We start from the raw sequence: 50,703 nt of genomic DNA, 5'->3' as shown, positions 1-50,703 counted from the left end.
TCCTGTGGTTCGACTAACAACAGTTCGAGTAGTTTTGGCAATGTGTGTAACACCCCCAACCCGTATCCAACCCGGATACGAGTCAGAGATATTACATTGACTTTTAAAATACAACTCATTACAAATAATAGCAAAATATTTGAACTTATATTACGAAAAATACAATAATATACATATGGTAATATAAATTTACCAAAATATTCAGAGCATACACAACTTAACTCTTTAGTTAAATGCCAACATCCATTTTCATAACAAAATGACCTACTGATTAAGTTGCTTCTGATCTGATAGTTGCAGGAGTAATGTTGTCCAGCTGCTTAACCTCGATCGTCTACTTTATCGGATCCTATGTGTGAAACACTCACACGCTAAGTCATCGACTTAGTGAGGCAATATAATAATAATATCGATAAATATAAAGTAATTGCCAAAATAAGATGGGTTGCAATGATAAGATGTATGTAAACAATGCAATAACCAGAACCATGTTTCTTACACATATACTTATCAAATTTATATTCATAAGTTCGCCTTAGTAAGTTCATTAGCTCATGGTACCATAAAGAGAACCTAAGGTATGTGAGTATTGTGAGGTTGTGCACTATACTGTCACCACATCTCATATAATTGCACCTAAGTGCCACGTAGAATTGCACCGGAGTACCACGTAGAATTGCACCGGAGTGCCGCTTAGAATTACACCGTAGTGCCATATAACAATGTCCATAAGGACCACATATCATTCCTTAAGAATCATATACATACGCCAAGGATCAAGTATGTGTCTCACCATACCTCACACATGTTCCAAAGAATACATATATGTCTCGAAGGACCACATATCATTCCTTAAGAATCATATACATATGCCAAGGATCAAGTATATGTCTCACCAGACCTCACACATGTTCCAAAGAATACATATATGTCCCGAATGACCACATATACCCTCTACCCTTGGCATGCCAACTATACATATAGTTCTCATTTACATAACATGGGTTTTCACAATTTATCTTATTTGTATCACGTAGACATATTATTTTCATACCTTTATCACATAACTCATATAACTTTTTCTTGCATATTCATGTCCCATAATGCATATGGTGTGGATTCATGTCATATATCATAATATGAAATACTATCATGTATCAAAATATTGAATCTAGACTTATCACAAGTCTAGAACTAAATAAAATACATATTCATGCTATGCATATGCACTCACCTAGATTTCTTTGTCTTTCCCTCGATTGATCCTACTTGTTGATGGTTCCGGAACTCGTTTAGGCTCGATATCTACATAGTAATTCATTGATACTTATCAGTATACTAATTAATATATTCTTAACTATCATTTCTTAGGCTAAAAGAAAAGCCATTTTCATCTTTTAATGAAGGTATGCATCGATGCACTACACCATGCATCGATGCATAAATCCTATTCGATGTTTGTATTTAATGGGGATGCATCGATGCACTCCTTATGCATTGATGCATAAATCATATTCGATGTTTTCTTTTTAAATTAATGCATCGATGCACTGCATGTGCATCGATGCACCTTAAACAATTTCTGGGATTTATCATCGATGCATCGGTGCACAATGAATGTGCATCGATGCACATTGCCCAGAATTGTCATTTTAGCACGAAAATCTCTTCTTAGTCTACTTAACACTTATATTTCCCCTCTTTATATATCCTTAACTTGCATACTCTTACTTAAACTAATTATTATCCATTTCATACTTTTGAAACTTAAAAATCCAATTCTCCATGTAGAATTTAAGAATCTAACCCAAATTCCAACATGTTCTAATTTGAATTCTAACAGCTCATACTTCTTAGTTAGCTTTATGACAAGTCAAATTCCACTTCTAATTCTTATTAGGAACTCTAATCCAAGATTTCACTTTTCTACTTCCTTTCTTTGATTCTTCATATTCTCCTCATCTTATGGTTTTAAGATAATCTAAGTTTTCCTTAAGCTTAGTTATCAACTAAGGATCAATAAGAAACCTTAAATTCATCAAGAATTTAATCAACAAGAAAACTCACCTTTAGTTTGGTCTCTCGATGGAGAAGAAGAAGTGAAGAAGAAGATAAATCTGAAAACTTTTGTTCTCTTCATTTGCCTTCCACGTGGATTTAAATATCTTCATCTAATATTTAATTATTTCCCCTATTAAAAGACTCATGTACCCCTTTAGTTCCTCCTTCTTTGTTAATTGATCCTACACAAAACATTCCCATTAAATCTTTCAACTATTCAATTTATCTATTTTGGTCACTGAATTTTATAATTTCACAATTTGATCACTAACCCGGTATGGAGGATGTTACAAATCTCCCTCCCTTAAAAAAATTCGTCCTCGAATTTTCATTGTACGAACATATGGGGATATTGAAGTCGCATATCTTCTTCACGTTCTCACGTAGCTTCTTCTACTTTATGATTTCTCCAAAGAACCTTGACCAACGGAACTGTCTTACTTCTTAACTGTTTGACTTCAAAATCCAATATTCTCACTGGTTCTTCTTCATATGTCAGATTCGATTGGACTTCTACTTGTTCTGGTGTCATGATGTGAGAGGGATCATACCTATATCTTCGTAACATGGACACATGGAAGACGTTATGGATCTTCTCCATTTCCGGTGGCAAGGATTAACTGATATGCCACGGGTCCTATTCTCTTAACAACTTCAGATGGCCCAATGAATCTAGGACTTAACTTTCCTTTTCGACCAAAACGTAATACTTTCTTCCAAGGAGATACTTTAAGGAAAACGTTATCTTCAACCTCGAACTCAATCTTTTTTCTTTTAAGATCAGAATAGGACTTTTACCGATCAGAGGCCACTTTGAGGTTATGCTGAATTTCTCGAACTTTTTGTTCTACATCTTGAATTAAATCCGAACCAAGAACACTTCGATCTTTGAGTTCATACCAATTTAATGGAGTACGACATTTCCTCCCATATAATGTCTCATATGGGGCCATCTTTATACTAGACTGATAACTATTGTTGTAAGCGAACTCTACCAGCGGCAAATACTTTTCCCATGATCCTTTGAATTCCATTACGCATGCTCTCAACATATCTTCCAATATCTGAATAGTTTTCTCTGATTGCCCGTCAGTCTGAGGATGAAAAGACGCACTAAAGTTTAAACGAGTCCCCAACACTCCATGCAAAGATTTCCATAATCTAGAAGTGAATCGAGGGTCTCGATCAGAGACTATGGAAACAGGCACTCCATGCAATCTAATAACTTCTCTAATATATAGCTCTGCATATTTTTCCATAGAGAAATCTGTTCTAACCGGGAGAAAATGCACTGACTTAGTTAATCGATCAACAATTACCCAGATTGATTCTCTTTTGTTCGGAGTCAAGGGTAACCCCGAAATAAATCCATCGTAACATTTTCCCATTTCCATTGAGGAATGACAAGCGGTTGCAATAATCCTGACGGAACTTGATGCTCAGCTTTGACTTGTTGACATATCAAACACTTAGACACAAATTCAGTGATGTTTCGTTTCATCCCTGGCCACCAAAATCGATCCTTCAAATCCATATACATCTTGGTTCCACCCGGGTGCATCGTTAACGGACTGCAATGAGCCTCTGTTAATATTTCTTTCTTCAAGTCGTCATTGTCGGGTATTACAATTCTTCCTTTACAATATAGATTTCCATCTGACTTAACCTCAAAGTATTTAATCTCCTTGCACTTTACTTGCTCTATTCTTTTCAAACACATTTCATCTTTACTTTGCAATTCTCCTATTCGTTCCAACCATGCTGGTTTAAGTTTTAACTTTGCATAAAGACCACCGTCTCCTGTTAAATATAATCTTGCGTCCATAGCTCGTAAAGCTGCAAACGTATTTATACTCAAAGCATCTGCTACCACGTTAGCCTTTCCGAGATGATAGTCAATTATCACATCATAATCTTTTAAGAACTCTACCCATCCACTTTGCCTCAAATTCAACTCTTTTTGAGTCATCAGGTACTTCAGACTTTTTATGGTATGTATACAAGTAACATCTTTCTCCATACAGATAATGACGCCAAATCTTGAGAGCCAACACCACAGCAGCCATTTCTAATAGGTGGGGTAATTCTTTTCATGTGGTTTCAACTGCCTAGATGCATACGCTACCACCTTCCCTTCTTGCATTAATACACACCCCAACCCGTTATGGGATGCGTCACTGTATACTACAAAATTCTTGCCAGATTCCGGTTGAACCAATATCGGAGTTTCTGTCAGAATTCTCTTTAAAGCTTCAAAACTTTCTTGACATTCAGAAGTCCAAACAAACGGTACATTCTTTCTCATCATCTTTGTTAAAGGTAACACTATCATCGAAAAATTCTTAACGAATCTTCGATAATAACCGGCAAGTCCAAGGAAACTCCGAACTTCATATACATTCTTTAGAACTTCCCAGTCCATTATAGCTTTAACCTTCTGAGGGTCCACTCTAATCCCAACTGCCGAGATCACATGCCCCAAGAAAATTACTTCGTTTTAACCAGAATTCACATTTGGACAATTTCGCATAGAGATTTTTATCCCTGAGAATTTACAAAACTAGCCTCAGATGTGCGCTGTGCTCTTCAATGGACTTCGAGTAAACTTGTATGTCATCAATAAAGACAACAACAAACTGGTCCAAATAGGGCTAAAAAATCCTGTTCATGAGATCCATGAAAGCAGCTGGTGCATTCGTTACTCCGAATGGCATTACGATGAATTCATAATGACCATATCTCGTTCTGAAAGCCATCTTTGGAATATCCTTCTCCTAAATCTTCAATTGATGATAACCCGAACGTAGATCGATCTTCGAAAATACTGAAGCTCCTTTTGTTGATCAAACAAGTCATCAATGCGTGGAAGAGGATACTTGTTCTTGATGGTCACCTTATTAAGCTGTCGATAATCAATACAGAGACGCATTGATCCATCCTTCTTCTTAACAAATAACACCGGAGCTCCCCAAGGTGATACATTTGGTCAAATAAATCCCTTTCCTAACAATTCTTGCAATTGATTCTTTAACTCTTGCAATTCTTTCGGAGCCATCCAATAAGGTGCCATTGCAATTGGAGCGGTTCCTGGCATTACTTCAATTTGAAATTCTACCTCTCTATTTGAAGGTAATCCTGACAACTCAGCCGGGAAAACTTCAGGGAATTCTTGAACTATTGGAATCTCCTCTAGCCCTTTCTCTATCGTTCTTAAATCTATCACATTTGCAAGAAATCCATGACATCCTTGTAGTAATAGCTTCTTAGATGACATTACATTTGCTAAGGGATTAAACTTTTCACTGCTCACACTTATCTCTGTTCCTCCTGGACTTTTCAGTGTTATCTTTTTCAATCTGCAATTAACATCTCCATAGTAACGGAACAACCAATCCATTCCCAGAATCACTTAAAACTCGTCAAAGGGTAATTCCATCAGATTAGCAGGGAATTCAATTCCCTGAACCTTTATGGGACACCCCTTACAGACTTTATTCACCCGAGCACTATGGCCTAAAGGAGTTGTTACTATAATCTCATTACTCGTAGCTTCTATGGGAATCCTCAATTCCTTTACTAACTTACTTATAATATAAGAATAATTAGAATCCGGATCAATCAGTACCAATACTAATTTATCATATAGCTGAAAAGTACATGCTATAATATCAGGGTCATCACGGTCTTTACTTGTCTTTAGATGGTATACCCGTGCGGTTGACCGAACTTCAGGTTGAGCATAGAATTCAGACGGGTTTCTTCCTCTGCCTTTTCCTCGTCCTCTTTGTGAGGAATAACCAACTCTTTCAGATGGTTCAGGCTCACCAACCATCAATGGACAATCCCGGATAAAATGTCCGGCATCTCCGCATCGAAAACAAGTCCCAACAGCCATCCGACAAGCCCCAGAATGGTTTTTCCCACAGTGCTGACACTGTCTCGTTTGACTTGGAGTAGATCTCCCAACACCAGATCCCACTAACTGCGTCTGTCTAAGTCTTGCCTGACTTGCTCCCCAAGCAGACGATGCAACTGATTCCGATCTAGTTGTAATCGAAATTCTGAGTCTCTTCCCCTTTTTGATGGTGCTGAACTAGAAGAAACACCCGTTCTCTTTGATGTCTGAACTCTAAAATCCCCAAATCTCTCATTCTGAGCTCTTTCAAGAGCCTTGACACGATTGATTACCTCTTGGAACGAGGACAAATTCAATACTATCAGTATCTCTTTCAATCTAGGGCGCAAACCCTCCACAAACCATTCACAAGCCTCTTTTTCAGTAGGCACAAGCTCGGATGCAAACCTACTCAACTTGTTGAACTCACATTCATACTCATATACAGAGCGGTTCATCTGTTTCAAATTCAAAAACTACTGCTTCATCTGTCGAATAAATTGATCTCCAATGTACTTGTTTTTAAATTCATATAAGAATAAAGACCAAGTCAATTGGTCATTGGGCATCCTCATGTTGACATTCGTCCACCATATTCTCGCCTGACCCCTCAACAACGAGACAACTCCATCTAACTTCTTCGCTTCAGAATAATGGAGACCATCAAACATGATCTTTAAATCATTTAACCAATGATCTACTGCAACCGGACCTTCTTGGGTTTCTCCCTTAAATTCGGGAGCTCCTAAACCTCTCAACTCTTTTGTTACATTCATCCTTTGAGTTGGTGGAGCAGGAGGTTGAAGACGCGTTAGAATAGCGTCTAACGTTCTGAAGAACATATCTTGATCTTACACAGGCACTCCTTGAGATACCTGTTCTTCACCTTGCCTGGCCAGGGCAGGTGAATTACTGCTTTCAGCAGGCCTATCTTCTCCCGCTTCACTTCGGGAGCTATTATGTCCGGACATCTAATAAGAATAAACACATTGTTCTATTAGCAAAACAACATACTCATACTATACCAGATCATAAGTTCTCATTATTTGTTGGCATGTATTCCATTTAAAGACTCTATAGACTCTGGTTTATGCCTAGAATCGGCTAAATCATAGCTCTGATACCATTAAAAGTAACACCCCCAACCCGTATCTAACCCGGATACGAGTCAGAGATATTACATTGACTTTTAAAACACAGCTCATTACAAATAATAGCAAAATATTTGAACTTATATTACGAAAAATACAATAATATACATATGGTAATATAAGTTTACCAAAATATTCAGAGCATACACAACTTAACTCTTTAGTTACATGTCAACATCTATTTTCATAATAAAATGACCTACTAATTAAGTTGCTTCTGATCTGATAGTTGCAGGAGTAATGTTGTCCAGCTGCTTAACCTCGATCGTCTACTTTATCGGATCCTACGTGTGAAACACTCATACGCTAAGTCATCGACTTAGTGAGGCAATATAATAATACTATCGATAAATATAAAGTTATTGCCAAAATAAGATGGGTTGCAATGATAAGATGTATGTAAACAATGCAATAACCAGAACCATGTTTCTTACACATAATTATCAAATTCACATTCATAAGTTCGCCTTAGTAAGTTCATTAGCCCATGGTACCATACAGAGAACCTAAGGTATGTGAGTATTGTGAGGTTGCGCACTATGTTGTCACCACAACTCATATAATTGCACCTAAGTGCCACGTAGAATTACATCGGAGTGCCGTGTAGAATTGCACCGTAGTGCCATATAATAATGTCCATAAGGGCCACATATCATTCCTTAAGAATCATATACATATGCCAAGGATCAAGTATGTGTCTCACCAGACCTCACACATGTTCCAAAGAATACATATATGTCCCGAAGGACCACATATCATTCCTTAAGAATCATATACATATGCCAAAGATCAAGTATGTGTCTCACCAGACATCACACATGTTCCAAAGAATACATATATGTCCCGAAGGACCACATAGACCCTCTACCCTTGCATGCCAACTATACCTATAGTTATCATTTACATAACATGGGCTTTCACAATTTATCTTATTTGTATCACGTAGACATATTATTTTCATACCTTTATCACATAACTCATATAACTTTTTCTTGCATATTCATGTCCCATAATGCATATGGTATGGATTCATGTCATATATCATAATATGAAATACTATCATGTATCAAAATATTGAATCTAGACTTATCACAAGTCTAGAACTAAATAAAATACATATTCATGCTATGCATATGCACTCACCTAGATTTCTTTGTCTTTCCCTCGATTGATCCTACTTGTTGATGGTTCCGGAACTCGTTTAGGCTCGATATCTACATAGTAATTCATTGATACTTATCAGTATACTAATTAATATATTCTAAACTATCATTTCTTAGGCTAAAAGAAAAGCCATTTTCATCTTTTAATGGAGGTATGCATCGATGCACTACACCATGCATCGATGCATAAATCCTATTCGATGTTTGTATTTAATGGGGATGCATCGATGCACTTCTTATGCATCGATGCATAAATCCTATTTGATGTTTTCTTTTTAAATTAATGCATTGATGCACTGCATGTGCATCGATGCACCTTAAACAATTTCTGGGATTTATAATCGATGCATCGGTGCACAATGAATGTGCATCGATGCACATTGCCCAGAATTTTCATTTTAGCACGAAAATCTCTTCTTAGTCTACTTAACACTTTATATTTCCCTTCTTTATATATCCTTAACTTGCATACTCTTACTTAAACTAATTATTATTCATTCCATACTTTTGAAACTTAAAAATCCAATTCTCTATGTAGAATTTAAGAATCTAACCCAAATTCTAACATGTTCTAATTTGAATTCTAACACCTCATACTTCTTAGTTAGCTTTATAACAAGTCAAATTCCACTTCTAATTCTTATTAGGAACTCTAATCCAAGATTTCACTTTTCTACTTCCTTTTTTTGATTCTTCATATTCTCCTCATCTTATGGTTTTAAGATAATCTAAGCTTTCCTTAAGCTTAGTTATCAACTAAGGATCAATAAGAAACCTTAAATCCATCAAGAATTTAATCAACAAGAAAACTCACCTTTAGCTTGGTCTCTCGATGGAGAAGAAGAAGTGAAGAATAAGAGAAATCTGGAAACTTTTGTTCTCTTCATTTGCCTTTCACGTGGATTTAAATATCCTCATCTAATATTTAATTATTTCCCCTATTAAAAGACTCCTTTACCCCTTTAGTTCCTCCTTCTTTCTTAATTGATCCTACACAAAACATTCCCATTAAATCTTTCAACCATTCAATTTATCTACTTTGGTCACTGAATTTTATAATTTCACAATTTGATCACTAACCCAGTATGGAGGATGTTACAATGTGTGCTACATTGGACTTACATCTAGAGCAGCTAGATGTTAAAACAACTTTTCTTCATGGAAATCTTGAAGAAGAAATTTATATGCTCCAGCCTGAAGGTTTTGAAGAAAAAGAAAATAAGAACTTGGTTTGCAGGTTGAACAAATTTATGTACGGTCTAAAGCAGGCGCCGAGGTGTTGGTATAAGAGATTTGATTCCTTCATTATGTGCCTTGGATACAATAGACTTAATGCTGACCCTTGTGCTTATTTCAAGAGGTCTGGTGATAACGATTTTGTTATATTGTTATTGTATGTGGATGACATGTTGGTTGCAGGACCCAACAAAGATCATATTGAAGAATTGAAGGCACAACTGGCTAGGGAATTTGAAATGAAGGACTTGGGATCGGCAAACAAGATTCTAGGGATACAAATTCACCGAGACAGAAGTAATAGGAAGATTTGGCTTTCACAAAAGAATTATTTGAAGAAGATGTTGTCACGATTCAGCATGCAAGATTGTAAGCCAATTTCTACCCCTCTTCCTATTAACTTCAAATTATCCTCCAGTATGAGTCCTAGCAGTGAAAAAGAGAGGATTGAGATGTCTCGAGTGTCGTATGCATCAGCAGTGGGAAGTTTAATGTTCGCTATGATATGCACAAGACCAGACATTGCACAAGCAGTGAGAGTGGTTAGTCGGTACATGGCGAATCCAAGCAAAGAGCATTGGAATATAGTAAAGAGGATCCTGAGATACATCAAAGAGACCTCAAATGTTGCATTATGTTACGGAGGATCAAACTTACTAATCAATGGGTATGTAGATTCTGACTATGCAGGCGATTTGGATAAAAGCAAATCTACTACAGGATATGTGTTTAAAGTTGATGGTGGAGCTGTAAGCTGGGTTTCAAAATTGCAGTCAGTTGTGGCTACATCCACAATAGAAGCAGAATATGTAGCAACTACACAAGCCAGTAAAGAAGCAATTTGGTTGAAGATGCTATTGGAGGAGCTTGGGCACAATCAAGAGTATGTCTCTCTGTTTTGTGACAGTCAAAATGCCTTGCATCTATCAAGGAATCCAACATTTCATTCAAGGACAAATCACATACGAGTTCAGTACCATTTCATTCGTGAAAAGGTGGAAGAAGGGACAGTAGATATGCAGAAGATCCATACCAAAGACAACATAGAAGATTTTATGACGAAGGCGATCAACGCTGATAAATTTACCTGGTGTCGATCCTCCTGTGGCCTGTCAGAGACGTAAGCAACATGAAAGGTACAAGGTAGAAAGAATTGTGTGAAGATATGATTGTTCCAATCAAATCTTCAAGTGGGAGATTGTTGAAAGTCAAAAAGGGAGAAAGAAACAAATGGGGCGGCTTGGCAGTATTAAGGGCGGCTAATGTTAGTCAAATTTGACCACCAAATTTGATAAAATAATAAAGGGTAAAATACTCAATTTAGTCACTTTACTTTTAGGGTATTTACAAGATTAGTCCTTAAGGCTTCAACTATAAATACCCTACCTCATTTAGCTTCAAAACCATCCCAAAGCATTCTAGCTTTCTTCCAATACTAGAGAGAATATTAGAGAGTTTCTTGAGAGTTGTTTTTCTCCTTTTTTTTATCAAGAGAGAATTATCATTGTTTTCTCCTTGGTCGATCGAGAGAAGTTGTAATTCCTATTTTCTCATAGTAAAATTCTTCTACCGGTGCCCGTGGTTTTTACCCTATATTATTTAGGGGTTTTCCACTTAATTTTGTGTCTTCTTTATCTTCATTTTATTTTCTCAAATTATCAGTTGCGATTTTGCTCTATCCGATAGCCGTCTTCCGCAACAGTCGGGTGGAGGGTATATATTTTTCGGGTCAGATCGGATTGACCGAAAATCCAACCCGACCCGATCCATACTCATCCGTAGACGTAAACCAGAATTGTAATATGAACACAAATCCACACAAAATGATGGGATCAGAGAACCCATAATGATTTCATTGCATAAATATTCGATTCCCTTGGACTTTATCTAACGCTAAAATTATATAGTTTTCAACTAACTGCATGATTCCCATTTCCCAAGTCTTATATTTGCTGTTCTTTTTTTGGCACTTTTTATCGCGTGGATATGGAGTAAATTACTTGATGGCAAGATATGTGCTGTGATTGTATGAATTAATACTCGTAATTATTATGATCATAAATGATTAACGTAAAGTCTCAGCTTTCTCAACTTCTAACTTGAAACCATATGCACAGGCCAAAGTGGAGGGACCAGAAGATTGCGTGTTTACTTTCAATTTCTTTTCTTATAGTGTGTATATGAAAATGCATTGATCATGCCTGATAGGCCAAGTCTTTTTTTCAGCAAATTCACATTAAAAACATTCATTGCTTGCCCTCCCAGCAGTTCAGCTGCGTGGGTTACGCGCATCTAATACAACCTAAAGCATATGCATTGATTGCTCTTATATAAAGGGGACGTTACCATTTAGGCTCTTGATAAGAGAATGGGGAATTGGTTTGGGAGATCAAAGCTGATGGTGAAACTGTTCGAGACCAGAAAGAACTCGGATTCGATGTCAAGTCCTACGAGGATCAAGGTGCGCATGACGAAGACACAACTCAAAGAGCTCAAGGCACATGCTGCGGATACTAGCAAAGGGAAGTCGGAACTCGGTCAGTTGATCATCAAGGAATGTTTGGAAGGTAGATTGTCTCCTCGTGTTGTTGTTGTTGGACAATCTCATTGTGTATTGGAGAATTCAAGATTGTGGTGTTCGAGTTTGAGAACTATTACCGAAGAAAGGATCTGAAATGAGAACTGTAAGGAAAATTTGGGTTTGTTGTCAGTTTTTTTTTTTCAAAAACAAGATGTAAACATTAGGAAGAAGAATGTTGAATTCCTTGTGATCCGAAGGACACCATGTCCTATTCTTGGGGTCGCATATGCATTATTAATGTTAACAATTTAATTGATAAGCTTATCCAGGAGAATTCGTTTGGCCTCTCCTAGTAAGTGGGAAGAATTCAAATTGGGGCAAGACAGCAAAGTATGCATCTGCAAGCTGAACCAAGTGGAAGCACTAAAGCAAAACATTACCTTTAAAAGATATCATTCGAAGCAATCATTTGCTCTCTCTTAATCTTCGCAAATTTGGGGCTAATACTCAATTCAGAACATAAAGATATTCCAGTAATGAACCTCTAAGATATTTAATTCGGATTAATCGATGAATAAATTGAATACAAATGATAAAAATACTTCTCAAAGTCTGATCACACATCACTCAAACGCAAATCTGGGATGGTTTGTAATAGGAGACAAAATTCCCAGTTTATCAAATGAAAAACAATGGGTGGCTGGCTACCTAAGGTGGTAAGTTATTTGAACTGTTACCCCTAAAATTTTATTCACTACCATCATCCAAAGTAATTAGCAATCATTATTTTCGTCAATAAGAAAGTAGAGAGAATTTAGAAAGTTGTGCCAGGAAATTCTGGTCTACCTAACATTAACCGCAATACATGTACTTTATTATTGGGTTAAGGGAAATAGCTGCTGCAGGCTGCAGAGGAATGGAGTTGAAGACAAAGGAAATACATTTACAATAAAAGAAATAAATAGGGAGAGAAAGTCAAGGGGTTTTTTGTATGAATTGAATCAATGATACGTCAAGCAAAGACCCACAAATGCCAGAAACAGAACGTGCAATAATATCAGTGAGGGAAATACAGCGAAGCAGATGATAAACCAAATGTACATGTAATATTTAAGGAAATTTATATATGTCATTTTTTTCCTTCGTCCAATACAAAAGGTTGGGTCTTTGGTCTTTGATTTTATATATATTTTTTCATTGAACAACCTTGCCTACTGCTGTCGTGTGTGCCCACTAGCAGCTTTTCTGTCTTCACCTCCTCCTTCCTTTATCACCCTTCTTTGTGGTTCGTCCTCTCGACAGTAATGATTTTTCTCGTTAAAGTTATAGTTAATTTAAGAATCTGAGGAGTTTTTGTTGTGGAAAAAGTTGTAGTTACAGCCTCAGCATTAGAAAAATCATACAGAGGAACAAGAAACTCAACAACAAACAAACAAAAACAGAGTTTTGCTTTGGGTTTTGATTTGATATGATCATCTAAACAAATCGTTCTATCAATTATCAAACTCCCTTTTGTTTTTTTTAACCTCTCTATATTTGGCTTCTGGGTGGTTTGTTTTGTTTTGGCTTGCCCTGTTTTATTCGGGGGACTATGCTCTGTTTTCTCGTTTCCATGTCTCAACCAAGCAATTTCAAATGGTGGGTGGTAACAATCCAGGGAAGTACAATGACTCAACATTTACAAAAATATTTGTTGGTGGATTGGCTTGGGAAACTCAAGGGGATAATACCATGGGGCGTTATTTTGAGCAATTTGGAGAGATTCTTGAGGCTGTTGTTATCACCGATAAGAATAGCGGGAAATCCAAGGGTTATGGCTTTGTAAGCTTATGGCTCCCTTTATGAAGTGCATTCCCTTCCCCTTATCCATGTTTTTACAATAAAAAGCACAAATCTTTGTGTGTTTCTAGGTTACTTTTAAAGATCCAGATGTAGCTTTAAGAGCTTGCCAAAACCCTTCACCTATCATCGATGGAAGAAGGGAAAACTGCAATCTTGCTTCATTGGGTGCTCAAAAGACCAGTCCACCAACTCCTCAACATGGTTTGTTTTCGTTTCATAATGATACTGCAGATGTTGAAATTTCAAAAGCCCATTTTCATTCATTATAAAGATGTACTTTTTTTCACTATATTGGGGCAAAATCATCTTTGTTTAGTTTCAAAATGAAGATCATGAGTCAAATGCTGGGGTTGGACGGTTTAGATCAGCACCTGGTTATCATGGTTCTTCATCTACTTATATCCAACAACCTTCTGGTCAATATTTAATCCCTTACTCTTCATATGGGTGAGTTCATTGTTTGTGGAAAATGAATTCCTATGGCATTTCCTTTTAATCTTGCATTTCAGTGTTTTCGATTGTCATATTGATTCGGTTTCATCATGAATGTTCACTTTCAGATACACTGCATATTCACGAGACAGCGTTTATCTTTTGGTTAGTGTGTAAAAAATACGAACAGATATGCTGCAGCAGTTCTTTGACATTGCTTTGAGCTGAATTTGATGGTGCTTGTGCAGAACTATTATAATCTCTATGGAGGCCAGTACTTTTCACCCTATTACACTATGGGGGCATCGATGACACCGAGGATGTTTCATAATGTTTATCCAATTTGTCCACAAATGGTACCATATCCATATTTGCCTCAACAGCATAGCTCGGGAGTCGTATCACTTCCGTATTCAATGCCTATGACAGCAACTACTGCAGGTGATTGTTTTCTACAACCTTCAAATTCATTCATACTGTACTTTTTACCATAGTTTTCAATCAGTTGGTCTCTGGAAGTTTTGATCACAGACAAAATATAAAGCAGGTAGTGCACCAGCAGCGGCGGTGGCGACGACAACAACGACAACAGCAGCTATTGAGATGGGGGAAAGGATCCAGGTCCTTCACGAGTTTCCGAGAAACCTACTGAAAAGAAACCATCAAGTTAATCCATGTTGAGGTAGACACTGTCTTTTACTCTGATATCTTTGATAAACGAGATTAAGGTCGATAAAAAAGGAAATAATCCGGATACCACCTAGAATAACAAGAGATGGAAATCAAAGAAACTTCAGCGGGAGGATTATTATCTATTAACCATATTGGACAATAGGATGTGTCATTATCATCATCTTTTTTCTTAAGTCATCATTTCATCATACATGTAGTTTGGTGTTAGCATTAGGTTTAGGAGACGATATCATCATCATATTCATTCATGTATTTTGCACATAGGTGGAAACTAAACATTGTTCTTTTGATTCCACCTTTATACAAGGGTTATTCAGATGATTCTGTCTCGGTTGCAGAGAGCATCCGATGACGGCGTTGTTCATATCTGTATCAAAAGTGGTTCAGAAGATTGGTTTTGTATCTTTGAACCCAAATTTCATTGATTGGCCAATCAAAAAGAATAAAAGGGTAAGATCGGGATAGCTCACCCCTTTCATTTTCAGTGAGCATTATGTTTTGTTTAATCCATCAAATAAATCAAATGCATCCTTTTCCCACGATCATTCACTTTTGGGGTTTCGATGCAAGCGGTGTACAATCGAATCCAAAGCCTAAAGGGACCTCAAATCTCACAGAAAAAAGGTCAATGGTTGAAGGGTTTACCTTTTCTGTTCTTTTTTTTGCTTGTCTCATTGTCAAGGAAAGCATGGCAGTTTCTGGATTCTGCTTCTTCCATTTCAATCAAAAGCCTGGGAAATGCTTTCTTCTCTAGGGACGATGAAAAAAAAAATAACGGTCAAATTTAATAAAGATCCTTGTACTTGTGTGTGAGCAAAACTCGATTGATTCGAATATTATTTGAATCTATTTTTAAAAAATTCAAATAAAGTTTGAATAATAAAAGTATGAGTGGAAAACTCAATTAATTTAAAAAAATTAAGTTAATTCACCTCGATTCGATCATATTCACGTCTAATTCTTCTTTATTTTGAATAAGAAAGGAGGCAAAAGCCAATTACAATAAAATATTACTAGACCTCAAATATGGAGGTCCATAAAATCACGATGAAGCTGATTTTGCAAGGTAGAAGGGGCATCAGGAAAAATGCAGATGGATCCATTTGTATTGACTTCTGTCTTGGCAAGAGAGTCGGCTATTGAGTTGGCTTCACGTTTGATTAGCTTGAAATCTATCCACCAGTTTCGAGAAGAGAATTGGAGAATCATGTGAAGGAGAGTTAAAGGGAAAGGACGATGGAGCAGCAGAAGTTAGCAAATTGTAGACCACAACATTGTCTATTTGACATTGGATTTTAAATCCATTTTTGAAATTGATATAATTGGTTGGAAGTGCTAATTTTTTTAACTAACTTAATAATTTAGAGCGATTTGAGTGGATATTTTTGCAAGAAAAGGTATCAGAGTAGAAAAAAGTATAATTTAGGAGACAATTTGTTAACTAAACCTTCTAGTTACTGAGGGCTCATTTCAAACAACGGGCCAAATGGTTCACTGGGCCACAGAAATCTCATGATCCCCAGATTAACTCTCCTCTTATAAAACCCATCTCTGAAACCCTAAGCTTTGAAACACCTGCTTTTAGTCAGCGCTGCACGGCTTTCCCAGGAACTCATAACTCCCATATTTTGTCTCTCAGGTAATTCATATGCCTTTTCATCAGTTTTTCTTGTTGCTTCTTCGGGTGATTGTTTCTTTCAATAAATCCTCAAGAATTTCCTTTCCACTTGTATTCTCGTTATTACTGTAAATCTTTATCGTATGTGTTTTAATTGCTTTATTTATGCATTATCTATTTGTTTAGTGTTAATTGTGAAACGATGTCTTCGGTTGGAGAAGCTGCTTGCTCCTACGCTGCTCTTATTCTTCATGATGATGGCATCCCCATCACTGTATCCTTTATGAATATTAGGGTTTTGATCTATAATAAGAAGGGAAAAATTAAAAATTGATTACTGTTTTTAAAAGAATGAGGGATTCCCCAGATGCATGAGAATACGGTTTTTTTAGTTTACCTTGATTATAGATGCATGAGAATACGGTTTTTTTTGTTTACCTTGATTATAGTTTATATAGGCTGAGAAGATTTCAACACTAGTAAACGCTGCGAATGTCTCTGTTGAATCTTTGGAAGCTTGTTCGCTAAGCTTTTTGAGAAGTGCAACATCGAAGATCTCATAACCAATGTTGGAGCTGGTGGTGGTGGTGCCCCAGTTGCTGCAGCTGCACCTGTTGCGGCGGTGGCGGTGCTGGTGCTGGTGCTGCTCCACCTCCTGCAGAGGAAAAGAAGAAGGTGGGACTAAAAATTACAAATAAGCTAGTGTAACTTATTTCTCCCCTGACCATTTGATTCTGATATTTGTTTCTTTGGTCATTTTGCAGGAAGAGCCAGAGGAAGAGAGTGATGATGATATGGGATTCAGTTTGTTCGATTAGGGTCTCCTTTGCTGTGATTTGGTCCAATTACTAGTTATATTGCCTTAGGTAATTACTGTTATGAGTAATTAGAGGTGTTGTGTTTTTTAAATGAGATGACACTAAGTTGTTCTTCCTTTGCAAGTTGTACTACTTTTTGAATCTTCCTATACATATAAGTATTCTGGGTTCTAGACCGTTTTTGCTCGTGCTTTATTCCATTTCGATGCATGCTTCTATCCGCAGTTCATTGGTTGTCGTCGTGTATTTCCTTGTCTTAGTTTACGCTGAGAGTTGGTAATGTGGTTCTATGTCTATATTTCATTGTCTGTGGATCATTTAGTCATAGAGAGCAACTGACATCTCCCATTGTATCTGTTGTTGCCGGCACTGTTGATCCAGGGGCCAAGGCTACTTAATGCTTGAATGTGTTGCTCTCATTAGGTTGTCATCTTTTTGTTTTTATTCCTATTGGTAAAATTCACGATTCCTTTACTGGAAATTCCCGGTATTGATGTATCTGAGAATTGCCAAGTTATATATGTTCGTTGAAATAGTACTTAAGCTTCACATCCCTCATCTTATTTAAGAGATATAGTTTCTTATTTTAAAATTTGTAATCAAATAAGTCTTTTAAATTTGATAGAGTTGGTATAGTGAAATATTTCAACTGATTTTTTTAAAATTATAATTAAATATATCTTGATTATAGAATTTTTAAATAATGATTCAATTGATATGTCTTTCTAATTTTAAGATTTTAATTTAGTTTTAAAATTATTGTATTAATCAGTCCTTTGATTGGTTTAATCACTAAGTTTGAAGTAAATCCGATTCAAAATATATTTAACCTATATAAATTAAGTTTAGTGCCAAGACGGTTCTTCAAGCGATTCCAGGATATGTGTTTCAATCGGCATGGATCCCGAAAGGTGTTTGTGATGATATGGAGAAAGCTATTCGATGTTTCGTGTGGGGTTCTACCGATGAAAAGCGTAAGATAAACCTGATAAATTGGCCTACTATGCAAACATTGAAGATGGCAGATTAGATTTCAGAGTTCTTCATAGAAAATGTGGTATTTCTTATGAAGATTGGGTTTAAGCTTATTTTAGATGACGGTAGTCTATGGGTGAAAGTGTTGAAAGCCAAGTACAATTGGGAAGGACAAGTACCCATTTCCATTGCTAAAGTGAACTGCTCATGTTTGTGGTCTGGGTTATGTAATGTGTGGGAAGAGGTTCGACTAGGGATTAGGTGCAATATCCGCAATGGTAACAAAACAGATTTTTGGTATGATCCTTAGGTTGATAAAGGGCCTCTATGGGTTCATTGCCTTCATAAGGGGCAACCGATTCCCACACCAGTTGGCAGTTGAGTCACAGATGACGGGTGTTGGGATAAAGGAAGGCTCCAGGCTGTATTACCAGCAGATGTTATAAGGCGAATTGAGGCAATGGTACCACCACGAGAGGAGTTAGGTGAAGATATTCCAGGATGGAGATGGGAAGAGAAACAACATTTTTCTACTAAATCGGCATATTATGCAATATCGAGGAATGGCGGGTCTTCCAAAGACACTTTCTGGGAAAAAAAATTTGGAAAATGAAGGTTCCTCAAAGATTTCGGGTATTTCTATGGTTAGTGAGACACAATCAACTAATAACAAACATGGAACGGCATCGCAGGCATAATCTTCGGAGGTGCAATGTCCAATTTACAAAGAGAACGAAGAAGATATAAACCATGTACTTCGGGGATGTACGCGCGAAACAGGTTTGGAAGCAAATAATTAAGCCTACTAAATTGCAAGAATTTTATTCTATGAATGTTGATGTATGGCTAAAAGTAAACATTGATAGACCAGATTACTTTGATGGTGAGGTGCTTGAATGAGATTTATTGTTTGCAATTATCTGCTGGTCATTGTGGAATAGAAGGAACAGGTGGATTTTTTATGAAGATTATGTGGAAACTGTTCCATTATTGGATAGTTTGCTTGAAGATGTATCAAGAAGTGAGAAAGGTGGCTGCAAATTGTGATATTGTTGTAAAACCAGCAGTACACAACGAGTCAAATATGTGCAAACGAAAGAAACCTCCTTTGGGTTGGGTTAGGGTGAATGTTGACGGTGCAGTCAGGGAGAGAGATTTTTTTTTTTGGAGCTGCTGCTTGTGGTGGGATTATTCGAAATGATCAGGGTGAATGGATCTTTGGGTTCTCGAGAAGTCTGGGAGTGTGTTCTCCATTCTGGGCTGAACTTTGGGCACTACATGATGGATTGAAGCATGTGTGGAGCTTGGGGTTTCGAAAGATCGAAGTGGAAACAGATAGCTTGGAGATTTGTAATCTTTTTAATTTGGAACCTCTGGTGATGCAAGGAAATGCCATTGTAGATGTTGTTCGTGTTCTATTGCAACAAGCGTGGGAGGTGAAACTGCATCATGTTTGAAGGAAGAACAATCAAATTGCTGATGTTATGGCAAAGATGAGTCGGGGTCAACCTGTGAGAGAAATCCTATTCGATGAAGCTCCAATTTTTATTGCTAATTTGATTGCACAAAGATGTATTAAAAAGATAGAATTTTACTACTAGTCTGTATGATAAAAAAAATATACTCCGCATCTTATATAAACTAAGGTAGTGATTAAACTAAAGAAAAAATTTAAAATTGTATAACAATATTTTATATAGATGAATTAAAATATGTTGAAATTTTGTGATTAATTTAAATTATAAATAATAATAATATAGAAGTATTTAATGAAATTAACTCTATTTTAAAACATCTAACACGATTACGGGATTAAGAAACTGTATAGCTAAGGTCTCCTGGAGGAAGCTGTGTTTTATCATTGGCTAAACTCTTGTAATGATGAACTTATTCAATGTCACAACTGGAGATTGTATAATATTTTCCAACAGGAATGAAAGCTGAATTTCAAGTGACGATGAGAAAGCTTTCCCCAATGGAAGCTGACCTTGACTCATTACTTGACTCACACCTCTCCGATTCCGACGATGATTCCAACTCCGTCGTCCCTCACCGCACCATCGATGAAATACTCAACGACTCTGATGCATCCACGTCATCCTCCTCCTCCCCCTCCCCTCTCTCCACTCACCACCGCTCCGATGACCGCCTTGCCCGGTCGAACACCGATCCCCAAGAATTCGCGGAATCGCCGAAGGGAAGTTCAGAAGGCCCAGAGGATTCGTCGAAGCTCAGCCCGTTCAAGCGGATTGGTGATCCAATTTGGAGGGTTCCGTCTTCTTCTCCTTCAAACAGCTGCCGACGCTGTTTGGCGGAGTGAAATCCAATGCGAAACCAGGTGCGGCGTTCGCGGCTGCTGCTGCGGCGTCGAGGTCGGTTCAATCTCCACATGCGGCTGCGATCAAGTCGAGGAGAGCGGTAAGCGGTGGGGTTCTCCAGAGGGTTGTACATAGTGATGATCATGATGTTAGCTCATTGAATGGAGAATCAGGTGCAAAACTAGGAATTGATGATTATAATAATGATAATAAAATGGGCGATTTTTTTCAGTCTTCTGATGCCCATGAAGATGGAGAGGCTAGTGTTAATAAAGACGAGGAATGTGAAACTGAGAGAGTAATTGAACAAACTGATGCCTCTTCTAAGCTTGATTTTGATGAGAGCTTAAACAAAGAAGTTACTGTTTTTGGTTCGGATGAAGTTTTAGATAATAAAATTGAGGCTAGTTCTGAGTATGAGAATTCTCTGGTTCTTGATGCCAATGATTCATGTAAAAAGTGTGTTTTACCTGACGTTGACAAGGAGACAAATATAGTTAATGAATTGGAGACGGTGATTTGGAGAGAGAGAACGTGGTAAGTGATATGCCCAGTCATGAAGATGATGAGGAGCATGTTAGTGGTGATGATGATGCAAGTTCAATTAGTGACATTTCAGAGCTTGTAGAGGAGAAATTGGAGCAGCTGGAGAGTGAGAGGTAAGTAAAAGGGCAGAAAACAGTTCAAGTGCTACAAAGAAGCCACTTGAACTTGCTGAGGAGCTTGAGAAGAAACAGGCTTCTACTGGTTTACATTTGGAGGAGGGTGCAGTTGCTCAACCAATGCGGCTTGAAGGTGTTAAGAGGGGTTCAGCACATTGGGATACTTTGATGTTGAATCTAACAATACAATCACTCGGACTCTTTCATCACAGGCATTTAGGCGTGATCATGGCTCCCCTCAAGTTTTGGCAGTTCATCTGAACTTTATTGCCGTGGGAATGACTAAAGGGGTCATCATCCTAGTGCACAGCAAATACTCCACTCATCATGCTGACAGCATTGATCCTAAGGTACTTGAGTTGCCCTGGCACTTTAATTTCCCCCCCCCCTTTAGTTGCATTTCTGCAGAATCATATGCCTCTTTAATATTGCTTAACCCTGCTCTTCTGTTAAAGACAATTTAAATGTAAGGCAACTTTAATTTTGTCCCCTTTGATCGCATTTCTGCAGAATTATTTGCCTCTTTAATATTGCTTAACCTGCTCTTCTGTTAAAGACAAATTTAAATGCAAGGCAATATTCTTCTGATAATGCATTCTAATTCAAATAGTAAAATTTAGTATCAAATTCTGGTTTGATGGACTGAAATTAGGAAGATGGGACCCTGTCAGATCTTGTGAGTGCATGACTAAAAAAGCATGATCCAGCTGCAAACTAGATTTGTAGAAACAAATACTTGAAATCTGAGGCTTTTTAAGATACTCCTTGACATATTTTACAGATCATGTATTTGTTTTTGTTCGCTTGTAATTCACATGGTGAACCACAGTTCTAAGTTATCTGCGTTTTCTTCTGCAATTGAGGATTATATGATGAACTTTGAAGCTTCAACATGCATACATTTATCGACCTTTCTTGGATTTGAATTTCAATTTGTTATATATTTTTTAAAGTGTTTGCTGCTTTATGATTTTATGTTTATTCTAGATGGTGATACTTGGTTTACAAGGGGATCGATCCCTTGCCCCTGTAACATCCATGTGCTTCAATCAGCCAGGAGACCTTCTCTTAGCTGGTTATGGTGATGGTCATGTCACAGTTTGGGATGTTCAGAGGGCATCAGCAACGAAAGTTATTACTGGAGAACATAATGCTCCAGTGATACATACATTATTTCTGGGGCAGGATTCTCAAGTTACTCGCCAGTTTAAAGCTGTTACAGGTGATAGTAAAGGCTTGGTTCTGTTACATGCTTTCTCAGCTGTTCCCTTGCTTAATAGGTTCTCAATCAAAACACAGGTAAAGGGAAATAAGTCTATCTGCATTGAGGATCTACTTCTTCCAAACTTTTTTTCAGTTGTCAAAAATGTTATACTTGTCACATTGATGTTCTAATATTGATTGAAACAGTGTCTTCTTGATGGACAAAGAACGGGCACTGTATTGTCAGCTTCCCCTCTTCTTTTTGATGATTCTTGTGGGAGCACTTTGGTGACCTCTCAAGGGAATACTACTTCTACTACCAGTATTGGTAGCAAGATGGGAGGTGTAGTTGGGGGAGATGCAGGTTGGAAACTCTTCACTGAAGGCTCTTCTCTGGCTGAAGAAGGTGTGGTCATATTTGTCACCTATCAAACTGCTCTGGTGGTATGAAGTCAAGATGATTGCCCAAAGTCCTTGTATCTTTTGTGTTGAGGATTGAATTTGCATTTTTTTGGATCATTTGTATTCACCCTTTACTGAGGCCACCCTTTTTTTTCCAACTATAGGTAAGGCTTACTCCAACAGTAGAAGTTTATGCACAGCTTTCTAGGCCAGATGGTGTGCGGGAGGGTTCCATGCCATATACTGCATGGTCTTGTATGGCGCAGCCTAGTAGTTCTTCAGCAGGTAAAGAGAGATTAAGGTTGTTAAGTTTTACATTAATGGCTTTCTGAGAAATGACTATGCTGCAGAAAATGCACCAACAGAAACGCCAGAAAGAATTTCGCTTCTTGCACTTGCATGGGATCGGAGAGTTCAGGTTGCAAAGTTGGTTAAATCAGACCTAAAGTATATGGTAGCTGGTCTCTTGACAGTTCAGCCATTGGTTTGGCTTGGTTGGATGATCAGGTATGCTGGTTTTGTTTAGGCATTGTCTTCTGGATTTTATTGTGCATCTAATTTGCATTCATAAAACAATTTGCTAACGGAGGCCTTCATGCGTACAGATGATGGTGGTTCTTACAATGACGGGGAAACTCAACATGTTTGCTAGGGATGGAACCCTGATTCACCAAACAAGTTTTGACATAGATGGCTTGGGAGGAGATGATCTCATTACATATCATACTCACTTCATTAATATCTTTGGAAACCCTGAAAAAGCTTATCATAATTGTGCATCTGTAAGAGGAGCATCTGTATATGTCCTAGGACCTACGCATCTTACAGTATGCCGACTCCTTCCATGGAAGGAACGAATTCAGGTTCTACAGAAAGCCGGTGACTGGATGGGAGCTTTGAACATGGCAATGACACTTTATGATGGTCAAGCCCATGGTGTTATTGACCTTCCTAGAAACCTGGATGCTGTGCAGGAGACCGTAATGCCCTATTTTGTAGAGTTACTTTTTTCATATGTAGATGAAGTGTTTTCTTATATTTCAGTGGCATTTGGTAATCAATTTGGTAAACTGGAGCAGCCAAATGACCAGGAAAGTAGAAAGGGTTCTGTGCATTCAGAAATAAAAGAGCAATTCACCCGTGTTGGTGGTGTTGCTGTTGAATTTTGTGCACATATCAGGAGGACAGACATTCTTTTTGATGAAATTTTCTCCAAATTCGTGGCTGTTCAGCAAAGAGGTATTACACATCCAATAAAGATAAGTTAGAGTGGATTCTTATTAGTTACAGTAGTTGGGACTACTTTTCGAATATCATAAATACGTATAGCTTTCTATAACTCCTTATTCATTGAAAGTTCTGAATCCAAACCTAACAGCAAAATTTTACTTGCGTCTTTTTGGGGAAGAACTTACTGAAATATCATTGAAGAGTTTTAATGGAAAAGCAGAAAGCTTGGGAAGATATTGAGAGAATGATGCTTAGCTTGCAGATATTATTTATTTGCTATCTTAATCTTTGAGTTGTGAACGAGTAATATCCAGACTCAGCAACTCTTTTTCTCAGGGTTTGTTAACTGACATTTGAGTTTAGTGATATTCCTTCATCAAATTTGTATTATCCATAGTATAGTAGCTTTGAAGATGAGCTTAGTAAATGTTTGTAATATGTCAGTCTTGTTTGGCACTCGTTACATGAAGTTGATATATATCTCTGAGTAATTTGCTTCTTATGTTGTAGATACATTTTTAGAGCTTTTGGAGCCATACATATTGAAGGACATGCTTGGATGTTTGCCTCCTGAGGTACCATTTAATGTTAATCATGTAGATCTACTCTTCACCTTATAATACATTGTAATTATACTTTCACTTTATTGGAAAGATAATGCAAGCACTGGTTGAGCATTACAGCAGCAAAGGATGGTTGCAGCGAGTTGAACAGTGTGTTCTCCACATGGACATTTCGTCCTTGGACTTCAATCAGGTTATTATATGTATTCTGTGTGTCTCTTTCGGTTGCTTTCTTTTTGTATTCCTATTTTTATCTCAAAATTTTCATAATCTTCCTGGTTTCTGTTGTAGGTTGTCATTTTATGCCGGGAGCATGGTTTGTATGGTGCTCTGGTGTATCTATTCAACAAAGGATTGGATGATTTCCAGGCACCTTTAGAGGAGTTGTTAGTAGTTTTACGAAATAGTCAAAGAGGAAGTGCTTCTGGCCTCGGGTAAGTTAGATGGACAGGCACTTGGATTAGGAGGGTGCATGATTTTTATTTACTCGATGGGATTCAAATGATAACTTCCATTGTTACATGGTATCTATTTTTTCTGGAAAGATACAAGCTATGTAACTTAGCTATGCTTTGGTCTTTACACCTTGGATGTTTTACCTTTCTCAAGTCTTGGCTGTTAAATTACCTGTCCATGTGAGTAGCCCAACCTCCAAAGCATTAAAACAGCTCTACCTTAGTACCTTACTCAGCCGATTTTAGTAAGCTTGAGACAATTGTATATTAATTAGCAGAAACTAACACTTTAGGTGCACCTGTTTTAATCACTTTTACAATTTCTTGTTAGTGACATGTGGAGGTGAAATGATATAAAGTAGTGGTGCCTACCATTAGATTTAACCAGATATATTGTCTTGCCTTGCTTGTTCAATTACCTAAATAAAACAAAAGCAAAAAGATATATTGGAGGATATGGAAGTGAGTCCCTTGCATGAATTTTGGGGAATAATAAGTTCATTACAATTCATTATTTTTATTTTTATTTTTTAGCTCTCTATATTTACTAAAACTTGTTCGTCTTATCAGGTACAGGATGCTTGTTTACTTGAAGTACAGCTTTATGGGTCTTGCTTTTCCTCCGGGTATTAGTATTGTTTTATCTAATTAATTACTGGAAAGATTGATTTTGTTAATTCAATAATTTCTCTTTTGACTTATATACCCTCAAAAGAATTCTCTTTTGAAAATAAAAAATGTCTTCCCTCGCTATGTGGATCTTGAACTGGGTTGATCTACAGAATATTAATTTGACCTGTAATTAATGTGGAGTTTGTTAGTCTAATTGCATCTTTCTTCATTAACATACATTTTAAATGCTCCAATGCATTAACTTATTTGGAAATGGCATCTTATATTAACTATTATGTTATAGTTACTTCAAACTATTATTCTAGGGATTTTGCAATTCTGAACTAGTACACCCTTGTATATTGTATCAGACAATTTTTGAATGATTTCATGTTTAGTCCTTGGTTTAGATATGTTTAAGCCTGATCATTTGCACAAAGTTATTCTGAGAAACATTTACATCATTGAATCTGTCAGTTACCACTGAAGTATCAATATTTTCTATTCTCAGGTCAAGGTACTCTTCCACCATCGCGCGTGTTGTCTTTGAGGACAGAACTTCTGCAGTTTTTGCTAGAGGTCTCTGATGGTCAGGATAAAAACCCAGCTTCAACATTGGCTTTTGAAGGGGCATTCCTTAATCTGTATTATCTCTTAGAGTTAGATACTGAGGCCACATTAGATGTTCTAAAATGTGCTCTCATAGAAGAGAAATCCCCTGAATTGGACTCCTCTTTTTCTGAATCTGGAGATGCAATTGTGGAAGCTAAAAAGGAGAAAGATTTGATGGCTGAATCTGAAACGATGTTGGTTCAGAAAACCATCGATGCTCTTGTTCATGTTCTTGATAAGAATGCCCCTAGAACAGATGGATCTGCAAGCAATGGTGACACTAAATCTATTGAAGCATGGCCTTCAGCAAAGGACATGGGATATCTGTTTGAGTTTATTGCATGCTATGTTGCATGTGGAAGAGCTAAAATCCCAAAAAATGTTCTAAATCAGATTTTGGAATACTTGACTTCAGAAAATAATAGTTCGTCAAGTGTTTCTACCATGAGTACTAAAAACTCCAAAAGAAGAGAGAAGCAATTACTATCACTTTTGGAGGTAGTGCCAGAAACTGATTGGGATCAGTCATGTGTGTTACAATTATGTGAGAATGCATGCTTTTACCAGGTATCTTTATGGCTTTATTTCTTGTGCTCTTCACTGTGAGCATAATGCAAGGGTTTAGATTACTTTCTTTAAGGTCTTCCTTAAGCATGTCTTGTTATGTTTAGGTTTGTGGCTTAATTCATACCATCAGGCATCAGTATCTTGCTGCTCTTGATAGCTATATGAAAGATGTGGAAGAGCCAATTCATGCCTTCGCTTTTATCAACAATAAGTTAATGCAACTGAGCAATGGAGATTATTCTACTTTCAGATCGGCATTCGTCTCTCGAATTCCAGAGCTTGTTAATTTAAGCAGGTTATACTGGTTGTGGATCCCAAAATTGTTTCAGTTCTTTTATTTTCATCTTTAAAAGGATTGTTTCTGCTGTTGTACAAATTCTTCTTCCCTTGTTGAACTTTATGCTTTTATGATTTTTTGCAGAGAGGACACATTCTTGTTAGTTGTTGGCCATTTTAATGATGAAAGTTCACGTATCCTGTCTGAACTTAAGTCTCATCCAAAAAGCCTTTTCCTTTACTTAAAGACAGTCATTGAGGTTCACTTATCAGGCACCCTCAACTTCTCTTATTCAAGGGAAGAGAAGATTGTAGAAGTCTTCAGTGGAAAAGGAGGGAAAGATTCAGAAAAAGTCCTTGAAGCCTACTTCGAAGGAATGTCTAATTTCCCTAAGTTCCTGCGAAATAATCCTCCTCATGTAACTGATGATATGATTGAGCTGTATCTGGAGGTTAGTGCCTATTGACTGCATTGCTTATTTAATAGCTACAATTGCTGAACTCCCCTTGGTGTTCAATAGAACTGCACAGCTTTAAGCTACATGTATGGCATTTGTTTTGTTGTCGTACCATTCAGCTTTCATTTTTATTATTTTTTCTTAAGTTTCGAGTTAAAGGTTAATAATCAGAAAGGAAAATTGTTTGCTTAATGAAAATATTTGTTCTTATAATTTAGGTTGGCCTTCTCATGACCCTGCTTCATGTTTTCCTCTTACAGTTATTATGTCAGTTTGAACGGGATTCGGTTCTCAAGTTCTTGGAAACTTTTGATAGCTATCGAGTTGAATACTGTCTCCGCCTGTGCCAGGAACATGGAATCATAGATGCAGCTGCATTTTTATTAGAAAGGGTTGGTGATGTCGGTAGCGCTCTTTTGCTTACACTTTCTAGCCTTAATGATAAATTTGCAGAGCTTGATAATGCCATCGGAAGTATGGTCTCTAAGGTGTCTTTAGGAACATCTGGTAGCATGGAGTATTTCAACTCTGTTTTGAAAATGAAGGAGGTTTGTACTTAATATCTCTTGTATTAGGAAATAGGGCTAAGATCCTTTTATTTATTTTTATGATTGAAGGTCTTGATGTTATTTCTGATCTATATCAAACAGGTGAATGACATACGAACTTTGTTGCAAGCTTGTATTGAATTGTGCCAACGTAATACCCCCCGTTTGAACCCAGAAGAGTCTGAGATGCTTTGGTTTAGATTGCTTGACTCGTAAGTCCCATCATTTTTGTAATTTTGCTTTTCTTCAAAATTTAAGTCTTAAACCCTCTGTTTTTGTTGTTCTGCTAAGTTCTGATAAATGAGTTGTGTAAAACTAATGGTCTGCTGAGGATAACTAAAAATCCATCATTTATTTTCCCATCTTCCTAATTTAAGTTCAAACTCATTATTTATGGCCATGACATTATAGCATAGTCAATAGTTAAAATTTAAATGGAGATCCATTATATGTGATATAATGAGTAAGTGCATTTATGGTGAAATTCCCAGATGATTAGAGAGCACATCTATGTTGAAATACCTTCAAATAAATAAAGAGTACATCTATGCTTACTGTCCCCTGAGTTTTAATGCAGATTTTGTGAACCTTTGATGGGTTCATACTGCAATGAAAGGGCACCCGAGAAGGAAAATCATGTGGGTCTGGTTGAATCATTGGGTTCTCAAGACGAAGAGGAATGCATAACCAAGTGGAGGATCCCAAAATCTCACAAAGGTCGTCATATATTGAGGAAACTGTTATCTCAGTTCATCAAAGAGATTGTTGAGGGTATGATAGGATACGTTCGTCTTCCAACAATTATGTCAAAACTCCTATCTGATAATGGTGGGCAGGAATTTGGAGATTTCAAGCTTACCATATTGGGAATGCTGGGAACTTATGGCTTTGAAAGAAGAATTCTGGTGTGTTTGTTTATTTTCAATATAAAGATAAGCTTATATACTTGTGACTGAATTTAATTGAAGCTTTTATTTATCATTTATTATCTTTCTTTAAAATTGGGGGAAAAGGAAAAAATGAAATCTGCTTACTACAACGCACGAGCCTGTCATTCACTTGCACCATATGTTCCAGGCCTTGTGAATAGTATAGTGCTTTAGTAAGTAGTGTGATTATATTGGCACGTTGCATATAACTACACCATATACATAATTAGGCAACAAAATATCCTACATGACATTATTTCTGAATCATCGTTTGGATTTGGTTGCAACATGGAATACTCCTCATTCAGTAATAGTTTGCTACGAGTAATTTTAATGTTAATATCTTTGGTGAACTTTTGGTTACTTTCTTTTTTTTCTTTTTCTTTTTTATAACTTTCAGGATACTGCCAAATCTATGATCGAGGATGACACATTTTACAACTTGAGCCTACTGAAGAAGGGAGCTTCTCATGGATATGCCCCGCGAAGTCTACTATGTTGTATATGCAACAGCCTTCTTACCAAGAATTCTTCTAGCTTTCGTGTTCGGGTCTTCAGTTGTGGTCACGCAACTCATCTTCAATGTGAGCTTCTGGAAAATGAGGCATCAACTAGGGGCTTGTCATCCGGATGCCCTGTTTGTTTGCCAAAGAAGAATACTCAGAAATCTAGAAACAAATCTGCTCTTACAGAGAATGGTTTAGTTAGCTCATTTCCCTCAAGACACCTCCCAGCACAAGGATCAACATTGCATCCTCACGAAAACGATGCTCTAGATAATTCTCATGGCCTTCAGCAAATATCACGGGTAAAATATTTGTATCTGCGTATCAGATTGGATTCCTACTTTACTTGGCAGGGATATAACTATACTGAATTTGGGATTTTGCAGTTCGAAATTCTAACTAACCTTCAAAAAGACCAGAGATTAGCCCAGATAGAAAATCTGCCTCAGTTGAGGCTTGCACCCCCTGCAATTTATCATGAAAAGGTGAAGAAAGGAAGTGGAGCTTTAGCAGGGGAAAGCAGCAGTCAAGTTGGGGCAATCCAAAAACCTAGTAAAAACATGCAACTCAAGGAGTTAAAGCTGAAGGGATCATCTCTCAGATTCCCCCTAAAATCAAGTATATTTGGTGAGTTCATTTCGGTTATTACTGATGCTCTACTTGTGAGTTTAATCCCTTTGTGATAACTGATAAGTTCGTCTTTCTACTTTAATTTGCTTGATCTTATCATCCTAAATTTGATTTTTTTTAATCAAGTCGAGTGAAATGAGGTTTGAATCGAATCAAGTCAAATAAATTTGTTGAGTTAAAAAAAAGTTTCCTCTTGTCAACAATATGCTTAAATTCTAAGTTAGAGCATATATTTAAAAATTCTTTTAAAACAAAGATATATGGATTTAACTGTATTAGTCTAATGTTATTGTAATTTTTAAAGATAGTCTAGTGTTATTTTAGATAAAAGATCCATGGATAAAATCTTGGAAAATTCAAGGGATTAACTTATCAGTTTTAATAAAGTAGAGGATGAAATTCATGATTAGACCTACTACTAACTTAAAATTTTAGATATTATCCATGTTTTAATCGTGGAAAAATTGTTTTGCAGGTAAGGAGAAAACAAGCAAATCATAGGAGAATCGGCATGTAAACCATACTGTAGATTTGACTAACCTTTCAGGCAATTAAGAAAGAAAACATGGACATGGTTAACTTCCATGACGATTTGAGGTTTTGATTTGCCAAATCCATGTTGGAATGAATTGTTCATTTGAAATTTTGAAGTATCGGAACATTGATCACACCATCATGTATCTGGCTCTGCTAATTTCTTAGTGAAAAAACTATTTAAGATTATAAGGATCAGAACATGAACAAACTTTGTTTCTTGTTTTTGTCTTTGGTCTTCGATCCAACGATGGTCGAGACTATCATATTGATAACAGTGAAAAATCTGCTTAAAACAAGAGAAATAAGCAACAATGTTTCCTCCAACAGTACGTTAATACTTTATAGTATGTTAGTACAAGTGTTCTAAAAGTTCAGTGATGATTAGTGTAATTTACCCAAAATTATTTGCTAGAAGAAATCTTTTGCAACAGGCACCAACGACCTTTTGAACAACCTGTGTACCCGCCAAAATCTATTGGGTCATGGAAATGCATCTTGAAAACCGTAATGGAAGTGCACCCGTATGGATTCATGGGATCAAGCCGCTTGCCATTATGGCTTCTGTTTATGATGGCTTTTCTCTGGATCAAATTATATCACTCACCAAGTGGCATCTCTGCATCAGCCTTGGGAGTGACAGCAAACATACAATCTTCCTAATACCTGCAATCACCACTCTTAAGCAAATATCAGGCGACCGAGGCAATTAAAATCAGGGCTAATTTAGTATTACTGTTTCCGTTGCACATCGAAAAACCCCTTGCAATAACCAACTTATTGGTTTAGCAAAGCCTTTTGAGTAACATTGCTTCTATTGTCAATATGTGCTTCTGGTGAGTAATAAACAATGCCAAACATACCTGAATCCCTATAAATCTCAGTTTAGCTTAATCAAAAACATAACCAGGCGCTTTCTTACAAGAGCTCAACTAGCCTAACCTTGTGCTAAGAAAATACCATTCTCAAGAATAGCTCACAAGAGGAAAAGGAATTACTGGATCGAAAAAATAGGTAAAACAGTCTCGTACCTCTGGATGAAGAACATTTATCGATCCTGGATATCAATATATATATATATATATCGCCAATAAATCTGCATTATCTGTGATACTATTCAAGGACACTTTGATCTAGATCTTGTTTTCCTAATTAAGTAATCCTCCAACCCAATGCCTGCCTCCACAATTCTCGTGTTTCTTTTTATTTCTACCTTTAAAACCTCTTCTAGAATCTCCTCCATTCTCTCTGGTTCATAATCTTCACAGATTGTTGGAACTACTGTTACCCAAGTATTGATATGCGGTACTTCCCGATACTTGAGCATTTCCCCTAGCACTTCAGTAGCTGCATCGATCTTACCAACATTGCAGAACCCTTTAACTAAGGCGTGAGAAACCGAAAAATGCGGAGAAAAGCCCTTCACCAACATTTCTTCCATAAGCTTCTTAGCCTCATCAAACACCCCTTGATCAGATAACCCCGCAACCAAAGTCCGATACGAAACCGAATTCGGCAAACATCCATTTGAAGGCATGTCCTCAAGAACCTTAACCGCATCCATAGCTCTCCCTTGTCTACAAAATCCCAATATAACCGTATTGTAATGCACAATATCAGGATTACACCCTTTAACCTTCATTCTACAAAGAAGTTTATAAGCTTCTCTAAGCTTCTTCTTCCTACACAAACTATTCAACAAAGTAGTATAACTCAACGAATCCGGTACGAACCCTTTATTCAACATATCTTCCAACAAATCCACTGCTTTATTCACTTGACTCTTCCTACACAGCCCTTGCATTAATATCCTATACGACTCGACATCAGGCACGACGTCTCTCTCAAACATTTTATTGAACAGTTTGTAAGCAATACTCAAGTCCCCATTCAAACAAAACGCACCCATCAAAATGTTGTAAGATTTCGTGTTGGGGAAAACACCGTGTTTATGGGCACTCTTGAAAAGGTCAAAAGCAGGCACGATGAAATTACGATGAGAAACGAGAAGCTCGAGAATGCGATTTAAGTGTCTGGGTAAAGGCTTGATATTGAATTCAAGCATTCTGTAAAACACCGTGAGAGCTTTCTCGGGTAAATCAGCTTCGGCGTAGATTTTGATAAGGTAAGTAAAGAGAGTTGGGGTTACAGTGTATTGATCGGATTTAAGACGAACGAGGAGGTCGTCGACGAGAGAGAAGTGCTTGGACCGGCCGAGTTTGAGGACGAGGACAAGGAAAGAAGAGTAAGAGTGACGAAAACCAGGTTGGGTAGATGCGAAATCGAAGATTTCCTTAGCGAGGAGAGGATCGGACTGGGCGGATATGAGTTTGAGGACTCGTGTAGGGGAAACGATTGGCGGAGGGGACGAATGAGGTTGCTTTGGTTCGTGGGGCGGATCCCTAGATGAGGAGTGGAACAAGAGGAAACATGAATCACTTGCGGGGCTGATGACTGAACGAGATATTGCTATTACAGTTTTTGAGGAATGAACAAGCCATTGAAGCATCTTTTCGTTCGTTTGCTTTGGTCTGTGAGATATGAAAACAGTTCAATACTTAACGATGAGCTAGTCTCTTGCTGACGCGACCAGGTAAAATAGTAGTACGGCCTAAGATATTTTGGCCACCCGACTTACATAACTGGGCCAAGCTCAATTAATGAATATGCAATATTCTTTATAATCACTTATATCTAATTCAGATTAATTTAAATAGCATAAAGATTTATTAAAAATAACCTTTTTAGTTTAATTTATGAAATATATTACATTCAAATTCAAATTCTAAACCTTATTTAAAGATTTTAACATTTTATCTCATAGCTAGATGCAAATGAATTTTATTAGCTCTTTCTTTAAATTCTCAATCATTTGATGACGAAAGATCAAATATTCCTTACAATCTCTGGTGTTCGAATTTATAAATATTTAAGAAAAATAATTATTCTTTGAGATAATTTAATTTGTGCAATTATGATAAATATTATTTTTTTTAAGTTATGATCAAATTAGAGACTTATTACAATAGTTATTGAAAATATTACATTTTGACCCTATCAAATAATAATAATTATTATTATTTAATTTTATCCGTTTTAACAAAATGTTTTAGCTTTAACTCCTCCAAAATATTATATTTATATTGTTAACCCCGACAAAAAAAATTCTTAACTTCCCCGTTGTTTTAAAAGGTTAATTTACCTTTTGACCCTTGACTTTAGTTTTAATATGCAATTTGACTTTTTTTATTTAGATTTAGCCCCTGACTTTAGCTTTAAACAACAAATTGGCCCCTAACTTTGGTAATGAGTTGCAATTTGGCCCCTTTTTTGCGTAATTTTACACTTGACTTTGATTTTGATATGTAAATTGACATATGATAATTATTTATATATCTTTAAAATAGTAATTATATTTTTATTTATAAATTTAAAATCGTTTAAAATATTAAGATTTATATTTTGAATTTTGATATAGTATATATTAAAATACTATTTAAAAATAAATTATAGATTAAAGTCAAAGTCAAAATCAAGAGTTAAACTGTATGTGAAAGGAGAGATGAATCTATAGGGCACGTCATACCGAAACACACCACTAATGTGACAAATCGAAAAATACCACTAACTAAATCGTTCTTATTAAGTAAATATTAAAAGTATAAGATACATGTTTAGTACCTAAATTATCATTTTTATTTTGTTTTATTACCTAAACTTTATTTTTTTTCAAAATCATACCTAACATTTAGTTTAAATTTTAATTTGACACCTTGTTGTCTAAAAACAATGTTCATGTGGCATTAAATGCCAATTTTTTTGTTTTTTTTTTAATTTCTAAGTCAAAATCATTCTTGCTTCCAACATGAATTGAACTTGAAAACTTGCATGATATGCAAATGCACTCAACCATTGAACTAAGCTAGTTATTTAAGTAAATTACACCACATTTTTTATTTAACTTATATAACGACATTACCACAAAATGAATATTTTCTTATGACTATAAGATTCGAATATGAGACACTTTATATTAATGATCGAAAGTTTAGTCACTCAACTATAGTGTGAATCTTTTTTTATTATACTGAACTTAATGCTTACTTATATCATTATTAAATTAAAATATTAATTTTCACTTTATTTAGAAATAATAAATAATTAAATAATTTTTATATTTTTATAAAATTTATATTAAATAATTCTAAAAATATATTTATAATATTTTAAAAATATTTATTTAAATTATAATATTATAAATAATAAACAAATAATATGATTTAATAAGAATATAAGTAAGTATTGAGTTCAGTATAATAAAAAAAGATTTGTAATATAATTGAGTGGTTAAACTTTAGGTCATTAATTTAAAGTGTCTCATATTTGAATCTTATAATCATAAAAAAAAATTTATTTTGTGGTGATATCGTTATATAAGTTAAATACAAAATATTGTGAAATTAGCCTAAATTACTAGCTTAACTCAATAGTTGGGTGCCTCCATCTCATGCAAGTAATCCTCGTTCAATTCACGTTGAGAGCAAGAATGATTTCCCTCATTTTATCATAATTTGATAAATAAAGTTAATTAAAAATAATGATAGAGAAAGGTGATGTGGAAATTAAAAATAATTAAGAAACCGACATGTCATGTCACATCAATATTGTCGTTAAAAATTTAACGACGATGTGTCAAATTAAAATTTTAACTAATAAGTAGGTATGATTTTGAAAACAAATAAAATTTATGTACTAAAATAAAAATAAAATAATAATTTAAGTATTAAACATATAATTTACTCTTTATATTTAATTAATAAAAACAGCTTAATTAGTGATATATTTCCATGTATCACATTAATTAGTGCCTCATGGAATTTCCGTGAAAGGAGACAATGGGAACTTCGAATGAAAATGAAGGCGCGAGGCAATGGGACACCTACCAGTTCTAGACAATTTCGATACCATACAAAATTATTCCTTGATTGATTTTGCCTGGTAAAATATTAGAATCTATGGTAAATTATACGTTTAGTACTTAAACTATTGTTTTTGTTTCTTTTTTATATCTAAATTTTATTTTGTTTTAAAAGCATATTTAACGTTTAATTTAAGTTTTATTTTAATATATTGTCGTTAAAAAATTAACAGTGATTTTGATGTGTCACTTTAAAATAATTTCACATCATCCTTGGAAAATAAAAAAAATATCATGTCAATAATTCTGTTATTTTTTAATGATAATATACCAAATTGAAACTTAAACTAATTGTTAGACAGGATACTTAAAAAATAGTGGAAGCATTGTCAACTGTTGTCATCAAAGACAATTTGCAATGTTGGCTATTATATTTGAAGTAACTCTCATCATCGGTTCCCCAAACCTCCACCTGAGAGGATAATATTCACTTTGCCTGTTATAGCCTCAAACGTAGCAATCGTTGTGACCGGTGAGAGCAAAGCAGAGGTTGTGATGGCGACCGATGATGTTGGACCTGACTGCCCATCGCTCCCTGCACAGTTAGTCCAACCAACAAAAAGAAAGTTGGTATGGTTTCTGGACAAGCCAGCAGCGTCAAAACTGGATGGTCTTCAATTTTTTCGAGTTCTTGACAAATTGTATGGGCGTATGTTGTGGCAGGGTTTCGTAACCCATTAATCCTCGTCCTCAACTCATTCTATTTCTTTTATCTTTTATTCTAATTTTTTTGAGGCGGGAAGTTTGAAATCCATTTTGTAAAGAAAAGGAAAAGTAATAAAAGTTGGGGCCTTGAAACAAAAGATTCAGTCATGGATAATCAAAATATGAAAATTTTCATTTTTGCATGGATCAAAGTCTCATACATCTGTTCTGAAGCAGGATGACAAATACAAATCGACACTTTAAATGAAAACCGCTCTCTGATTATATTTCTCAGAGATGACATTCAAGCAAAAGCTGTAACTTCAAGTTTCTATTGCTGGAGAGAAAGTGAGCATATGTTCAGTAGAAAATCTTTTTAGAGTAGTGTAGTACAATAATATGTTCATAACAAAAGTATTATTGTTTTTGATGGCAACGATTGACAATGCTTCAACTGCTTTCTTTTGGTGGGATTTTATATCGATTCATTATTTCGGGATATATACAGTAAAATAGTTTCAACTAATTTATTACTTTTAAAATTTTAATGAAAAAAAATAAAAAAACTATTATTATTATTATTATTATTATCATCGGATAATACTAAAGGAGCTAATCATCTTGATGACTGGCTCAATGTATGCCACGTCGCAGTTGTTCTTGTCGTTTCTTAAATTAAACCTACAAATGGTGCTTTGTGGACCGAAGGAATGAGGTAGAGATATGAAACGTAAAGAAGAAAATGAGAGAACTACCTCGTAAAAACGAATGTATAGCAAACGTGCCGATGTTATTGATACCAGTATAGTTCAGATAAAGTGAAAAGTATTTTAGACAAAATTTTTATGTTGCCTTTTAAGGTTGAAATATTAGTTTATTTATAATAAACTTTTAGATGAAATTTGACTATTTCTAATACTATCTTTTTAATAAATATATTAATTATCAATTGTTTTTTAAATACTTTTAAACGTTTTAATCAGATGTTAGAAATTCAAAATATACTTATTTTGACAAAGATATTATAGGTAAAAAAATTAGATGTGATTCTAATATATATTTTTTGAATTATTACATTTTTTTAAATAATTTTATTGACAATTAGTAATTAAATCAAACTTAAGATCTTTTCAAATATATTTTGATTATTTATGATTAAATTTATTATTTACTTCTTTAAAATATTTAGAAAATCAATATTTATTTTACTTTAATTATTCATCTACTCAAATATCCTAGTTTACTTATAGACATTAATTTTAAGATTTTATTAACTTATAAATAGAAAATAACTCATTTATATTTTATAATTATTCAGAAAACGATCAAACATTTATTTTAAACTTCTATTAGTGAGTTATTTTTTGCCTAAATTTTTAATCTTATTTTTTTAAAATTGAAGTATTTAATTACGTTGCGACAAATATTTACGATTATTTTCTATCATCTATATAACTAAGGACGTTATTTATAAATATTTTTAAACAGTAAATAAGTTTAAATGAGATAAAATCGTAAAAAGAAGAATAATATTAAAATATATATTTACCAAAAATAATATTAATAAAAAAAGAAGATTAATAAACAAGTATTTCTTAAAAAATGAAAAAGGAAGGACTCCAAAGCCACAAACCCCAGATTCTGCTAACACCCATGTGTGGCATCTTCAACCATGAGATCTCCAAGCATGTCCAGAAGATGCCAACGTGGCAGGCAGCTCGAAAAAAATATCTTGGTTCGAACATCCAACATCCGCTGGACATGTGTCCCTTTATCTCATCTGTCGGCCCCATATACAGTGCCGTCTCTTCACTCACCCGCGGAAAATAAAGAAAATCAGCAACAGTGGCCCGTGTTTCGCCACGTCATCATCACTAACCATAAGCCAATGGCAGTCAACCTTTTGATCCGACTCCTCCGATTTACAAAAATCTTGAAGTTTTCGTTTTTCTCCTTCGCCTTGTTATTCAAGAACCATAAGATATTTTATGCGGTTTTCACGGTCCAAAACGAAAGTTGGATTTAAAAAAACATTTAAGAATTCTTGCTTTTCTTCTCACTTTATGACGAGGTTAATTCCATAATTTCACTGCAACACAAAGTCTTCCTTTCTCTCTTTCCCCTCCCTTTAGCTAACTCTTCTTATCCTTATTGTGACTGGAAAATTGGGTTTTTCTCTCTCTTTTGGTGTTTTAACGAATAGGGTGTTTGAAAATGGGTGAAGCTACGATGGAAGTAGACGTGGAGGTCGGAGCAGCGGAGGCGAGGAATAACGACGATAATAAGAAGAAGAACGAGGAAAATGATGGATCCTCAGAGGTTGTTCGGTGGGAAAAGTTCTTACCTCGTACGGTTCTCAGAGTTCTTTTAGTTGAAGCTGATGATTCCACTCGTCAGATCATCGCCGCTCTTCTTCGGAAATGCAGTTACAGAGGTTTCAATTTCTCCTTTTCTCGGTGGCGTTTATATCTATGGATCTACCGATTATAAGTATTAGTTTGATTTCCTTTGTTTTTATACAGTAGTTGCGGCTGTTCCTGATGGTTTAATGGCATGGGAGATTTTAAAGGATCGACCGCATAACATTGATCTTATATTGACTGAAGTAGAGTTGCCCTCAATTTCCGGATTCGCGCTTCTTACATTGATCATGGAACATGATATCTGCAAAAATATTCCTGTTATAAGTATGTAACCTCAGCTTAAAAACTTATTGTTGCTATTAGGTATGAAGCTAATACGTTGAGATTCCACCTTTTTTTTGGGTGGGGGTGTGATTAAAACAGTGATGTCATCGCAAGATTCAATTACCACGGTTTTGAAGTGCATGTTAAAAGGTGCAGCTGACTTTCTTATCAAACCTGTTCGGAGGAATGAATTGAGAAACCTCTGGCAGCATGTTTGGAGAAGGCACATGGTATGCAGTACTATGTTCAAAGTTTGCTTTCTTTTTTATTGGCTGAAATCAAACATTTAACTTGGATTCACCTTTTTTTTCTCTTTTTGCTGTACTTTTGATCAGCTAGCTAACGGCGGTGTTCCTCTTAAGCTAACTGCTATGGAAAATGAAGTCGAAACCAATGCAGAGAGTGAGAGCAGCCAATTCAGTGATTATGGATCGTCTACACAGAAAAATAAAGAAGAAAGTGATAGCAAAGTAAGCATTTTCTTATCTTTCGGTATAGATTTCTGTAACAGCTTTCGATAGTTCTGCTCAGGTTCTGTAATATGTTGATGGTTTTGCATAACTTTTATAAAATCCTTGTCTATGAAATGTAGTGTTCTTAGAATGTCCAACAGCCAATGGAATTTATAATTTGTTAGGTTTTTGTATATCGCCAAGCTAAGTAATATCTTCATTTTTGTCTGGGGATGTACTGATATTTAAATCTACATTAGAATTCCCGGATCCACGATGCAATCGCATATGTGAGGAAAATTTCTTTTCCAGAATGATTAGGTTGGCTTCATTAAGTTTCACATTCTGCATGTCGTGCCACCACATGTGCAGAAAAGCTGAGTGTACATACATGACAAATATGCAGGGTTTCTCAGAGGGGAAGTGTACCAGTGCCAATCTTAGCGATATGGGCAGAGACCAGCATGGAAATGTTGTTAAAATGGGTCAAGAGTCGATTCGAAATGGGGGTCAAATTGAAGGTATGTTGCGATGTTTTATAAAATTTTTAGTTCCTTTTTCTGATTTCAGCTTAAAAGAAAGAAAATTATCTTCCTCTATGACCGGGGATATCTGACAAAACATTTATTTTAGAAAATTCAAATAGATTGGTGAAGGTGAAGGAGGTTGCTCATTGCAGTGAAGCTTGTGAACCAGATGCATCAAAATTAGAACAGAACTTTGCTTTAATGAAAGGGACGACTCATGGTGGTCGTGTTGGACAACAAAGTAATCAAGGAAATGCAAATGCTTCGAGCAGGGTTGGCTGCAATGATGAGCTGTTTAAACCTCCGACTGGGGCAATTGATTTAATTGGTTCGTTTGATAATCGACCAAAGGGCACCTGTGCACTTTCTAGTACAAGTGACGGTACTGACAAGTTTGAACTTTCTCATGAGTTGGAGCTTTCTTTGAGAAGGTCTTGTTCAAATAGCTCTAAGAACCAAGGTACCAGCGAAAGGCCCATGCTAAACCACTCTAATGCATCAGCATTTTCATGGTAAACATTCCGTTTCATTTCTGTTGTTTCTGAGCTTGAGATGTATAGATGTTTTAGCAAAAAGAAAAAAAAAAGATGTCATTCTGTTGTTTCCCTGATACCTGTTGTGGAGAAACAAAACGAGTTGCTCTTATAATTTTTCATTTTATTCGTTTCTCCATATTTGACCCTATCAATGGACTTCTTTGGCTGTTCTTAAGAATCTATGTTTCATGGAAAACTATATAATAGAAACATTTTGTGAAGAACTAGAGACATAAGTGAATCCTTGGAGTGTGTTATTGAGTACTGAGGACAGTGGAGGCAATCTTAGAGGTAGCTACAGTGCCATAGGTTATTCAATACTCACTGAAATTTCCAATAAAAGAAGTGGTTGTTTATCTAATCTCTATTTCTTGAAATTTTATGTTGCATGCAGTTTTTTGATGACTGCTAATTGATTTTTGCAGGTATAACAATAGCAATTCTTCACAGGCGGTTTTCTCTACACCAGTTGGCAATCAAGATGCATTGAAAGAGAATGACAGTAAATCCAAACTAGACCTGGAAAGTAACAATGATACTTGTAAACCTCATGTTGTTCCATTGAGTGATAGTATGGAGAATCTAACTAATCCAGTCGCTTGTCAGTCAGAGCCAATAGTTCCGAGCACCCAACTTGGGCTTATTCATGTTCCAGGAGTGAGGATGGATGACATGCATCCTGGATGTAATAATGTTTTTCCTCACGTTTATCATGCACAATCAAATCCTCCCCTTGATTCTAGTTCAGAGCCCGCTGGACGGCAAGAACAATCTCCCATTCATGTGAGCACATCAGCTCACACAAATCCTGATGTTCATGACCCAGAACAAGGTTACAACCTGTCTGATGAAGGGACTAACTGCTCTATTGACCAGACTGTCAAAGAGGAAACCAAGCAGGAGCTTGCTGGGCTACTAAGGTGCATTTCTCCTATTGCTAATCAGAGTGCTTGCAGCAGTTTATGTGATGGTCTTGATAATCACGAAAAAGGCAGCGCGCATGGAGATATTTCAAGCAGGAGTAGTGCTAGCACTACAGGTGCTGCAGCAATTGATAGGGGCACAACTATTAGGAGTTTCAATGACAGCAATTCCTTCATTCAAGAGGGACTGAAAGGGATGGATTCTCATCGCTCCAGCCAAAGAGAAGCTGCTTTGACAAAGTTCAGACTTAAGCGGAAAGATCGATGCTTTGAGAAAAAGGTATATTATTATCACTACTATAACTGTGATTGGTTGAGTTTAGACAAAAGCTTTGCATATGGAACTTATTGTTGTATGCAGACAGCAATGTACTTTCTTCCACCAAAATGTGGTTTGGTGTCGCGTAGCGCCACAGCCACTCTTCAGCCAAAATTTTATCAAATTTCTGCCCTCTAATCCATCTTTTATGTTGCTGATGTGCTATTGTTCCAACATGTCCTTTCTTTTGTAAAGGTCCTGCTGTAGGCACTAGTATTTTTTTAACTATATTTAGAACCTAATGTTTTAATTTGCATCAAAATGACTTTCCTTGTAAACCTCCTCTAATGAGATGACATTCCTAGTTTGCCCTGTGGTGAGAAAAGAAAATCAGTAACAAAACCCTTATATAGCAGCATGTCCGTTTCTTTAACAATTAAAATCTTTGCACAGGTTCGGTATCAAAGCCGAAAGAGACTGGCAGAGCAGCGTCCCCGAGTGAGAGGACAGTTTGTCCGTCAAGTGCAAAATGACACCCCCGTACATGATGTTGATGCGCCTAATTTATGACGATCAAACCCGTCTTCCCATCGACATGAAAATAAATTCACGCTGAAAACATGAAATCATTTAATATTTTGTTTGCAAGCATGGGGGCAGAAAAGTAGAACATGTGTTGGGCGAAGATATTTTGCAAGCTCCATTAGTATTTGCTAATGGGTGACGACAGTAGTTTTCTGCATCCAACTCATAGAGGTAGTATTGTACTTATTTCGTGAGGCAGTCTTGGTTTTTTTTCCCTGTGTGTGGTGGTTAATCCGCATTTGACAACTTACTACTCGTAGTTAGGCAGGTTAGTTGTATAATATAATTCGCTTCAATAGGATAAAAGAAAGAGTCTTGGATTCTGTGTTGGTTATTTATCTGTTGGATTGCTCAAGTTATTTATCAATAAGTTAAATAATATATAAGAGGATATTAATTTATTAAAAAACAGTATGTGAATATATCACGTCAAATGGTGATCAAAATATATATAATTTTTTAATAAATCTAATACAAATTTTAAAATTTAGATGGTAGAAGATATTAACTTCCTAAAATTTGGATAACCATTATTTTAGTTTGTCCTTAAAAAAAATTATATGAAGAGGGTGAAAAAGTATCCAATGGAAAAAGCAGCTCACTTTAGCATACCCATCGAAGCATTCCTCCTCTCTTTTGCGGTGACTTGTTACATTCTCTACCATATTCTCCTCTATTTTTTTACACACTTTCAACACTGTCACCCCGCCCGCCACCATCACCACCCACGAACCATCCTCCCTCTTTCACTTTTCTATGCACTTTTACACTACAAGCATCACATTTGTATGCATTTTACCATAACAGACCAAAACCAACCACCGCAAGATCCTCCGCCTCAGCAACCACCACCTAACGTGGGCGAAGGAAAGCCTCCTAAACCCAACCCTCCAACCACCGTCCAAGGAGGCGCAGCGCGCCGGTCCTTTTGCTTATGCATTTTCATCGTCCTCCTCTTAGCAGGTGCAGCAGTACTCTCCGTGTGGCTCGTCTACCGTCCCCGCAAGCCTCGTTTCATCCTCTTCGGTGCCGCCGTCTACGAACTCAATGCCACCTCACAACCCTTCATATCCAATTCCATACAGTTCACGATCGTTACGAGAAACCCCAACAAGAGAGTCTACATCTTTTTACAACAAGTTGCAAGCTTAAGTCTCTTATAGAAACCAACAGATCACTCCCACCGTGGACTTGTTGAAAGTATTAAAATGGTTTTCAAGTTTGGTAACCAACTTTGAAAAAATGATTTTCAAAGTTTGGTAAATGTTTCTTTGAAAATGGTTTTCAAAGTTTGGTAAATGTTTCTTTGAAAAATAGTTTTACAAAGTTTGGTAGATGTATGTTGAAAAATGATAATGGGATAATCACAATTAATCCCTAGGTTTTAGGGTATTTACAAGATTAAGTCCTTAAGTTTCAACTATAAATACCCTAGCTCATTTAGCTTCAAAACCATCCCAAAAATCATTTCTTTCTCCCAATACTAGAGAGTTTTCTTGTGAGTAATGAGTGTTTTGTAAACACCTGTAAATTTTCTCTCTTAGTAAAAGATCTGCAGCAGTCCGGAGACGTAAGCACAATTGGCTGAACTCCGTTATCAATTTCGGGTATTATTTTTCCGCTTTTATTTTGTATTATCACTAATCTGGTTATAGGGGAAATTACTTGTACTTGGTTTATTTCCCAACAACTGGTAATCAGAGCTTTTGGGTTGTGAATTTTGTCAATTTTTTCGAGTTACTATTCGGGTTACTAGTGAATTTCGTGAATAGTGAAATTCGGTCGGCGATACGAGTTTGTCGACGGAGGTGTTCTAATACACGGCGGTTCGTAAAATTGTCAGAAACGATCCAAACGAAGCCAGATTCGAGTGGGAGCGATGGTTGCAGACGAAGGGAATGTGAAAATTGAAAAGTTCGATGGTGCGGACTTTGGATTTTGGAAGATGCAAATTGAAGATTTTCTATACCAGAAAAATCTATATCAACCCCTCTCAGGAAAACAATCAGAGGGCATGAAGAATGAAGACTGGGCTCTTCTCGACAGACAAGCCCTCGGATTTATCCGACTGACGTTATCCCGCAATGTTGCTTTTAACATAGCAAAGGAAAAGACCACGGCGGGTCTTATGACAGCTCTCTCCAGTATGTATGAGAAGCCATCGGCCTCAAACAAAGTTCATTTGATGAGGCGATTATTCAATTTGCGGATGACGGAAGGGGCATCGGTGGCACAACACCTAAATGAACTCAACACAATCACAACCCAGTTGAGTTCAGTGGAAATTGAATTTGATGATGAAGTTCGAGCTTTAATTCTCTTATCATCTTTACCAGACAGTTGGAATGCTACTGTTACAGCAGTCAGCAGTTCGTCGGGAAACAGCAAATTAAAATTCGACGATGTTCAAGATCTGGTACTGAGCGAAGAAATTCGACGGAGAGAATCGGGTGAAGCATCAACCTCCTCAGCCTTGCACACGGAGTCCAGAGGGAGAACTTCAGAAAGAAATTCAAATCGTGGCAGATCGAAATCCGGAAGGGGAAAATCAAGAACAGGAAATAAAGATTTTACCTGTTATAATTGCAGCAAGAATGGTCACTTTAAAAGAGATTGCCGAGCACTGAAGAAAAATACCAGCGCACAGGAATCTGCCAACGTGACAGAGGAGACAGGTGATGCCATGATTCTAAGCGTCAACAGTCTGATTAAATCATGGATCTTAGATTCAGGGGCATCTTTCCACTCCACCCCATGCCGAGAAATCATGGAAAATTATGTCAGTGGTGATTTTGGGAAGGTTCATCTTGCTGATGATGAAACCTTGAAGATCGTCGGAAAAGGAGACATTCAACTAAAGCTGCCAAACCAGACCACCTGGAAGCTGACAGGAGTGAGACATATTCCTGGTCTCAAAAGAAATTTGATTTCTGTAGGACAGCTTGATGGAGAAGGATGCAGTACAACCTTTTCAGGTTGTGAATGGAAGATTACCAAAGGAGCACTCGTCATTGCTCGTGGTAAGAAGACTGATACTCTCTATGTAACCTCAAATTTAGAGAATATCATTGCAGTAGCAGATGCTGATGGAAAATCAAACCTATGGCACCAAAGGCTTGGCCATATGAGCGAGAAAGGGATGAAGACACTTTTGTCAAAGGGGAAGCTGCCAGATCTAAAGAATGTAGATGTCGGACTATGCGAGGATTGCATCTTTGGCAAACAAAAGAAAGTCAGCTTTGCAAAGATTGGTAAGACACCCAACGCTGAAAAGTTAGAAATAGTTCATACTGATGTATGGGGACCATCTCCAGTTCCATCTCTTGCAGGCTCATTATATTATGTCACCTTCATTGATGATTCTACAAGGAAGGTGTGGGTTTATTTTCTGAAGAAAAAATCAGAAGTCTTTGATACCTTCAGAAAATGGAAGGCCATGGTGGAAAATGAGAATGATATGAAAGTCAAGCGGTTGAGGTCTGACAATGGAGGAGAGTACAGAAATAGGAGATTCAGAGATTTTTGCGCAAACAATGGGATCAAGATGGAGACAACAGTTCCCATGTCACCGCAGCAGAATGGCGTAGCAGAGCGCATGAACAGAACTCTGAATGAACGTGCCAGAAGCATGAGGATACATGCCGGATTGCCCAAATTTCTATGGGCTGAAGCTATTAACACTGCAGCTTACCTGATCAACCGTGGGCCCTCAGTTCCTTTGGATGGCAGAATACCAGAGGAAGTTTGAAGCAAGAAAGAAATAAACCTTTCACACTTAAGAGTGTTTGGTTGTATTTCTTCTGTACACATAGACTCTGCTGAAAGAAGTAAATTTGATGCTAAGTCCAACAAATGTGCCTTTGTTGGTTACGGCGGTGATGAGTTCGGTTACCGATTTTGGGACTATGAAAATCGGAAGATCATTAGAAGCAGAGATGCCATTTTCAATGAGAATGTGATGTACAAAGACATGTCAACTGTAGAATCAAGCAGCTCCAATACCAAAGCTGAAACAAAGGAATTTGCTGAGTTTGAGGAGATTTCTGGAAATGATGTTCAGATCAGTCCTGAAGCAGTTCAAGAAGAACCAGACACACCAGAACTAAGACGCTCCTCCAGAATTCCTAAACCAACCCAACGGTATTCTCCTTCTTTGCACTACTTGTTGCTGGCTGACAATGGTGAACCAGAGTGCTATGATGAAGCAATGCAAGTGGAGGATTCAGTCAAGTGGGAGTCTTCCATGAAAGATGGGATGGACTCGATTTTGTCAAATAAGACGTGAGAATTAGCTGAATTACCACCAGGCAAGAAAGCGCTTCACAACAAGTGGATTTACAGGATCAAAGAAGAGCACGATGGGAGCAAACGCTACAAAGCGAGATTGGCTGTCAAAGGTTTTCAGCAAAAAGAAGGTATTGACTATATTGAAATTTTCTCTCCAGTCGTGAAACTGTCTACAATCAGACTGGTGTTGAAAATTGTAGCTGCAGAGAATTTATATCTTGAGTAGTTAGATGTAAAGACAGCTTTCCTTCATGGTGATTTGGAGGAAGAAATCTATATGAGGCAGCCAGAAGGCTTCATAGAGGCAGACAAGAAAAACCTGGTATGCAGGTTGAAGAAGAGCTTGTATGGTTTAAAACAAGCTCCTAGACAATGGTACAAGAAGTTCGATAGTTTCATGAGTAGCAGTGGTTTTACCAGATGCCAAGCAGATCTTTGTTGCTACATCAAGAGGTTCGACAATAGCTTCATTATTTTATTGTTGTACGTTGATGACATGCTCGTTGCAGGCTCAGACATGCAAGAGATTATAAATTTGAAGCAAAAATTGTCAAAGCATTTTGCTGTGAAGGATCTGGGCGCTGCAAAGCAGATTCTTGGGATGAGGATCAAGAGAGACACAAAGTCAGTGACTTTGATATTATCACAGGCTGAGTACATCAACAAAGTACTCTCCAGGTTCAACATGCAAGATGCTAAACCAGTAAGTACACCTTTAGGTGTTCATTTCAGACTCTCCAAAGAACAGTCACCAAAGACGGAGGAAGAACGTGCACACATGGTGAAGGTGACGTACGCCTCAGCGATTGGAAGTCTGATGTATGCCATGGTTTGTACCAGACCAGATATTGCTCAAGCAGTGGGAACTGTTAGTAGGTACATGAATAATCCGGGCAAGGTACACTGGGAAGTAGTCAAATGGATCCTCAGATATCTGCGGGGTACCACAAATAAAGCACTTTGTTTCAAAGGTGGAGATACGATACTGACAGGCTATGTAGATGCTGACTTAGCCGGAAATGTTGACATCAGAAGGAGCACTACAGGGTATGTCTATACTCTAGGAGGATCCACAGTGAGTTGGGTTTCTCAACTACAGAAGATAGTTGCTCTCTCCACAATTGAAGCAGAATATATCGCTGTTACGGAAGCTAGCAAGGAGATGGTTTGGCTCCAAAGTTTCTTGGAAGAGTTAGGCAAGAAACAAGAAAACAATGTCTTGTATTGCGACAGTCAAAGTGCTATACATCTAGCAAAGAATCCGTCTTTTCATTCCAGGACAAAGCACATACAATTGCGATATCATTTTATCCGGTCTCTTCTGGAAGATGAGATTTTGAAACTTTAAAAGATCAGTGGAGCTCAAAATCCGGCAGATATGTTGACAAAGACGGTGACTACAGACAAACTGAAGTTGTGTTCAACTTCAGTTGGCATGCTAGAGTAACAAGACTAGAAAAGCTGTTGCATAGATCGAGGTGTGAAGACAGATTAAAATCAGTCTTCAAGTAGGAGATTGTTGAAAGTATTAAAATGGTTTTCAAGTTTGGTAACCAACTTTGAAAAAATGATTTTCAAAGTTTGGTAAATGTTTCTTTGAAAATGGTTTTCAAAGTTTGGTAAATGTTTCTTTGAAAAATAGTTTTTCAAAGTTTGGTAGATGTTTGTTGAAAATGATAATGGGATAATCACAATTAATCCCTAGGTTTTAGGGTATTTACAAGATTAAGTCCTTAAGTTTCAACTATAAATACCCTAGCTCATTTAGCTTCAAAACCATCCCAAAAATCATTTCTTTCTCCCAATACTAGAGAGTTTTCTAGTGAGTAGTGAGTGTTTTGTAAACACCTGTAAATTTTCTCTCTTAGTAAAAGATCTGCAGCAGTCCGGAGACGTAAGCACAATTGGCTGAACTCCGTTATCAATTTCGGGTATTATTTTTCCGCTTTTATTTTGCATTCTCACTAATCTGGTTATAGGGAAATTACTTGTACTTTGTTTATTTCCCAACAGGACTTGCCGCCTCTGTACCACGAGACGAAGAGCACGGTGTCTCTGTCGCCTGTACTCGGCAGCGGGATGGTCCCGGCGTCGGGGGAGGCGGTGAATGGACTGATGATAGACGAGACTTACGGTGTGGTGGCGTTGAAGGTGGTGCTGTTGGGGAAGTTAAGATGGAAAGCCGGTGCTATCAGGACATTGAAGTCTGGATTTTATGTGAGATGTGATGTTTGGGTTGGTTTGAAAAAGGGTGTCGTCGGACCCGTACCTTTGCTCGGAGGTCCTCCGTGTAAAGTCGACATATGAAACTCCATTGCAAATGCATATGTAGCTTTGGTACTTGGTTCTTTTTTTCCTGTAAACTATCTGCCGAAATGCAAAAGAAATCATAAACAAGTTGAATCATTGTTAACATGTTGTAAAACTATGAAAATCAGAGCTGGATCAACATATTATATTATTTAATTAAATTTATCGAATAAAATTAATAAATTTTTAATTATTATAAAAATGATTACTATTATTTTATTGTTTTTTCTACTTTATATTAATTTTAAGAAATATAAGATGAGGAGAATACATTGTATACTATATAATATAATAAACCTATATACTATTACTTTTACTGGCTCGGGTAGAAACATTGTATTTAATTTGTTTGACGAGGAACCTGGAATGGTGCGTATAGCATCTATGAATATCAAAATGCTTGTACTGTTTACGGATTCTTCGATATATATGTCGAAGTGGAAGTGGTATGTGGTCTCAATAGGTATCAGATTCATCATATATATAACAAAAAGTGCTGAACAGCATATATATAAGTTGTCGGATAATATATATATATATATATATATATATATATATATAACAAACTTTAGGAAGAGAAAGCAAAGAAGAATAAGGAAATAAAATAAACTAATATAATATTGATTGAAATAACAAAGCAATTCATTCCTTAATATTCAGTTAATTTGCAGAGACAACGAGGTTAAAATCTTGGAGCTTATCATATTGTTGCAATAAGTAGTTCTGAGCTTGAAATAATTAATTTTCATAATCATAAAATAGACACAGAAGTACAATAATTCCGGCGAAAATGAATACGAAATCAAATAATTAAGAATCCTAACCGAACAGATAGGCCATTCTCTCCAACCTCCATGGATCATAAACACTTTTTACTTCATCTGCAGCAGAAGCTTTACATGGCAAAAGCTTGCGCCCGCACAAAGGACATGTCCCATGACCCTCATCCACCCACCCGTCAATGCAATCTCTATGATAAGGTGACTGCAATTGCCGAGCTCTCTGATTTCTTCACTTCCCTTGATGCACTCCAAGCATATCGCACACTCAGCTGACCATTATCCATCCCCGGTATTGGCTCCAAGTTTGAGTTCAACCACAGGCAGCTCGGTCTCTATCAAATTCTAGACAACGTGAGCCATGAACGGCACCGCACCCGATACGGTAAAGGCCGTTCGTCAATATCAACTTCATCATAGTCTTGGTGGTGTTCAAAGAGTTTCTCAACTCGCGCGGTATGAGATTAATCCAATGTCGCACGTTAAGAGGAGAACAAGAAGTGTTATTATCAGAAATTGTGAAAAATCAATGGAATCCAAAGGTTGATCCATGTTTCAATGTAGTTGAAACCTAAAAGATGGTCCACACAGGTAATATCATACGTATACATATAATGTAAAAATATAAAGTGATATTATTGTAATAATAAACTTACATTACGTAATAAGTCAAAGGGAATTGAGGTGGTAGACAACAAAGTTTGGTATATTTTGATCAAGATGATGGATGTGTGCATTTGCATGTTTCCCCACGCATGTGTAGGCTGACTAATATTATATATTTTTAGGTTACATTGCTTTTTAATTTGTCGAATAATAGTTTAA

The 50,703-nt window shown here is 36.6% G+C and overlaps 4 protein-coding genes and 3 pseudogenes across 7 annotated transcripts; 6 read left to right on the top strand and 1 right to left on the bottom strand.

Moving 5' to 3' along the window:
• Positions 1-13,560: 13,560 nt before the first annotated feature.
• On the top strand, positions 13,561-15,012 carry LOC120127315 (RNA-binding protein 24-B-like; the record flags this gene model as incomplete). The annotated part of the gene is made up of 6 exons (XM_039145241.1): positions 13,561-13,848; positions 13,938-14,070; positions 14,199-14,316; positions 14,430-14,466; positions 14,550-14,742; positions 14,849-15,012. Coding segments are annotated over 6 exons (903 nt in total), but the record flags the coding sequence as incomplete, so codon positions are not given.
• A 1,515-nt stretch (positions 15,013-16,527) lies between these two features.
• Positions 16,528-17,607, top strand: LOC120127262 (annotated as a pseudogene).
• A 2,622-nt stretch (positions 17,608-20,229) lies between these two features.
• On the top strand, positions 20,230-21,281 carry LOC120127405 (annotated as a pseudogene).
• On the top strand, positions 21,261-31,105 carry LOC120127404 (vacuolar protein sorting-associated protein 8 homolog). Its single transcript, XM_039145317.1, is given in 22 exon segments — positions 21,261-21,381; positions 21,384-21,533; positions 21,536-21,735; positions 22,373-22,684; positions 22,796-23,032; positions 23,155-23,275; positions 23,341-23,436; positions 23,439-23,497; positions 23,596-24,229; positions 24,731-24,795; positions 24,875-24,976; positions 25,075-25,217; positions 25,809-25,864; positions 26,362-27,029; positions 27,134-27,324; positions 27,451-27,757; positions 28,024-28,311; positions 28,414-28,523; positions 28,889-29,216; positions 29,641-30,048; positions 30,133-30,373; positions 30,852-31,105. Coding segments are annotated over 22 exon segments (4,854 nt in total). The 5' UTR covers positions 21,261-21,269; the 3' UTR covers positions 30,878-31,105.
• An 879-nt stretch (positions 31,106-31,984) lies between these two features.
• On the bottom strand, positions 31,985-33,455 carry LOC120127403 (pentatricopeptide repeat-containing protein At4g01400, mitochondrial). The gene has a single exon (XM_039145316.1). It carries the CDS (start codon positions 33,417-33,419, stop codon positions 32,028-32,030), a length of 1,392 nt encoding a protein of 463 aa, XP_039001247.1. The 5' UTR covers positions 33,420-33,455; the 3' UTR covers positions 31,985-32,027.
• A 5,010-nt stretch (positions 33,456-38,465) lies between these two features.
• On the top strand, positions 38,466-42,836 carry LOC120127402 (two-component response regulator-like APRR3). 4 transcript variants are annotated; one of them, XM_039145312.1, is made up of 9 exons: positions 38,466-38,702; positions 38,739-38,967; positions 39,059-39,220; positions 39,320-39,450; positions 39,556-39,690; positions 40,079-40,193; positions 40,279-40,711; positions 41,161-41,938; positions 42,371-42,836. In XM_039145312.1, exons 2-9 carry the CDS (start codon positions 38,748-38,750, stop codon positions 42,485-42,487), a joined length of 2,091 nt encoding a protein of 696 aa, XP_039001243.1. In that variant the 5' UTR covers positions 38,466-38,702; positions 38,739-38,747; the 3' UTR covers positions 42,488-42,836. The 4 variants fall into 4 exon arrangements, with proteins under 4 accessions (XP_039001243.1, XP_039001245.1, XP_039001242.1 ...); XM_039145314.1 differs by having other exon boundaries at positions 38,467-38,702; positions 39,056-39,220; positions 40,306-40,711; XM_039145311.1 differs by having other exon boundaries at positions 38,467-38,702; positions 39,056-39,220.
• A 454-nt stretch (positions 42,837-43,290) lies between these two features.
• Positions 43,291-49,221, top strand: LOC120127314 (annotated as a pseudogene).
• The last annotated feature ends 1,482 nt before the right edge of the window (positions 49,222-50,703 follow it).

Source organism: Hibiscus syriacus, unplaced genomic scaffold (assembly GCF_006381635.1).
Source record: "Hibiscus syriacus cultivar Baekdansim isolate YM2019G1 unplaced genomic scaffold, ASM638163v2 tig00110467_pilon, whole genome shotgun sequence".
In the NCBI taxonomy this organism is placed as follows: Eukaryota; Viridiplantae; Streptophyta; class Magnoliopsida; order Malvales; family Malvaceae; genus Hibiscus; species Hibiscus syriacus.
This window is presented reverse-complemented; position numbering and strand designations above follow the sequence as displayed.

Excerpts from the sequence above, each read along its gene's own strand:
- LOC120127403 (XM_039145316.1), bottom strand. The coding sequence starts at position 33,419 with ATGCTTCAATGGCTTGTTCATTCCTCAAAAACTGTAATAGCAATATCT.
- LOC120127402 (XM_039145311.1), top strand. The coding sequence starts at position 38,748 with ATGGGTGAAGCTACGATGGAAGTAGACGTGGAGGTCGGAGCAGCGGAG. Across the intron at positions 39,451-39,555 it reads ATGTTTGGAGAAGGCACATG|CTAGCTAACGGCGGTGTTCC; the intron begins GTATGCAGTACT and ends ACTTTTGATCAG. Across the intron at positions 40,194-40,278 it reads AAATGGGGGTCAAATTGAAG|GGATATCTGACAAAACATTT; the intron begins GTATGTTGCGAT and ends CTCTATGACCGG.